Source organism: Salmo salar, chromosome ssa17 (genome assembly GCF_905237065.1).
Source record: "Salmo salar chromosome ssa17, Ssal_v3.1, whole genome shotgun sequence".
Lineage (NCBI taxonomy): Eukaryota > Metazoa > Chordata > Actinopteri > Salmoniformes > Salmonidae > Salmo > Salmo salar.
This window is the reverse complement of record NC_059458.1, coordinates 60,398,071-60,470,159: the sequence shown is the minus strand read 5'-3', so window position 1 is coordinate 60,470,159 and position 72,089 is coordinate 60,398,071. Positions and strand designations below refer to the sequence as shown.

General features: G+C 43.0%; 2 protein-coding genes across 7 annotated transcripts; one reads left to right on the top strand and one right to left on the bottom strand.

The window, feature by feature from the left end:
- The first annotated feature begins 17,078 nt into the window (after positions 1-17,078).
- On the top strand, positions 17,079-52,117 carry LOC106576225 (muskelin). Of its 4 annotated transcripts, XR_006760140.1 has the most exons (19): positions 17,079-17,188; positions 24,024-24,093; positions 28,028-28,170; positions 28,269-28,357; positions 28,528-28,637; positions 29,010-29,202; positions 29,595-29,729; positions 29,927-29,992; positions 35,611-35,723; positions 36,127-36,339; positions 36,717-36,938; positions 37,317-37,446; positions 45,590-45,737; positions 46,534-46,648; positions 46,988-47,127; positions 47,430-47,532; positions 48,949-49,003; positions 49,108-49,212; positions 49,397-49,598. XR_006760140.1 is itself a non-coding variant. In XM_014153266.2 (18 exons), the coding sequence occupies exons 1-18, from the start codon at positions 17,109-17,111 to the stop codon at positions 49,516-49,518; spliced, it is 2,190 nt and encodes a 729-aa protein (XP_014008741.1). In that variant the 5' UTR covers positions 17,079-17,108; the 3' UTR covers positions 49,519-52,117. The 4 variants fall into 4 exon arrangements, 3 of the variants coding, with proteins under 3 accessions (XP_014008741.1, XP_045555828.1, XP_045555827.1); XM_014153266.2 differs by lacking the exon at positions 49,108-49,212 and having other exon boundaries at positions 29,595-29,672; positions 49,397-52,117; XM_045699872.1 differs by lacking the exon at positions 49,108-49,212 and having other exon boundaries at positions 29,595-29,711; positions 49,397-52,117.
- Positions 52,118-52,234: 117 nt separating this feature from the next.
- On the bottom strand, positions 52,235-69,741 carry podxl (podocalyxin-like). 3 transcript variants are annotated; one of them, XM_045699873.1, is made up of 9 exons: positions 69,286-69,738; positions 56,961-57,088; positions 56,426-56,882; positions 56,026-56,219; positions 55,883-55,909; positions 54,717-54,849; positions 54,462-54,505; positions 54,203-54,325; positions 52,235-54,054 (listed from the first exon to the last, which is right to left on the bottom strand). In XM_045699873.1, the coding sequence occupies exons 1-9, from the start codon at positions 69,326-69,328 to the stop codon at positions 53,860-53,862; spliced, it is 1,344 nt and encodes a 447-aa protein (XP_045555829.1). In that variant the 5' UTR covers positions 69,329-69,738; the 3' UTR covers positions 52,235-53,859. The 3 variants fall into 3 exon arrangements, with proteins under 3 accessions (XP_045555829.1, XP_014008743.2, XP_014008742.2); XM_014153268.2 differs by having other exon boundaries at positions 56,026-56,216; positions 56,426-57,088; positions 69,286-69,741; XM_014153267.2 differs by having other exon boundaries at positions 56,426-57,088; positions 69,286-69,737.
- Positions 69,742-72,089: the final 2,348 nt, after the last annotated feature.

The window sequence follows — 72,089 nt, the reverse complement described above, 5'->3', positions numbered from 1 at the left end:
CCTCCTCCAGTCAGACAAAGACAGATGACAGGCTGGGGGTCAATCTCCCAGCAGCAGCAGTAGCACTCAGAGACGGGTGTTCACAGAGACAGAACAGGGAATAAATCCAAATGCAAATACAAGCCCTGTCTGTTGACAGCAGGGGCCCCAAAATGGGCTTCCATCGATCTGTTGCTTTATTTGTTTGTGCTGTCTCTTTCCTGTGCCCTCTCTCTCCCTCTGTGTGTGTGTGTGTGTGTCTCTCTCTCTCTCTCTTTCTCTGGATGTTAGATCCTCACACAAGAGAGGGATAGTGTTATCTTCCTTACAGTAGTGGTGTGACTTGTTGATGGGTGAGAGAGTGTCAGGGTGGTGAGGGATAGCTGAAAATTAGAAAAGGGAGCAGCAGACACTGTTTCACCACCAGACTAGAGTGAAGTGATGACCTCATTTCCTGTGACTTCAGATAAGAACTGGACCAGAGATAATCTATATAAGGACAAAATGGTCTTGTCTCTGCCCTAACAATGGGAGTCGTTGTCAGAAAGGCAGGTGGGAGGAGGTGAGATCAGGTGGGAACATTCTAGCACTAGACTTGCACATTGTTTGGCCAGATACTCGTGTGAACAAAAGACAACTCCGATATCAAATATTTCAGTGTACAAAACATCAGTAACAACTGCTCTTTCAATGACATAGACTGACCAGGTGAATCCAGGTGAAAGCTATGATCCCTTACTGATGTCACTTCAAATCAATGTAGATAAAGTGGAGGACACAGGTTAAAGAAAGATTGTTAGCCTTGAGACAATTGAGACATGGAATGTATATATGTGCCATTCAGAGGGTGAATGGGCAAGACAAAATATTTAAGTGCCTTTGAACAGGGTATGGTTGTAGGTGCCAGGTGTACCAGTTCGAGTGTGTCAAGAACTGCAACGCTGCTGGGTTTTTCACACTCAACAGTTTCCTGTGTGTATCAAGAATGGTCCACCACCCAAAGGACATCCAGCCAACTTGACACAACTTTGGGAAGCATGGGAGTCAACATGGGCCAGAATCCTTGTGGAACGCTTTCGATACCTTGTAGAGTCCATGCCCCGACAAATTGTGGGGGGGCATGGAGGTGCAATTGAGGGCAATTGGGGGTGCAACTCAATATTAGTGTTTTGTACACTCAATGTATATCAATACATTTGGAACAACCTTAACATTACAAAACGTTTATTGGATTAAATAAGTCTCACTTAGCAAATTAACAATACAACATTTTATTGACCAAATCCAACCCTCTCTCATAGACCTCCATACAAAAAAATCCCCACTTGGTCTGCTTATCGCTGTATTCTCACGTAGACAGATTGATGGGAACGGAGCCTCTTCCTCTCTGACTGGACACAATCCCTTAACATTTGATTTCTTCTCAGGGATTTTTCTGTATTTTAAGGTGAGTTAGAGAGATCATCAACCTGTGTTTAAAGCTGGAATCCTTTTACCATGATGCACAACGCTTCCCAGCTCTACTTTGACAACAAAACAAAAACAATAACAACGGCCGTGGGGCGGACCATGGCACCGTTTCCCCTACTGTGGATTTCCTCTTTAAGGAAACAATAGTACTTCCACTTCTTTGTAGTGGTTATTGAGCTCCAAGGGTCATGTGATCATGGGGGGGGTCGTCAAGGAGACATCTGAATTTTCCTTTTCTTTTTTTTTTATCAAATAACCACTGTCGATATTTGTCTTTCACAGGATATTGGAAGCTCTGACGTAGCTAGTCACTGCCCTGCTTTACCAAAGCACTCTGTCTTTCTCCATATATAGCCAACCCCATTAGGTATAATGTACAGTAAATGATGAATTCTCTCTTCCACTCTGTGGTAACACATACACTAGAGAATGGCTAACGCTGCAGCAGCGTTCATGTGACAGACGCTGTGCCTGTGGCCTACTTAGTTAGCCGTAGCATTCTGCACTTCCCCTCTAACTCTCACTCTGGGTTGAATGAGGCTCCATGCTTTCTCTCGCTCTCTCTTTTGACGACTGCTCCACTTCCTCATGACAGGCCAGGGTCCGGGATGGGTTCCGGAATGAGAACGTCTTGTTCTCCCTGGCTGGACAGAATCAAAGCAAATAGTGGCTGCCAAGTACAGCTCATGTGACTGCTGTGTGAAAATGCATCCCACTCCCTACCCAACCCACCCCTCTGCCAGTCAGCTTGACAACCAACCCTCTCACTCATTTGCTCGCTCTTTCTTTCACCTCTCTTTATTCATCTCTCGGTCTCTTTCTCCCTCTCATCCAAATTCCAGTATGCTTAATTGGTGAGCCCACACATTCAGACAGCCTAGCCAGAGTTGTTTTATAATTTTGACATAACATTTACCCGCTGACAAAGACCCTAATGCAACTGCAGTTATTGTCAGAATGATAAATAACTGATATGGAATGTAAGGGAAGGGAGATCTATACAGGCAATTTGTAGACATCTCATCAGGAGTTTTCTCCTCATTTGCTAGTACCCTAATGGGGTTTCATTTCACACCCTCCCCAGGCCACCCTTTTGCCAACTCTGACAGCCCTGACACACTGACACTGCATACCCATCCACCAGACTGCTCAGTTCTGGAATCAACCTGCTCTAAACTAGAGCCAGCTGCTCACCTCAGGGCTAAAACCCTTCCATTCTAGAACAGTCTAGATTAGTGTTCAAGAGAGACTTAGAACTGTGTTAGAGCTGTTGTAGCTCTGGCAACAGTAGAGTTTGCTGAGAGCAGGAACATGGAGGGCTCTGGATACACAAATGCCATGCCACGTTACGGTTAACATCTTGTTATCAAACGCATAAACACATGACCAGTCACACACTCAAACAGACACACACTAAACTTATCTACGTCTGTTTCTTGTGAGCAAATTATGGAGCATTTTAGCAGTGCTGCATGTACAGCTAGTTTCTCTCTCCATCTGCCTCCCTCTCTTTCTCCCTCCGTTTCTCTGCAGCAGTGTAGCCTAATGTCTGCAGCTCTTGTTCTTCTGCTGCTTCCTGCGTCACTTCCCCTACTAGTCCACCCATGCTCATTTGCATGAGCACACACACACACGCACACACACACACACACACACACACACAAGTCACAAGGGAGTTGTTAATCACAACCACAAGCACCAAGCGGAAATAAAACTTTAACAGCTGGGTTAAAACCCAGCTGTCTCCCACTCACAGGCACACAGACACATACAGAGACATATGTATAACTACAAACACACACCAACACTCTGACTACAACACACCTGCCTGAGGAAATGCAATAATTCAACACATCCCACACACAGCGAAACCACCAACCTCAGTGATCTCTGTACTCAAATCAGTCTGCAATCCAAGTGTTTCAAGTAACATTTGCTAAGCTACTATTGACTCACCAGTAGTGACGGCTTATGGAGAGAGGGAGGAAGAGAGGGAGGAAGAGAGGGAGGAAGAGGTAAGAGGACAGGAATTAAATTGCAGTCTGCTGCAAATGACCAAGACACAGGAGCTGTCTGCGTGCTTCAACTTTAAATACAGCCGTGGCTTTAAAAGACAAACACAACAACATATCATTCAATGAAACCGTCTGTTTGTTGTAATGGATCAGAACAGACCCATTTGGCCTGTAACAGGGAGACTGTCAACACTGGACTTCATACATGGCCTGTGACGCAGACTGTGATGTCGGTTTCAGCATGGACGTACACAAGACACACAAACACTTCAGTACTTGAGTGACTCTAGATATTTTAAACATTTCACTAATCTAACTGCTTCCTCTGGAGTGAAGTGCAACGCATAGTTTAGCTAAGTCATGCACCCTCCAGAGGAAACAACTGCTTATATCCCTGAACCTCTCCTTTGAAATGGGTGTTAGAATATCCCCACTAATAACAACTATAATAACATGAGTTATGTTGACACACTCAATCTCACTCAACGCTTTGGAATGTCAATCCTGCTCAAACTCAAACATACTTCATTCACATTTCTTCTGATTGTTGTTGACCACTGTTTATTTGGGGTATTATATTAGGATCCCCATTAGCTGTTGCGATAGTAGCAAGTACTCTTCCTGGGGTCCATATAAAACCTGACATAATACAGAACATTAATAGACAAGAACAGAACTACATACATTTTAAACACCACACATAGCCTACATATCAGTACATCAGTGGAGGCTGCTGAGGGGAGGATGGCTCATAATAATGGCTGGAACGGTACAGTACAGACACATAAAATATCTAGGTCAAATAGGGGAGAGGCGTGTGGTGAGGTGTTGCTTTATTCGTTTTTTTTAAACCAGGTTTGCTGTTCACTGGAGCAATCTGAGATGGGAGCTCCATGGAATCATGGCTCTATATAATACTGTACATTTTCTTGAATTTGGGGACTGTGAAAAGACCCCTGCTTGCATGTCTGGTACGGTAAGTGTGTGTGTCAGTTCTGTGTGTATGTTGACTATGCAAACAATTTGGAATTTTGAACACGTTTCTTATAAAAACAGGAAGTGACGCAGTCAGTATACTTTTAGCCAAGAGAGACTGGCATGCATAGTATTGATATTAGCCCTCTAATTACAGTGAAGAGCAAGACGTGCTGCTCTGTTCTGGGTCAGCTGCAGTTTCTAGGTCCTTCTTTGCCGCAACTGACCATATGACTGTGAAATAATCAAGATAAGACAAAACTATAGCCTGCAGGACTTGCTTTGTGGAATGTGGTGTCAAAAAGCAAAGCATCTCTTTATCAATTACAGACCTCTCCCCATCTTCACAACAATTGAGCCAATACGTTTTGACCATGACAGTTTACTATCCAAGGTGACACCAATTAATTTAGTCTCTTTAACTTGCTCAATAGCTAGATTATTCATTATCAGATTGAGCTGTGCTCCAGAATTTAGGCCAATTTGGCACTTTGTTGACAAGGACATGAGGAACAAAAATAAAATCCCTCAGAATGAATTAAATGCAGGGCCAACACAAGATTAAAGGAAACACATTAAAAGGGAAAAATACTCAAAAATGTTCTAGAAACACAAACCTGTATTACCCCAAAAATGGAAACCTACACCAACACACACACTGTAACGTGTGCGCTGGGAGTCGGGAAGCAAGTCCAGGGAGTGCATAATTTAATAAACAAATGACCTAAAGGCCCGGAGAGGGAGCACATGTGACAGTACCCTCTCCCCGACGCGCGGCTCCAGCCGCAGGACGCCAACCAAGATGACGATCCCGGGGATCAGAAGTGGACACTTCCGCTAAGGCGCGGGAACCTGTCGATCCAGCTGAGGCGCAGGAGCATGGCAACCTAGAGCGCCGGAGAGACAGCATACGTGCCAGTACCCCCTCCCTGGCGTGTTCGGCTCCCGCCGCAGGACACCGACCACAGGAACAATCCCGGGGATCAGGAGCGGACCGATCACCTCCGCTGAGGCGCAGAAACCTGACGAACCGGCTAAGGTGTGAGAGCCTGATGAGCCGGCTGAGACCTCCACGGTTGCCTCAGTCGAGGCACGGGAACCTGTTCACCGAGCTGAGGCATGGGAACCTATCGAACCTGCTGAGGTATGGAAACCTGTCAAGCCAGCTGACACAGGGGAACCAGTCGAACCTGCCGAGGCATGGGAATCCGACAAACCGGCTCCCAGGTAGCTCCGATTTTAACACCCGGACCCGACATCACTTCAGAATGGCCTTTGGTGAGGCATTATTCTGTAACGATGTGCGTTGAAAGTCAGGAAGCAAGTTCAGGGAGTGTTTTTTTTTATAAACAAAACAAGTAACACGAACAACGCCCAGACAAGAAACAGAAACAATGACACCTGGGGAAGGATCCAAAGGGAGTGACATATATAGAGCAGGTAATCAAGGAGGTGATGAGTCAAGGTGAGTGTCATAATGGTGACAGGTGTGCACCATAACGAGCAGCCTGGTGACCTAGAGGCCGGAGCAGTAGGTACAGCCTTAAGCCTGCATAGAGTTGTGAGCAAAAAAAAAGGTAACCTATAGTGGAGAAAGGTATGTAGCTATGTGTACATTTCTATCTTACTAGTTTTACTGACAGGACAGGTATGAGAGCATGTTTGTAGATGTGTTCATAGCCGCGGGAAGTAGTTTGAGGCTGGGGGTGTTGCGCTAGTTTATTTTAATTTTATCTTATTTTTTTATTACGATTTTTCAGGAGGGTGCTTCAGCACAGCTATGGCTGTGTTTACTGAGAGTGCTGGGTTAGAGAGTGCCATCTCTAGAAAACATATTTTTTTGTACTGTACAGTCTGTGTTGTGACAGGAGGAGAGTTCATGCAAACCTGTGTTTTGGCTCTTAGGCTAGTTTTTGTGGCTAAATGGAATTCAATGCGGAGGTGAACACCTGGTTGTTGGTTACCTTGTCAGATGGATAGAGATTTAGACTGGACTGATGTGCTCTTTTCCTATACACACTCAAAAAACAATGATAAGATATAGTAGGCCTGGGCAATGTTACAATCTATCAATTGGCCGTCGGTCTGTTTAGGTCTTGTCACATACAGTTGAAGTGGGAAGTTTACATACACCTTAGCCAAATACATTTCAACTCAGTTTTTCACAATTCCTGACAATTAATCAGAGTTAAAATCCCCTGTCTTAGGTCAGTTAGGTTCACCACTTTATTTTAAGAATGTGAAATGTTAGAATAATAGTAGAGTGATTTATTTCAGCTTTTATTTATTTCACCACATTCCCAGTGGGTCAGAAGTTTACATACAATGAATTAGTATTTGGTAGCATTGCCTTTAAATTGTTAACTTGGGTCAAAAGTTTCAGGTAGCCTTCCACAAGCTTCCCACAATAAATTGGGGTAAATTTGTCCCATTTGTCCTGATAGAGCTGGTGTAACTGTGTCAGGTTTGTAGGCCTCCTTGCTCGCACACACTTTTTCAGTTCTGCCCACAAATGTTCTATGGGATTGAGGTCAGGGCTTTGTGATGGCCACTCCAATACCCTGACGTTGTTGTCCACAAACCATTTTGCCACAACTTTGGAAGTATGCTTGGGGTCATTGACCATTTAGAAGACCCATTTGCGACCAAGCTTTAACATCTTGACTGGTGTCTTGAGATGTTGCTTCAATATATCCACATAATTGTCCTTCCTCATGATGCTATCTATTTTGTGAAGTGCACCAGTCCCTCTGGCAGCAAAGCACCTCCACAACATGATGCTGCCACCCCTGTGCTCACGGTAGGGAGTCTTCTTTGGCTTGCAAGCCTCCCCCTTTTTCCTCCAAACATAACAATGGTCATTATGGCCAAACAGTTCTATTTTTGTTTCATCAGACCAGAGTACATTTCTCCAAAAAGTACAATCGTTGTCCGCAAGTGCAGTTGCAAACCGTAGTCTGGCTTTTATATGGCGGTTTTGGAGCAGTGGCTTCTTCCTTGCTGAGCGGCCTTTCAGGTTATGGCAATATAGGACTCATTTTACTGTGGATACAGATAGTTCTGGACCTGTTTCCTCCAGCATCTTCACAAGGTCTTTTGCTGTTGTTCTGGGATTGATTTTCACTTTTTGCACCAAAGTACGTTCATCTAGGAGACAGAACGCGTCTCCTTCCTGAGTGGAATGATGGCTGCATGGTCCCATGATGTTTATACTTGCGTACTATTGTTTGTACAGATGAACGCGGTACCTTCAGGTGTTTGGAAATTGCTCTCAAGGATGAACCAGACATGTGGAGGTCTACAATATTTTTTCTGAGGTCTTGGCTGATTTCTTTTGAATTTCCCATGATGTCAAGCAAAGAGGCACTGAGTTTGAAGGTACATCCACAGGTAAACCTCCAATTGACTCAAATGATGTCAATTAGCCTATCAGAAGCTTTTAAAGCCATGACATCATTCTATGGAATTTTCCAAGCTGTTTAAAGGCACAGTCAACTTAGTGTATGTAAACTTCTGACCCACAGAAATTGTGATATAGTGAATGATATGTGAAATAATCTGTCTGTAAACAATTGTTTGAAAAATTACTTGTGCCATGCAGAAAGTAGATGTCCTAACCGACTTGAAAAAGCTATAGTTTGTTAACAAGAAATTTGTGGACTGGTTGAAAAACGAGTTTTAATGACTCCAACCTAAGGGTATGTAAACTTCCAACTTCAACTGTACGTGCAAAGGGGATGGAGATGCGGGTTCCCGCGCTCTGTGCTCGTTCCAAAGGCAGTCCGTTGCAAGTATATATTTTTTTGTGTATTCAAGAGAACTGGGACCTCGGAAAACAACAATGTCAAATCATGGTGTCAGTGATATTCAATTTAACGGTTAAAGACCTGGAGAATAAACCCTCCTCCTCACAGCTGCCCATGTCCCTTAAAGTTGATGATGTGGTTGTTACTTACAACAAACACAGCTCTTTAAATCACCACTTCATTAAGTCAGGATTCCCATTTGACTCTGCCATGCCTCATTGCCCATCCAACATTTCCTCATCTCCCACCCCTTCTAATGCGACTATCCCTGATACTTCTCCCTGCCCCGCTACAAAGTTTCTCCCTGCAGGCAGTCACTGAGTCTGAGGTGCTAAAGGAGCTCCTGAAACTTTACCCCAAAAAACAATCTGGGTCAGATGGTTTAGACCCTTTCTTCATTTAGGTTGCAGCCCTAATCATTGCCAAGCCTATCTCCGAAGTTTTTAACCTGTCTATCCTTTCTGGGGAGGTTCCCCATTGCTTTTCCAAGCCACTGTTTATCCTTTATTTAAAGTGGGAGATCAAACTGATCCTAACAGTTATAGGCCTATTTCTATGTTGTCCTCCTTATCAAAAGTGTTGGAAAAATGTGTCAATAATCAACTGAATGGCTTTCTTGATGTCTATAGTATTCTCTCTGGTATGCAATCTGGTTTCCACTCAGGTTATGGATGTGTCACTGCAACCTTAAAGGTCCTCAATGATGTCACAATTGCCCTTGATTCTAAGCAATGTTCTGCTGCTATTTTTATTGACTTGGTCAAAGCTTTTGATATGGCAGACCATTCCATTCTTGTGGGCCGGCTAAGGAGTATTGGTGTCTCTGAGGGGTCTTTGGCCTGGTGTGCTAACTACCTCTCTCAAAGAGTGCAGTGTATAAAATCAGAAGATCTGCTGTCTCAGCCACTGCCTGTCACCAAGGGAGTACCCCAAGGCTCAATCCTAGGCCCCACGCTCTTCTGAATTTACATCAACAACATAGCTCAGGCAGTAGGAAGCTCTCTCATCCATTTATATGGAGATGATACAGTTTTATTCTCAGCAGGCCCCTCCCCGGGCTTTGTGTTAAATGCTCTACAACAAAGCTTTCTTAGTGTCCAACAAGCTTTCTGTACACTTAACCTTGTTCTGAACACCTACAAAACAAAGGTAATGTGGTTTGGTAAGAAGAATGCCCCTCTCCCCGCAGGTGTGATTACTACCTTCGAGAGTTTAGAGCTTGAGGTAGTCACCTCATCAAACCAAACTTTGTCACATGCACCGTATACAACAAGTGTAGACCTTACTGTGAAATGCTTACTTACAAGCCCTTAACCAACAGTGCAGTTCAAGAAGAGTTAAGGAAATATTTACCAAATAGACTGAAGTAAAAAATAATAATAAAAAGTAACACAATAAGAATAACGAGGCTATATACAGGGGTCACCGATACCGAGTCAGTGTGCGGGGGTACAGGTTAGTTGAGGTAATTTGTACATGTAGATAGGGTGAACTAACTCTGCATAGATAATGAACAACGAGTAGCAGCAGTGTACAAAAGGGAGGGGAGGTCAATGTAAATAGTCCGATGCCGATTTTAATAATTGTTCAGCAGTCTTATGGCTTGGGGGTAGAAGCTGTTGAGGAGCCTTTTGGTCCTAGTCTTGGCACTACGGTACTGCTTGCCGTGAAGTAGCAGAGAAAACAGTCTATGACTTGGGTGACTGGAGTTTCCTCTGACACCTTCTATTATATAGGTCCTGGATGGCAGGAAGTTTAGCTCCAGTGATGCACTGGGCCGTACGCACTACCCTCTGTAGCGCCTTACCGTCAGATGCCAAGCAGTTGCCATACCAGGCAGTGATGCAACCGGTGAGGATGCTCTCGATGGTGCAGCTGTAGAACCTTTTGAGGATCTAGGGACCCATGCCAAATCTTTTCAGTCTCCTGAGGGGGAAAAGGTTTTGTCGTGCCCTCTTCACAACTGTCTTGGTATGTTTGGACCATGATAGTTTGTTGGTGATGTGGACACCAAGGAACTTGAAACTCTCGACCCTCTCCACTACAGCCCCGTCAATGTTAATGGGGGCCTGTTTGGACTGCCTTTTCCTGTAGTCCACGATCAGCTCCTTTGTCTTGATCACATTGAGGGAGAGGTTGTTGTCCTGGCACCACACTGCCAGTTCTCTGACCTCCTCCCTATAGGACATCTCATCGTTGTCGGTGATCAGGCCTACCACTTGTGTCATCAGCAAACTTAATGATGATGTTGGAGTTGTGTTTGGCCACGCAGTCGTGGGAGAACAGGGAGTACAGGAGTACACACCCCTGAGGGACCCCAGTGTTGAGGATCAGCGTGGCAGACGTGTTGTTGCCTACTCTTACCACCTGGGGACGGCCCGTCAGGAAGTCCAGGATCCAGTTGCAGAGGTAGGTTTGTAGTCCCAGAGTCCTTAGCTTAGTGATGAGCTTTGTGGGCACTATGGTGTTGAACGCTGAGCTGTAGTCAATGAACAGCATTCTCACATAGGTGTTCCTTCTGTCCAGGTGGGAAAAGGCAGTGTTGAGTGCAATAGAGATTGCGTCATCTGTGGATCTGTTGGGGCGGTATGCGAATTGGAGTGGGTCTAGGGTGTCCGGGAGGATGCTGTTGATGTGAGCCATGACCAGCCTTTCAAAGCACTTCATGGCTACCGACGTGAGTGATACGGGGCGGTAATCATTTAGGCAGGTTACCTTCACTTCCTTTGGCACAGGGACTATGGTGGTCTGCTTGAAACATGTAGGTATTACAGACTCGGTCAGGGTGAGGTTGAAAATGTCAGTGAAGACACTTGACCCGCGCATATTTTGAGTACACATCCTGGTAATTCGTCTGGCCCAGGGGCTTTGTGAATGTTGACCTGTTTAAAGGTTTTGTTCACATCGGCTACCGAGAGCATTATCAGTCATCCAGAACAGCTGGTGCTTTCGTGCATTTTTTTCTTACCTTTATTTAACTAGGCAAGTCAGTTAAGAACAAGTCCTTATTTTCAATGACAGCCTAGGAACAGTGGGTTAAATGCCTTGTTCGGGGCAGAACGACAGATTTTTACCTTGTCAGCTCAGGGATTCGATCTTGCAACCTTTCTGTTACCAGTCCAACGCTCTAACCACTAGGCTACCTATCACCCCATGCATGCTTCAGTGTTGCTTGCCTCGAAAACAGCATAAAAGGCTTTTAGCTTGTCTGGTAGGCTCGCGTCACTGGACAGCTCGTGTCTGGGTTTCCTTTTGTAGTCTAATAGTTTTCAAGTCCTGCCACATCTGACGAGCGTCAGAGCCGGTGTAGTAGGATTCAATCTTAATCCTGTATTGACGCTTTACTTGTTTGATGGTTTGTCTGAGGGCATGGCGGGATTTCTTATAAGCGTCCGGATTCGTTTCCCGCTCCTTGAAAGCGGCAGCTCTAGCCTTTAGCTCGATGCAGATGTTGCCTGTAACCCATGGCTTCTGGTTGGGATATGTACAGTCACTGTGGAGACGATGTCATCGATGCACTTATTGATGAAGCCGATGACTGAGGTGGTGTACTCCTCAATGTCATTGGATGAATCCCGGAACATATTCCAGTCTGTGCTAGCAAAACAGTCCTGTAGTGTAGCATCCGCGTCATCTGACCACTTCCGTATTGAGCAAGTCACTGGTACTTCCTGCTTTAGTTTTTGCTTACAATCAGGAATCAGGAGGATAGAATTATGGTCAGATTTGCCAAATTGAGGGCGAGGGAGAGCTTTGTATGCATCTCTGTGTGTGGAGTAAAGGTGGTCTAGGATTTTTTTCCCCTCTGGTTGCACATGTAACATGCTGGTAAAAAATTGGTAAAACTGATTTAAGTTTGCCTGCATTAAAGTCCCCAGCCACTAGGAGCGCCGCTTCTGGGTGAGCATTTTCTTCTTTGCTTATGGCCTTATAGAGTTGGGTGAGAGCGGTCTTAGTGCCACTTTCGTTCTGTGGTGGTAAATAGACAGCTACGAATAATATAGATGAGAACTCTCTTGTTAGATAGTGTGGTCTACAGCTTATCATAAAGATACTCTACCTCAGGCGAGCAATACCTTGAGACTTCTTTAAAATTAGACATCGCACACCAGCTGTTATTGACAAATAGACCCACATCCCCACCCCTCCTCTTACCAGACGTAGCTTCTCTGTTCTGCCGGTGCATGGAAAATCCTGCCAGCTCATATTATCTGTATCATCGTTCAGCCACATCTCGGTGAAACATAAGATATTACAGTTTTTAATGTCCAATTGGTAGGATAATTTTAATCGTAGGTCATCAATTTTATTTTCCAATGATTGAACATTAGCAAGAAGAACGGATGGCAGTGGGAGATTACTCGCTCGCCTACAGATTCTCAGAAGGTAGCCCGATCTGCAGACCCTTTTCCTGTGTCTGTTCTTCAAGCAAATTACGGGGATCTGGGCCTGTTCCAGTGAAAGCAGTATATCCTTCTCTTTGGACTCGTTAAAGGAAAAAGTTTCTTCCAGTCTGCGGTGAGTAATCGCTGTTCTGATGTCCAGAAGTTATTTTCATTCATAAGAGACGGTAGCAGCAACATTATGTACAAAATACGTTTTTTTTAAAGTTACAAAAAAACTAACAAAATAGCACAATTGGTTTGGAGAATGTAAAACGTCAGCCATGTTTGGCGCCATCTTTTAGCCGTACTTGGGAGTATGGCTAGACAGTACACTGTCCTTCTCTCAGCACATATCAAAGCTGCAGCCTAAAGTTAAATCTAGACTTGGTTTCCTCCAGCGTAATCACTCCTCTTTCACTCCAGCTTCCAAACTAACCCTGATTCAGATGACCATCCTACCCATGCTAGATTACGGAGACATAATTTATAGATTGTTAGGTAAGGGTGCTCTCGAGCGGCTAGATGTTCTTTACCATTCAACCATCAGATTTGCCACCAATGCTCCTTATAGGACAAATCACTGTACTCTATACTCCTCTGTAAACTGGTCATCTCTGTATACCTGTCACAAGACCCACTGGTTGATGCTTATTTATAAAACCCTCTTAGGCCTCACTCCTCCCTATCTGAGATATCTAGTGCAGCCCTCATCCTCCACATACAACACCCATTCTTCCAGTCACATTCTGTTAAAGGTCCCCAAAGCATACACATCCCTGGGTTGCTCGTCTTTTCAGTTCGCTACAGCTAGCGACTGGAACAAGCCGCAACAAACACTCAAACTGGACAGTTTTATCTCAATCTCTTTATTCAAAGACTCAATCATGGACACTGACAGTTGTGGCTGCTTTGTGTGATGTATTGTTGTCTCTACCTTCTTGCCCTTTGTGCTGTTGTCTGTGCCCAATAATGTTTGTACTGTGTTTTGTGCTGCTACCATGTTGTGTACCATGTTGTTGTCATGCTGTGTTGTCATGTGTTGCTGCCTTGCTATGTTGTTGTCTTAGGTCTCTCTTTCTGCAGTGCTGTGTTGTCTCTCTTGTCATGATGTGTGTTATAATATATATATATAATCCCAGCCCCCATCCCCATAGGAGGCCTTTTGCCTTTTGGTAGGCTTTCATTGTAAATAAGATTTTTTTCTTAACTGACTTGCCTAGTTAAATAAAAGTGAAATAAAATAAAGAATATTCAGATCAGAAGTCGGAGGTCTAGGAATATGCCCGAGATTCCGACTTGGAATTCCGAGTTGGATGAACTTTCAAAACGATTTCTCTCGGTCAGACCTCGTTTTTTTCCGAATCCCAGTTATCATGAACGCACTGAAGTTAGAGATTTCCGAGTTCCTACCTGTTTTGAACGCTCATTTGTCCCTGACACTACTCCGACATACTGTACAAGGTAGTGACGTCGCATGTTATTGCCACATTTCCCTAACATCCCGTTCCCGTCCGACAGAGTCCGTAGAACGTGTTGATAAAGGATTTGGCCCCACCTGTAGGCTAACAGGGGGGTATAGGATGTATCAAAGACGGACGGTCCTACAGCTACGCAGTTTCCGATTTGACAGTAAAAATGTATCCATGCATCGGACATACCCCAATCACAATGCTGTAGCCTAGTATTTGGTTAATTCTATAACTTTACAATTATTTCACAGAAATACATTTTAACCAGGTTATGAATGATTTTGCTACCCAATATGTTACATCACAATAGGCTATAATTCATAAAGATGAGTAGTTATGTTCCGTTAATGTTGCGTAATGATGACGATTGGAGAGATCTGAACATCACAAGTTATGAAAATTCCGCCCTCTCGGCTGTCAGTGCAAGCTCCAAATAACCTGTCTTGACAACGCAAAATCAAACTATAGTAGCGACTTCAATTTTAGTTTAAACAAAACATTTTCTTGCTTGTATTTTCTAGCCTTGGACCGGACAGCGGTCTGTGTGTTGTTGCGGTGCCATCCTTCAAGATATGGGTGAGGTGGACGACCTATAGGCATTATTTTTTAAACAGCATACATTCAATAGGCTATGAAATATGTGTAGAAAGCAAATACCCAGTTGTCGAACTTACTTCAACTTCAATCTGCGCAACACACACTGGAATGCGGACATTGGCAAAGCTATAGAGAGCAAAACCCATCTGGAAGAACATTTAAAAAAAATCTGCTCAGCCACAAGAGCAGGGGCGAATTTTCGTTTCACGCACTTACAGAAAACACAGAACACAATGCGATTCCTCCGCTGTATCAACACCAGAAAGCCAAAATAACGCGCGGAAAACACCTGCGGTAAAGCGCAGAAATGACAGCTGAGCAGAGCATAGAGAAACAGTGCCTCTACACAGCTGCGTATCAATCATCTGAGACATTATATAAATAACTTCACTCACGTGAGATGCGCACCGATTCCCCTCCCAGGTAGATGGATGGAATAAACACGTACTTAAAAGGGATCTTCGCCTTCAAAAAGTGCGTAATATCTGCAGGTACAATCGCGAATCAACAGACATGTCCCGTCAGATGGGGACGTATTCTGGACCGCCCCTGTCCCCTACTTGGTCCCCAGTTGCACCGAGGCTATTGCGCGGGTGCTATTGCAGATGAGTGCGTAGATTTTTTTTTATCAGCTTAGGGTACACTACGTCTCTGTTTTCCTGCTATTTCATTATATCATGTCCATCATGTGACATGGCCAAGCCTCTCAATGGAAACTTAAAGGGACCTCCCACGTGATCCAGTCCATGCGCAGTCACTATGGGCAGGGGGAAGTCCACTGCGCTCCGTAAACAGCAATGAGCCATTAGTCGTATAATAAAGACTACAGCGTCTCAAGTTCTGGCCCATATAATATAAACTAGCCTACATAATAGTATACGTCTCCAAAATATTCACATAGTGAGTTATTTCCCGCATAAATGAGCTCATGTATGGGCTATAACATCAACATGACCATGACTCAGGAATGAGATGAGCAGGTGCATGTATTGCTATTATAGGACCAATGCAGTGTCTAGTGACCTCGTGGTCCATAGGCCTATAGGTTAATATATGTTTTATCATGATAAACATGTAGCCTATAATTTTACCAAAGTTCGAATACTTAACTGAGTAACTGAAAAATGAAACACAATAGTTTACAAAAAGAGTCATAATTTAATATAGCCTATACTTCTCAATGTCACTCAATAATCCCTTGTCCGCTGTGCTTTGGACAAAAAAAGTCACGAATAAAAAGTGCCTCTCCACTCCATTTATGGTAAATTAAGAGGTTCCCGTGACAAGTGCTGCTCGTGCACTTAGAAGAAATGACATTTTCGTGCATTTCTTACATCAAGAAGCTTCCTGGCAATCCACTTGGAGATAATTCACCGGTGTCAAATTGCATTTGACACGGAGATGGTCCTTTCGAAAAATGGGATGATCAAATCCTGGTTGACGCTCAGAAAGTCAGGGCTATTATTGTTATCAGTAATTTAATATAATAGCCTAATAGTAAACCAAATAAAAATATAATCCAAGTTTATTGGTCGCATACACAGATGTTATAGCGGGTGCAGCAAAATGCTTGTGTTACTAGCTCCTAACAGTGCAGAAAAATGTCAAACAACCAACACAAATAATCAAAAACTAAAAACAAGATCGAATCGGTACAGTCATTGCCCCATAGGTTGGAGAGAGAGAGAGAGAGAGAGAGAGAGAGAGAGAGAGTGGGGGGGGGGCTTTTATTGTCTCATGCTGACTGGAAAGGGTGATGAGGATTCATGTGCCCTGTGTCATACATGCTGGAACTGAGATCATCAGGGAAGATGACATAAGAATGAAGCAGTGACTCTATTATCCTGTGATATCCTCATCATTGGGAGTTTGGTGGGAAACAGGTTGGAAAGTAAAAATGTTGGGCCTATGTTAAAAATAAATAAGCAAAACCAAACACAGAAGGAAACATCAGTCCTGCCTGTGTGAGGTAATACCGGTTCCACATCTTTGAGAGATACAGTATTACAAACATATTCTAAATTATATTGATGCTGTTCATTGTCTCAACGTGGAACAAATATGAGACAAGCCTATACTCAAGCCTATGCTGAATAGCTTCAAAAAGTTGATAAACTATGTTATTTCTGCAGATTAAACAGGTGTCAGGAGAAACCTATTGCGATAACACACACAAACGCACGCACACACACACTAAGCCAAATGCATAACTAATGGCAGCAGTATGGTTGACTTGGTGCAAGTGTTCCATGCACATTTTCAGGGTCACTAATCAATATCATGTCCTCATAAATATTTTGAACAGTTTTCTCTGTTATTGAATTTGACCGACGTAACCCAACGAATTAAAGTGTGTTGTCTCTTTAAGAGCTGTCACTCGAGCCTCTGCTGCTTGTCATTTTCTGCAACAAGATGGCGGTCGTTCCAGAGAACAGAGTCCTCTCCTTCAGTGTTTTTAAATGGAGCTCTTATTCCTCCACATATTTACCAGAGTGAGTAATGCACACATACGTTGACCACATTTGTGTATTTGTTTTCGTTGCTGCAGGTCTCATTAACTGCCACAGTGCATCGAAATCGTGTCTCCACGGCCTAGCTTGACTGCGAGCTAACTACTCGAACGTTAGGCAAAGGGGATAATGTTAACTAGTTAGATTTACTCGAGTAAACAAAATGCACGCATAGCTAGATAAATGTATTATTTTTGTGTACTGTGTGACGTCTTGCCATGCACTGTAAAGCCGATACTGGTAACTATCTAACAGCTGTACTAACGACTTGGCAAAAAAAAGCTAGCTAGTTAAGTTAGCGAGCTCGCAAACTAGACGAGCATGCCACCACCACTAAGTTAACGTTAGTTGGTAGCAAAAACCGCTCATGACTTTTTATATTAGCTAGTAAGCTAAATAGGTAACTAATCATACTAGATAGCAATTTTTTTCTCCTACACTTTTTTTGTATGCGGGTTTAGTCTGATTGTTCTGTACCCGTTCGTGCAAAGCCAAAGGGTATAACTAGTTAATGTTAGCTACCTTGCTAGTATGTCTCTATGGTATTGCTTGGGTAACTTGACACCATAGGAAATGGCTGTACAGTCAGCTTATATGGACCCTATTATCCCGCTCTTTTAAAAACGCGTGGAATTGCTAGTTTCAGCACTAATTAGTTTGGAACTGACTGAAAATGTTTACTGCTTTTATACAGGCAGCCCAATTCAGATTTTTTTTCTTCTGCTAATGGGTCTTTTGTCCTTACCCACAGATTTTTCATAGCTGATCAGATTGGTCAAAAGACCCATTAGTGAGAATTGCAGCCTTGAAGACAATAGTGTCACTGCCTCTGTCACAATACCAGCCCATGATTGATGAGGAATGAGATGTTTATTTATTTGACCTTTATTTAACTAGGCAAGTCAGTTAAGAACAAATTCTTATTTTCAATGATGGCCTAGGAACAGTGTGTTAACTGCCTTGTTCAAGGGCAGAATGACAGATTTTTAAAAACGTGTCAGCTCGGGGATTTGATCTTGCAACCTTTTGGTTACTAGTCCAACGCTCTAACCACTAGGCTACCCAATCACTAGATCAGTCATCAGTAGGCCTAACTTGCTCTGGCCAATGCCAGATCAAATTAGGAACGCTGTTCAGGTCAGTCCATTTCGTTATTTAACAAGTAAAATAAGCTTATTGACCAATCAGGACTTGAATTCGACTGCACATCACTTAATAATTGAACATGTACATTTTATACGTAGTGATAACACTTACTTGTATTTCATATGTTACAGTGATTCACTGGTACGTATGCTATGATGCTGTTAACATGGCTGTATACAGGAAGTTTTCCCCCCACAAAAGGGCTTTATTATAGACAGGAATACTCGTCACTTTCATCAGGTATCCAGGTGGCTGGTCTCAGACAATCCCGCAGGTGAAGAAGCCGGATGGGGAGATCCTGGGCTGGCGTGGTTACACGTGGTCTGCAGTTGAGGCTGGTTGGACGTATTGCCAAATTCTCTAAAATGGCATTGGAGGCGACTTATGGTAGAGAAATGAACATTATCTGTCAGCAGCTCTGGTGGACATTCCTGCAATCAGCATGCAACCAGCAGAGAAAATCCCCTGCTGCCTAATATTTGTGGTTGTGCGCGCTGCAAACTCCGTTTTGATATACTTGCATAACTTTATGAGCTGGGTTGTCTGTCCAAGTAGTAAATATTCACATGCGCTCATTAGCATTTACCTAGCATCCGCTATGAGAATTCCTTAGTACTTGTTAGCATTTTGATAGCATTCTGGTAAGTACATACTTTGGGGCTTTTTTTTCTGTTTGAAAAAAATAAAAATAAACACATTTACTTGTGTGCACTACCAGTAATACCGTATATCCCAGGATGGCAGAGGCAAGGTATGGAAATCTGGACACCGCTGAACCCTGATCAATGGTCTCTGATCTGTACTACATAGAAATGCATAATTCTACACGAAGGTAGAAATAAGCAATATCATCCTTTACATATATATTTTATTCTCCACACTGGCTATTATTCTAATGAGCTCTGCTCCCAAACATGTAGAAATTTGGTTGGTTTGAACCGGACCAAATCTGATCTAATCATGGACTTCTATGTTTCACAAGTACAAGTATAGTACAGCACATTATACTGTACTCTAGTGTTTGCTACGTTACTGAATTTTACTGAACTACACTCAACTTTCTGTTGTCCAGACTGTTTTCACGCTTTTGCTTTGACAACCAGACGACAGAATAAGAAAACAAATGAGCTGAACATAAGGGAGGACAGTAGGTGACCAAACTGTGGTTTGTCTACTCTGATTAAGTAACAGTATTAAATCAAATTTGATTGGTCAAATACACATGGTTAGCAGATATTAATGTGAGTGAAGCGAAATGCTTCTAGTTCTGACTGTGCAGTAATATCTAACAAGTAATCTAACAATTTCACAACAACAACCTTATACACACAAGTGTAAAGGAATGAATAAGAATATGTATGAGTATATTACGAGTTTTAATCAGTTAATAATTCATTATCAAATGTATATCAGTAAAAACACCAACTAGCCTAATTGGTAGGTCTACCTTTACTTGTTACTAATATGAACTTTCATCCTCCCTCATGAGGGAGAGCAGGGCTCGACATTAACGCTTGTCCACTTGTCCAGGGAAAGTAAAAAAAAAAAAAAAATAGTCAGACAAGAATAATATAGTTTTAAGTTGCCCGAATGGAAAAGTAAAAGAAGAAATCACAATATCAAACAATTGGGTTACTCCGATCAGAATTGTATCAGTGTGCTCCCGATGCAATGTGTTACCCACTGTCCTACAAATCGCTGCAGAACGCATCAGAGTATAATTATTGTAGGCCTGCATTGATGGGCACGAGCTGTCCTTCAATCATGCAGTCACAAGATGCGTGTTTGAGATCAAAGCGACCCTAGACACGTGTGCACATTGTTTGATATTTATTCTTAGTGAGTTATTTACCCAGTTATAGCAGATTTTTGGTCAGCAATGAAAATCCTGGAAAAGTCATGGTGTGCATCACCTGCCTGTGCCAGTGGGCGGTTGCCAGAGGAGAGGGAGGGATTTGCGCAGCAGGTAAAATAAAGATAGAAAACCAATTGAAAACATGGTGTAGTTTGGTTGGTTATCTCACTAGTCAACTATTTAGCTATTAGCATGTATTAATGTCATGTTCGATGTCCTAAAATAACTTTCCTCCGGCCCTCGTGTATAACCGCAAATGTCCGACACGCAGTTGATAGTTGATGAAACCAATACTGCATACTCCGGTTGTACAACCGTATGTGTCTCAGCACTCAAAATTGGTTAAGATTCTCCTCTATTCATTTCCTGGACATGTAATTCTGACAGTTTAAAAAATATATATTATTGGAATATCCTAATTGACAAGTAGGTCATATGCTGTCAAGATCTCCCCTGAAGACTGAATATTTTAACCTTACAAATAGATAACCATTTAGGTTCGCTACTTCACCCGCCTTAGCCATTTGATCCCTGGTTCATTGAATGAGGGATTTCTTTTATAAAAACTTAAAGTATTTGGTTGTAATTTTAATGTTGCAGGATGGTAAACCATCCTCCATGAAATTCCAGGAAAGCTACTGGGTGTGCAGGCATTTGCTCCAGCCCTGCTCGAGCACACCACATTGTAAAATATCAGCTGCTCAACAGGACCTTGATATGCTGACTCTGGTTTGTTTGATCAGGGTTGTTTCACAAGTCTGGACACCCCAGTAGCTCTCCAGATGGAGGGTTGACGGACCACGTGTTTTATACATTAGCCTGTCAGTGCACTATTTCACTTTTTTTGGGGGGGGGGGGTTTAAGTTAATCTTTACGTCAGCAGATGTCACAAGGTGCTTATACAGAAACCCAGCCTAAAACCCCAAAGCCAGCAATGCAGATGGCTAGGAAAAACTCCCTGGAAGGCAGGAACCTAGGAAGAAACCTAGGGAGGATCCAGGCTCTGAGGGGCGGCCAGTCCTCTTCTGGCTGTGCCGGTTGGAGATTACAAGAGTGCATGGCCATTAAAGCCAGCTCAAGATGCAAGTGCCTTGGTTAAGGCCACAACGGCAAGAGATGCTGCATCAGTGACGATTTTAGCATCTAAATTTAGGTGGGGAAAAAAAAAAAGTGGGATGCATGCCAGCAAAGCCACTAAACAATATATTAATTATAACGGTGATGGTGACAAACGGTGCCCACAAACTGTTAGGACCTACATAAAGCAGTCCCAACAGCAGTCCCAACACCTTACCACCGTTACATCTGGCTACATCTGGCTATCAGCAGAGCCTTGTCTGGCAGCAAAACAGTTCATTCAGCCTCATTTACTGCCTTTAAAAAAAATAAAAACATGGCTGACTTGCTTAAACAAATGTGGTTTCTACTGACAATTAAGATGTACAAACTGTGGCATAAGGGGACGACGAGCGGATAAGAGGCAATCCGTAATTTAGATTAAGACATTCATGAGCGAGCTCGGACGGCTGTAGTCAATAACTAGTTGCTCAGCACTTTTATGTACAGAGACAGAATTCAGAACATGGGCCATTCTTAGTGTTCTCCCTGTACACCAAGTCAACCGTAGGATAAATAAAGGGGGCATATAAGCAGACAATGAAAGCTCTTACAATATTCAGTGAAATTAAGAGGTGAAAATAGACCAAATTATTGGGGTGAGGCACATGAGCTACTAACAGCTTACTACACAACATACACTTAGTGTTACTTTCTTAACTACAGTATACATATCTCCCTGGCATATTACATCATTTATGCAGCAGCATACAATACATTTTTGGACTCACCTTGTTGTGCCTTGCTCACTTGAACAGGAAGGTGGTTCGGCGGTCCTTCATGGGCAAATTTTGTCATCAAAGTCTGGCATTCTGTTTTTTTGGTGCTTTCAAGACACCTGGGAACTCGGGGAAAGAAAGTTGTGAATCATGATGATGTCAGTGATCTTCAGGTCGTAGCTCTAGAAAGAGGCCCGAGTTCCGAATTTCCCAATTCCGAGTTGAATGAAAGTTCAAAACGTATTTTCCTAGTCGTAGATCATTTTTCCAGCACATCATGCTTAATTAACAGCATGGCCAATGTTGAATGTTTATCATTTTAAACTAGGAAAAGAGACCCTTAATCTTAGACTTGGGACCCACTGCCACTCCATTGAATAGCAAGATAATGATTGCTTTGCAATGCTTGCAGTTAGCCACTGATTCCTTCCAAACCACTCATTGTTGAATTAGTGATTTCCAACTTGTCGTGTAATGTTTATCCAATCGCCGATGACCACCGATACTTTTTATGTAATTTCTCTTCATATGACAAGGATTAAAAAGGATTTTCCAGTAGGTTGTCAACTTGATTCATGATGATGATGATGATTGCCAGCTAAGATTTTGAAAGTGTGATGTTGACATGATCAGTCCAATCAAAGCTACTGTAGATAAAATGTGATTTGAAGTAATTTTATCTGTGGCCAATGACATTGAGCCTTCATGGATGGGCACTTCTAATGTAACTCTATGGCAGCACCCAAGGGGCTTGAATTTTCTAGCTCAGTGTCCCAATGAGTGACAGAATACTGAGCCAATCATGGCGCAACGCTCCGTATTTTCTGCTGGCTTTCCCCACCACCACAGAAAACACTGAGCTGGGCTGAAACACCTGCATTTTGGAGCTGTCTTACTCAAGAAAACTAAAAAGAGACCATATTTGTATGTGGTTTTATTAACTCAATATATTTATTTACATTGTTTGCAAACTGATGTGACACACATATTAATGCCAAAATAACATGCACAAAATGTGGGACTCAAAACAGGCTCTGCCCTGAATGACGGGTCGACACTGTACTGTATAATACATGGGATCAGAGAGCAGCAGCCTTCCATTGTCAATACCAGTGATAATAATGAATGTTATTTTGCATAGTGGTTCCTTGCATCATACAACACCATTTTAGGGTGGGGGCGGGGCAAGTGACTTGAGCTTTTGGACAAGTTCAAAAAAGCTTCTAATTTCTCTTCTGGGCTTGACATGAATTTTTTTTGACATATCTTAAAGATATGTGGGTTTTTGGTAACAGAATTACAAGTTATTTATATATATAATATATAAAGTTCTTAACTTCACTATTATTGTGTTTTGATGTATTTCTAATACCTTTTTAAAGACATGCTCCGGTACTTTGGCCACTATTTAAAGCTGCACCATTTTCCCCCACGTGGGCCAGCCCCCTAGCAATTAGTTAAACCAATGAGCTTCAGCCCCTCGCCATAAGAGAGACAGCTAGCAAGATACACAAGATGCCCACACAGCAGAGCGAGTGAGAGCGCAGTGACGTGGTGCACATACAGTATCATCACATGTGATGTAGTTTGCAATTTTCGGGGACCAATTTTCAGAACTACTGGCTAAAAACTATACAAAAGTACCAGTGAATCCATTAGACTTTTTCTGGTAGATATTTTGTAAGACCCCTTTTCCTTCTGTTTGACCAGAAATCAAGGTTCAATTTTCTGATGGAAAATGGATAAAAAATGTATCTATGCCTTTATTTCCCCAAAATATACACTCTTAGCTTTTATTTGACTCCCAATTTGATATGCTGTTATGACTCCCAATTTGATATGCTGTTATGAACTCCCTGCACATGTGGTGCTCATGGGTCCTTTTACATGGATATTACCCTATCCCTTTGCTCACAACAAATGATGGTTGGATGTTGGCTGAAACATGTCCTTTCTCCCATATTTCCCTTTCTGTGTGTAGAAACATCTTGGTGGACAAACCCAATGACCAGTCCTCCAGGTGGTCGTCTGAGAGCAACTACCCTCCACAGGTAACGTCTGCTGTGCCCAGCCCACATAAACACCTGTCTCATACTCAGGCCTACCTGTCACTCACACACCTTCCATGCCTTGTGCCTTACCTGTCTTGGAATGGGGCTCTTCCGTAGAGGGTCTGTGCCCAGTTGCATACAACATCCGTTTTCTCAATTCACTGGTGGCTGCTAAATAGTAGCGCCTAATAGAGGGGTTGGTTGTTTAGCAACAAAACCGACGCGCGTTGGCTTAGATTGTTGACAATATGTAAACTATATTTTGTCTCCAGCATTTATTGAAAACATAAATACATTTGCACAATGAGCACTTCTTGTCTCAAATACATCTTTACACTTGTCTGTTAGCTAGCTAGTGAATTTTAGCCTCTTTAGCATTGACATGAAATCAGCCAAAACAAGGCATGGTATAGTTAAAGAAATATTAAACTAGTTGAAACGAGTCACTTACGATGCCCCACATGGCAGTTTCTTGTCATTGTTGGTAGCTATCTGGCCATCCAGAATCATAAAATCCACGGACTTCTGCCCCATAGAAGCGTGCGTAGTCAGCTAACATATCTTTAGTATGCACGTCTTGACCCCAATGACTTGCACTTGCACTTTTGTGAGTAGGAAGTGGCCCAGCATAGCGTGTTTGACTGTCTTGTGGTTGCGGGCAGAGGAAATTGAAACTTTGTTTTTGCAGTAAGAGGAAACTAAGTTAACCACCCAAGCTAGACATTCAATTGTGGCAGAGGCAAAACTCCACTGCATCTGTTTACGTCAAATACGTTTCACTCTCTAAAAATGTTGAACTCTCATCAATCGCTTTTATCTTTTCAAAGAGACTGAGGTTGTTGAGAGGTAGAGCCTTGAAAATAATTATACTGAACAAATGATAAAGCCATAAATGAAGCCTGAGTCCTTTCATATAAATGTTTTATAATGGTTTCTATGGCAACAAGAATCGACAAAGCATTGAGATACGGGTCTTTCATTAGCAAGTGTGCCATGTTTTTAGGTGACAGGACTGTTTTGAAAAAGCAAGATCGATATACCCAAGCCTAGGAATAATCCCTCTGTGTTAAATGTACCCTAGGCGATTACCTAATGAGATGCAATATATCTGCCTTATTACTGATGAAAACTGTTGAAGATGGAATTGTATCAGAAGACCCATTAGTAAGCCTAGCAGATCCACTCTGGTAGTGGATGGTTATTGCTCACTCACACAGCCATTTAAACCTACAGGATTTGTAGAAACATGGGTCTCAAGGGATTGTGGGTTGCCTGGTTTCCGGAAAGCAGATTTAATCAATGTTCTATCTGTACTGCTCTATCCCCTCTCTCCCAGAGGGTTCAACCCGGTGCCCTGTCCTGTCGGCAGCAGATATGCCCAGGCTAGTTACCACTACAGTGACCTGTGAACATGGCAAATCAAATCAAATTGTATTAGTCATATGCGCCGAATACAACAGGTATTCACCTTACAGTGAAATGCTTACTTACGAGCCCCTAACCGACAGTGCAGTTTAAAAAAAATATGGCTAAGAATAAGAGATACAAGTAATTTAGGAGGAGCAGTAAAAAAATAACTAATATACATGCATACATGCACACACACACGGGGGTGCCGATACAGAGTCAATGTGCGGGAGCACCGGTTAGTTGAGGTAGTATGTACATGTAGGTAGAGCTAGTTAAAGTGACTAGGGGGGGGCAGGCAAGCAATGTGAATAGTCTGGGTACCCATTTGACTAGATGTTCAGGAGTCTTATGGCTTGGGGGTAGAAGTTGTTTAGAAGCCTCTTGGACCTAGACTTGGCGCTCCGGTATCGCTTGCCGTGTGGTAGCAGCGAGAACAGTCTATGACTAGAGTGGCTGGAGTCTAACATTTTTCAGGGCCTTCTTCTGACACAGCCTGGTATAGAGCTCCTGGATGGCAGGAAGCTTGGCCGCAGGGATGTACTGGGCCGTTCGCACTACCCTCTGTAGTGCCTTGCGGTTGGAGGCCGAGCAGTTGCCATACCAGGCAGTGATGCAACCAGGCAGGATGCTCTCGACAGTGCAGCTGTAGAACCTTTTGAGGATCTGAGGACCCATGCCAAGTCTTTTCAGTCTCCTGAGGGGGAATAGGTTTTGTTGTGCCTGCTTCATGACTGTCATGGTGTGCTTAGACCATGTTAGTTTGTTGGTGATGTGGACACCAACGAACTTGAAGCTCTCAACCTGCTCCACTGCAGCCCTGTCAATGAGAATGGGGGCGTGCTTGGTCCTCTTTTTCCTGTAGTCCACAATCATCTCCTTTGTCTTGATCACATTGAGGGAGAGGTTGTTGTCCTGGCACCACACGGCCAGGTCTCTGACGACCTCCCTATAGGCTGTCTCGTTGTTGTCGGTGATCAGGCCTACCACTGTTGTCATCGGCAGATTTAATGATGGTGTTGGAGTCGTGCTTGGCCATGCAGTCATGAGTGAACAGGAACTACAGGAGGGGGCTGAGCATGCACCCCTGAGGGGCCCCTGTGTTGAGGATCAGCGTGTCGGATGTGTTGTTACCTACCCTTACCACCTGGGGGTGGCCTGTCAGGAAGTCCAGGATCCAGTTGCAGAGGGAGGTGTTTAGTCCCAGGGTCCTTAGCTTATTGATGAGTTTTGAGGGCACTCTGGTGTTGAACGCTGAGCTGTAGTCAATCAATAGCATTCTCATATAGGTGTTCCTTCTGTCCAGGTGGGAAAGGGCAGTGTTGAGTGCAATACAGACTGCATCATCTGTGGATCTGTTGGGGCGGTATGCAAATTGGAGTGGGTCTAGGGTTTCTGGGATGATGGTGTTGATGTGAGCCATGACCGGCCTTTCAAAGCACTTCATGGCTACAGATTTGAGTGCTATGCGTTGGTAGTCATTTAGGCAGGTTACCTTAGTGTTCTTGGGCACAGGCACTATGGTGGTCTGCTTAAAACATGTTGGCATTACAGACTCGGACAGGGAGAGGTTGAAAATGTCAGTGAAGACACTTGCTAGTTGGTCAGCGCATGCTCGCAGTACGCGTCCTGGTAATCCGTCTGGCCCTGCGGCCTTGTGAATGTTGACCTGTCTAAAGGTCTTACTCACATCGGCTGCGGAGCGCATGATCACACAGTCATCCGGTACAGCTGGTCCTCTCATGCATGTTTCAGTGTTATTTGCCTCGAAGTGAGCATATAAGTAGTTTAGCTTGTCCGATAGGCTCGTGTCACTGGCAGCTCTCATAGTCTGTAATGGTTTGCAGGCCCTGCCACATCTGGCGAGCGTCAGAGCCGGTGTAGTAAGACTCTATCTTAGTCCTCTATTGACGCTTTGCCTGTTTGATGGTTCGTCGGAGTGCATAGCGTTTCTTATAAGCTTCCGGGTTAGAGTCCCGCTCCTTGAAAGCGGTAGCTCTAGCCTTTAGCTCAGTGCGGATGCTGCCTGTAATCCATGGTTTCTGGTTGGGGTATGTACGTACGGTCACTGTGGGATGACGTCATCGATGCACTTATTGATGAAGCCAATGACAGATGTGGTGTACTCCTCAATGCCATTGGAGGAATCCCGGAACATATTCCAGTCTGTGCTAGCAAAACAGTCCTGTAGCTTAGCATCTGCTTCATCTGACCGCTTTTTTTATTGATCAAGTCACTGGTGCTTCCTGCTTTAATTTTTGCTTGTAAGCAGGAATCAGGAGGATAGAGTTATGGTCAGATTTGCCAAATGGAGGGAGAGCTTTGTCCCATAGTTTGACTGTGCAGCAGCTCGTATACACAGCATTTCTCCTCTGCTCTCTGTGCCATCTGCAGTGTTGTGAAACATGTTCAGAGAGCAGTAGAATGAAAACTGCAGTGTCATGTGTTGATAATATAGATCGGACACTGCATTATGAATTATTGTGAGAGACCGCTGATCAGATTTTCCCCTCTATTTTCCCTCCAGTACTTAATGTTGAAATTGGAAAGGCCTGCGATCGTTCAGAGCATCACCTTTGGGAAGTATGAGAAGACTCACGTGTGTAACCTGAAGAAGTTCAAAGTGTTTGGTGGGATGAGTGAAGAGAACATGACAGAACTCCTTTCCAGGTGAGAACAGAGGGACAGTGAAGTGTACTTTACTGTATAATTAACCTGCCTTACTGTCTGTACCATATTTATTTAATGTATCTTCTATTCCTCTGCAGTGGCCTAAAGAATGACTACAACAAGGAGACCTTCACCTTGAAGCACAAGATTGACGAACAGATGTTTCCCTGCAGATTTGTTAAAATAGGTGAGTTTGGAAATGGAATGGGCCCAAGGCTTGGGCTTACGTGTTGTACAGACTCTGTCCAGCTTGAAAATTATTGGAGTGAAGGGATGCTACACGGCTGGAGATGGAAAAAAATCAAAATGGCGAAATAGTTGATTTAAATTATAGACCGTTCTCTCTGTCTCTCTCAGTGCCTCTGATGTCTTGGGGGCCCAGTTTTAACTTCAGTATCTGGTACATTGAGCTACATGGCATAGAGGAACCTGACTTAGTGCAGCCCTGCCTTAACTGGTACAGCAAGGTGAGCCTGCCTCTGAGACGCACACACTCACATACACAGTTGGGGTTAAGGGAGAGAATCCGTCTGAGTGGGTTACTTAAGCAATAAGGCCAGAGAGGGTGTGGTATTTGCAGAGTGCCTGGATACAGCCCTTAGCTGTGGTATATTGGCCATGTACTACAAACTCCAGAGGTGCATTATTGATATTATAAACTGGTTACCAATGTAATTAGACCGGTAACAATAATATTTTGTCATACCTATGGTATACGGTCTGATATACCACAGCTTTCAGCCAATCAGCATTCAGGGCTCGAACCACCTAGTTTATAATATGAAGTGTAACATTTGTGATGAAAAACATTGATCAAATATGGAGCTGTATTCCTCTAGTACCGGGAACAGGAAGCGATCCGCCTGTGCCTGAAGCACTTCCGGCAGCATAACTACACAGAGGCCTTTGAGTCGCTGCAGAAGAAGACTCGCATCGCGTTGGAACACCAAATGCTGACACACCTCCACGACCGCCTGGTACTCCGGGGAGACTTTGATGCCTGTGAGGAGCTCATCGACAAAGCTGTCAAAGGTCCTGACACCCACACCTCCTCAGAAAGACCGATGGGGGCTGGACCTACTGCCCTGTACACATCAACTGCAATACAACTACATGACCTCAATCATCCTACTAACTACAGACCTCTACCATCCCATGACTGAGAACTTAATTCCTAGTTCGGCTTATATTTAGCTCATGAATTCAGTGGATACCATAGCGATTCATTATTTACACTATAGATCCATTTATCTGTACATTACTTTTTCATTTTATCAGATTGATTTGCAACCACAGGGCATGGCAATGCCATCCTGACATCATGCTTTCTTTTTGAGATCGAAAAGGTAACAAAACTATTCACTTCTATCTCCTGGCTAAAATAATCTGGACAATCTTCCTGTGTTTGACATTTTCCTCTGTAGACGGTTTATTTAACCAGTACATCAGCCAGCAAGAGTACAAGCCAAGATGGAGTCAGATCATCCCCAAGAGTAACAAAGGTACAGCCTCGCAAGAGCCAAGCCCAGATGACATGAACAGTGAGACAAACTACTCAAGTAGGAAAATGTTTTCTCATTAACAAAATGCTCTGGTACGCTGTACACTACCGGTCTATAGCGATTAATTCATGTTTTTCCCCGTCCCCCTTTCTCTTCTGCTCCTTTCCCATTTTCCTTCAACACTCCATCCCTCTCCTACATTTTTTTTCCCTTAACCCAATTCTCGCGCTCTCCCGCTCCATCGCTCTCTCCAGGTAATGAGGATGACAACAGACCAGGGATGAGGGGAGGTCATCAGATGGTCATTGACGTTCAGACAGGTGAGGCATGCTAGCTAACACCACACCTAGACCACACCCCCTATGTCACTTATTACTTCAACTGGAATTCTCCTCTTCCAAGTGTTTTATTTAACTACAGCGGAAATTGACGTTTAGGTTCCACCTCCGAAGCGTGACGCAGGCTGCTAATACATATTCACGAATTGGGGATGGGAACGCCGTGGGTGCTTTCCACGTGGAGTGGACAAATAACAACAAGTAGGGCACCGACAGCTGTCAGTGTAGCTAGCTTGCATGCTAACCTTATCTTGCTAACTAATATTACCCGTTGCTACGCTGTATTCAAAATATTAGCCAGCTAGGCTATGGCTGATTTTGGAGTTGGATTTGTCATAAGCATGTAGGGAAAACTTCGCCACAGATGGATAGGGGAAACCAGTCCACAGTTTTGGCATCGTCCATAAATTGTGACTGGGAATCTGTCATAGAAATGGGAAGAATGATATGAGGCTCCGGTAATATGGATAGCCTAACTATCAGGGTCGCAACTTTCACTGGGGACGCCCCCCCCCCCTCCCCATTCTGAAATTGCATTTTTGTTCCCCCCAGTTTTATCATTGGAATGTGATACAAAATTAGACAAAGGTGTGCTTTAGGACCATGCGGGCGCCTCCGAGTGGTCGAGTAGGCTGCTTTGGAGTGTTTCTCCAACTGGATAAGACCAAAGTTGCGCCCCTGCTAACTATTGAACGGTTTGGACTAGACGTGCATTTTTCTACATTGTAATGGACACGGTGAAACCTTTGTTAGGCTTATGCCATAGTTCTCACAGCTAGTGGAGGTGAAATGATAGGCTGCAATGACTGCGTTCCGCAAATGATATGTAACACACCCTGAGCGCATCGGACACAAAACACTAATATTTGATGTAACAACAGCACAAACTAGATAAACAAGTTTGTGGACACTTTTGATTTTTAGCTGCACCAATCAAAGTAGTGGAGCGTGTTCAAAACCATTCATCTTGGTGGGGGGGCGTGGTTCCAAAATGCAATCTTATCACACACAATTTTAAATAAGTGCAACTTGACAAATTATCCAATGAATTATGATAATTTGCTGGTAACAAAAATGGAGGTGCAAAAACAAATTTTCGCCCCCTATTTTAATTTGCACCATGGCTCAGGCAGCAAAGTGTAGGCTACGGTTAAAAGCTGTAGCCAGAGAAGGAAGAGGATGCGAGACACCCCACTCACTGTTTTTTTTTTCTGGTTCAGTGAACGTCATTGAAGTAAGTAGACCAGACCCAGCTGCTATTGCATTGGTGTCTGTGGGAGACCCAACCCATCAACTAGACCGGAACTGACAATGTTTTTCAATGGTAAACGGCCTGAGTGAACTCTATTTATCCGCCATCTTTGCTGTAGCCAAATATTCTCTATTATATTGCTCAGCTTAGTTGCGACTTTGCAGGTGTTTCTGATTTAATAAACAATGCCATGCTGGTGGGTGGTACCATTTGATGTAAAACCCAGCCCTGAAATGAAATGTAGGCTAAAAAGAATTTGCACATCATTTCATAGGAAAAGACATGGCATTGGCATGAAGTTGCACGCAGTGGGCAGTTCGGGGTTGTCACTTCAAGCCCAAATATATTCTACTTTGACTTAAACAATTACTTATTGACTTAAATCGTTGTGTAACATCGTGGGTAAACTCTGGCCATCGTCTTTCAGTGGATTTCTACTGCTGTAGGCGTGTAAGGCATATAGTATCGCCTTTTAAAGCTGTTTTGCAGAAGACAGTGGTTATTTTAGTGCTCTGTAATGTTTTGGTGGCTTACTCGCCTGCAGGCATTTGTAAAGACAAAGGCTTGTATTGTGCGCGTGTGTATACAGGCTGTGAGAAGCCTTGCATCTTGTTGGTCTGTCTCTCAGGCCCCCAGACACTGAGAACTGTGTTGTTGGCCAATCCAGATGACCTAGAGTAACCCCCCCCCCCCCCCCCCCCACAAAGAACCTACAAAAACCTCCACAGTCTGCACGCCATGCAGACATTACCCCTGTGTGCTGCTCTGCTGATTTGCCATGGTTACGGCCCATTGAACCTGTCCACCGCTGTGTTAATAAAGCACTCATGCTACCCAATTCACAGGTTCTTCAAGACTTATGGAATGGAACTCTGTTCTTACTGCAATTGAAGTGATGATTTCCCCCAAAATTCTCATGATTGCACTCAGTATGTAGTCTAAGTGTTTATCTTGAATAGCCTTTTTCTACTCGTTAACCCTTTACACTTGTGGGACTTAGCCTCTATGGATACGGCTACATTGAAATGTTTGAAGAAACATACAGTTGAAGTCGGAAGTTTACATACACTTAGGTTGGCGTCATTAAAACTCGTTTTTCAACCACTCCACACATTTCTTGTTAACAATATATAGTTTTGGAAAGTCGGTTAGGACATCTACGTTCTGCATGGCACAAGTAATTTTTCCAACAATTGTTTACAGACAGATTATTTAACTTATCATTCACTGTATGACAATTCCAGAAGTTTTACACACACTAAGTTGACTGTGCCTTTAAACAGCTTGGAAAATTGCAGAAAATGTCCTGGCTTTAGAAGCTCCTGATGGGCTAATTTACATCATTTGAGTCAATTGGAGGTGTACCTGTGGATATATTTCAAGGCCTACCTTCAAACTCAGTGCCTCTTTGCTTGACATCATGGGAAAATCAAGAAATCAGCCAAGACCTCATTAAAAATAAATGTAGACCTCCACAAGTCTGGTTCATCTTGGGAACAATTTCCAAACACCTGAAGGTACCACGTTCATCTGTACAAACAATATTACGCAAGTATAAACATCATGGGACCACGCAGCCGTTATACCGCTCAGGAAGGAGACGCGTTCTGTCTCCTAGAGATGAACGTACTTTGGTGCGAAAAGTGCAAATCAATCCTAGAACAACAGCAAAGGACCTTGTGAAGATGCTAGAGGAAACGGGTACAAAAGTATCTATATCCACAGTAAAACGAGTCCTATATCGCCATAACCTGAAAGGCCGCTCAGCAAGGAAGAAGCCACTGCTCCAAAACCGCCATAAAAAAGCCAAACTACGGTTTTCAACTGCACATGGGGACAACGATCATACTTTTTGGAGAAATGTCCTCTGGTCTGATGAAACAAAAATAGAACTGTTTGGCCATAATGACCATCGTTATGTTTGGAGGAAAAAGGGGGAGGCTTGCAAGCCGAGGAACACCATCCCAACCGTGAAGCACGGGGGTGGCAGCATCATGTTGTGGGGGTGCTTTGCTGCAGGAGGGACTGGTGCACTTCACAAAATAGATGGCATCATGAGGAAAGGAAGTTTTATTTATATATATATATATTGAAGCAACATCTCCAGACATCAGTCAGGAAGTTAAACCTTGGTCGCAAATGGGTCTTCCAAATGGACAATGACCCCAAGCATACTTCCAAAGTTGTGGCAAAATGGCTTAAGGACAACAAAGTCAAGGTATTGGAGTGGCCATCACAAAGCCCTGACCTCAATCCTATAGAACGTTTGTGGGCAGAACTGAAAAAGTGTGTGCGAGCAAGGAGGCCTACAAACCTGACTCAGTTACACCAGTTCTGTCAGGAGGAATGGGCCACATTTCTCCCAACTTATTGTGGGAAGCTTGTGGAAGGCTACCTTAAACGTTTGACCTAAGTTAAACAATTTAAAGGCAATGCTACCAAATGCTAATTGAGTGTATGTAAACTTCTGACCCACTGGGAATGTGATGAAAGAAATAAAAGCTGAAATAATTCTCTCTACTATTATTCTAACATTTCACATTCTTAAAATAAAGTGGTGATCCTAACTGACCTAAGACATGGTATTTTTACTAGGATTAAATGTCAGGAATTGTGAAAAACTGAGTTGAAATGTATTTGGCTAAGGTGTATGTAAACTTCCGACTTCAACTGTATGCATAACCATGGTAGCAATTGAAAGGGACCACTTCATAATATGGGGATATTATCGGACCAAAGGGGAGGACACAACAGCCAAGCGTTAGATTAAGAGGTCTAACTGGTGTATCAAAGTGGCCACACACCTCTCCGATGTGTGCACAGTTACTAAATCATTTCGATTCGCTTTTATGGCTCAAGGAAAGAGCTTTCAACTATTAGGTGCATTTTTTTTTTTTTTTTTTAGCTGTACCGTTGAATTGAAGCAAGCACACTTCTTTTTTTGGAACACAGCCCTGAATCCCCATCACACAATTGTTTTCGCAATCCAGAATTGGTCCATTTATAAATTGCATTCTGGGTTAGGTGGGCACAATTTGAAAGCTTATTCTCTTGCCAAAATGACTAGCTAAGTTATAAAATACAATGAGTGTTAGGCTTTCAGAAGGCCCTTCAAAGAAAATGATACTCATTTTGGTGTGCATAGAATAGATTCATGAGTGCATTCAGGTGCGTGTTCTGCTGGTAATTTTCTTCACAATGCGACACAGGCTCCTTCTGTTTAATTTTTTTTTTTTTTTTATGCCATGTCATCCTTGTAACTGTTCATCAAATATAGTGATCATAAACATTGATAATGTAAAGGACATGAGTTTCATCATATGGAAAAGCAAAGCGCACATTTGGACTCGTGGTTTGCTTGTATGACATCAAAGCAGTATTTATTATAATCGTCTCATCTTTCAAAACAAATCGAGTCCTCTTGATCTACAATATTCCTCTCTCTGACAAAACGTGCAAAAGTAGCCCAATTAGCCGGAGGGACGGGGTCGATCTTCTTGTTGCTCTTAGTACTGCTGTTTTACGCCTGTCCAGTTGAATCCCATACAGCTCTGTAGTGGAGATCCTGAGTTCTGATGTCTTGTATGGCATGTTACTGTATGGTTGCAGGATCGAATCCCCGAGCTGACAAGGTAAAAACCTGTCGTTCTGCCCCTGAACAAGGCAGTTAACCCACTGTTCCCCGGTAGGCCGTCATTGTAAATAAGAATTTGTTCTTAACTGACTTGCCTAGTTAAAAAATAATTGCCACTGCGTTTCAATGGCGCTTATCAGTGACCAAATCTGCCATTTTCAACCAGTATACAGGTTTGAGTGTGAAGGCATAGTTTCAGGACCATTGTGCTTTACTGTAGTCTTCTTGGTGTTTCAGTATAGGCACCAGAGTAGTTCATTGATGTTGAATGCATCCAGCTGTCAGAGCAGCTCACAGATCATTGCACCTGTAAATAGCCCATCCTACTACCTCATCCCCATACTGTATTTATTTATCTTGCTCCTTTGCATCCCAGTATCTCTACTTGCACATTCATCTCCTGCACATCTATCACTCCAGTGTTTAATTGCTATATTGTAATTACCTCGCCACCATGGCCTATTTATTGCCTTATTTTACCTCATTTTCACACACATTTTCACAGACTTTTTCTACTGTATTATTGACTGTATGTTTGTTTATTCCATGTGTAACTCTTTTGTATGTGTCGAACCGCTTTGCTTTATCTTGGCCAGGTCGCAGTTGTAAATGAGAACTTGTTCTCAACTAGCCTACCTGGTTAAATAAAGGTGAAATAAAAATGTAATAAAAAATCCCAGGTGTTCACCAGCTTTGGCTTCTTGTTTCCTATAGAGACTGTGTATCTTTTTGGGGGCTGGGACGGCACACAGGACCTGGCTGACTTCTGGGCCTACAGTGTTCAGGAGAACCAGTGGGTCTGCATCTCCAGAGACACAGAGAAGGAGGTGAGAGAGCAAGATGTATGAAAGAGAGAAGGATGGTGGGAAAGTGGAAAAGAGGAGTTATTGTGACACAGAACAACACTGTTAAATGGTCCATACTGATTGTTACAGCTGCTTAATGAGCAGAACACTAAATTATTTATAGGAATGATCAGGATAATGACTGCAGTTTTCTTTGGTCAAGGTGAAGGTAATGTCTAACGGATGATTATAATGAAGATAATAGTTGAAAGCTTCACTATAGGAAAATATAACAAAGGTGTAATGTTATTGAGCAGGACCTGGATATCAACAAAGTTCAGTAAATGGTAGAAACGCTGTCGCCACATGGGAGCAGGGGGTCGAGTCGTCTCATTCTCCTATTTTATAAATAGTTTGTGTGATGGCTTTCCTTGTCCTCTCCCAGAGTGGTCCCAGTGCGCGGTCCTGTCACAAGATGTGCATCGACAGCCAGCGGCGGCAGATCTACACACTCGGCCGATACTTAGACTCCAGCGTCAGGAACAGCAAGTCTCTGAAGAGTGACTTCTACCGTTACGACGTCGACGCCAACACCTGGACACTGCTCAGCGAGGACACGTCAGCCGACGGCGGGCCCAAGCTCGTCTTTGACCACCAGGTAACCTCTTTATCACGCCCCTCACACAGCTGTATCACACACGTCTAAACTGGCTAGGAGTGAATTGAAACACTGTGGGCCTCATTAAAAATGGGTTAGAGTTTTTGTTGGTTAAATAATTGGTCCACTCAGCCATCTGGAGGTGAGACCAGAGCACTGATGATGAAGGCTTAGCCGGCTATAGTCTTGACATATTTTCCTCGTGTCCCACTTTTTAAGCTAAAAATGGATCTGTAAACGCCAAGGATTTGTGCATCATTTTTCCACTGCTCTAAGCCCAACACTGAAATCCAAATGTTGCATCTCATGACTCTCTTCCGACCCAACCTTTCTCTTCTCTCCTCCCTTTCTCTCATCCTTCCTCCCTCTCCTTATAGATGTGTATGGACTCGGAGAAGCACATGATCTATACATTTGGCGGACGGATTCTGATGTGTAACGGCAGTGTGGAGGACAGCAGGACGTCCGAGCCCCAGTTCAGTGGGCTGTATGCCTTCCACTGCCAGGCCGGAACCTGGAGCCTGCTCAGAGAAGACTCCTGCAACGCTGGGCCTGAGGACGTCCAGTCACGCATCGGACACTGCATGCTCTTCCACACTGTGAGTTATGGGAGTAGTACCATGACTGGTGTTGATGTTAGGGTAATGTTGCATGGCTGTTACTGAACTGTGCTCATACACTCACACATATCAACACACAATGTGGCAACATTGCGGTGACATTCTTTATAGAATTCAGCACAAACACCAGAATGATTTATTGACAGAAAGCCAAAATGGCTTTGTGTTTTTAGAGAAAGCCAATGACATAACAGAACAAATATGCACCAATTTTACTCTCAGGACTTTTATGAAGCCAAGGAAAATTGTTCAGACTTATCTTTTTCCACAGAAGAATGTAAACCATTCAGAGCGTTGGCATGAATATGAAATAGATTTTGCTCTTCTCTCGCTCATCTCCCCCCTCCCTTTCTCCAGAGGAATCGTTGTCTGTATGTGTTCGGAGGTCAGAGGTCAAAGACGTACCTGAATGACTTCTTCAGCTACGACGTGGACGGGGACCATGTGGAGATCATCTCAGATGGAACCAAGAAGGACTCCGGCATGGGTAAGACTGTCCACGTAGTCACTTAAGCCACCAGGGACCGTAACTCCATGGGTGGAGTAAAGTACAACCGACACACCTTTTAATTGTTTAGTGCCAGCATTTTGTTCCAAATGGATCTGGTCAGGTCTAATGCCAAGGGTGTTGCAAGGCTAACCTAAATGAGTTTAGCCTTAATGTAAAAGTCCCCTCACTGCCTTCAGCACGATGCACTTGCACCCTGGGTTCCACCCATTCTGCAGGGCAACAGAGAATCCAGTAGTGTGGCCGTAGTGCGTTTCTTTACAACGTTGGAATTCATAATTGCTTGCTGTGATTAGAAAGTGAGTAGTTGATTTCATCAGCTTCTGAGAATAGCATTTTTGTCATGTGCAAATGGGGTTCTTAGAAATTCCCACTCCCATATTATTGTGGTATTTGGTGAAGCCTCACAGGAACATTTAATTGGAGTGCACTCTCACACCACACACACGCACACATTGTCTCAATCGCTCACAATCCACTTTCTTTCATTTTTATTCTCTCTCACAGAACCATACTCTTTTATCCGCTGCTTTTTCTATTACACACACACACACACGGTTGCAAAGCTACAGGTAATTTACCAAAGTTACTGGAATCTTCAGTAATTTTGGTAATTAACAGAAAACAAATGGTAACTTTGGTAATTTATACTTGAAAAACTTTTTTTTTTTTAAATATGTTTAATTTATTGTTATATGCGCACACACAGTACCAGTCAAACGTTTGGACAAACCTACCCATTCAAAGGTTTTTATTTTATTTTTACATTGTGGAAAATAGTAAAGATATCAAAACTATGAAATATCACACATAGAATCATGTATTAACCAAAAAAGTGTTAAACAAATCAAAATATATTTGAGATTCTTCAAAATAGCCACCCTTTGCCTTGATGACAGCTTTGCGTTCTCTCAACCAGTTTCATGAGGAATGCTTTTCCAACAGTCTTGAAGGAGTTCCCACATATGCTGAGCACTTGTTGGCTGCTTTTCCTTCACTCTGCGGTCCAACTCATCTCGAACCATCTCCATTGGGTTGAGGTCGGGTGATTGTGGAGGCCAGGTCATATTTTGCAGCACTCCATCACTCTCCTTGGTTAAATAGCCCTTACACAGCCTGGAGGTGTGTTGGGTCATTGTCCTGTTGAAAAACAAATGATAGTCCCACGAAGCACAAACCAGATGGGATGGCGTATCACTGCAGAATGCTGTGGTAGCCATGCTGGTTAAGTGTACGATGAATTCTAAATAAATCGCAGACAGTGTCACAAGCAAAGCACCATCACACCTCCATGCTTTACGGTGTGAACTACACATGCGGAGATCATCCGTTCACCCACACCTCATGTTGCAAAGACACGGCGGTTGGAACCAAAAATCTACAATTTGGACTCCAGACCAAAGGACAAATTTCCACCTTTCTAATGTCCATTGCTCGTGTTTCTTGGCCCAAGCAAGTCTCTTCTTATTGGTGTCCTTTAGTAGTGTTTTTTGTTTTTGCAGCAGCAGCAATTTGACCATGAAGGCCTGATTCACGCAGTCTCCTCTGAACAGTTGATGTTGAGATGTGTCTGTTACTTGAACTCTGTGAAGCATTTATTTGGGCAGCAATTTCTGAGGCTGGTAATTCTAATGAACTTCTTCTCTGCAGTGGAGGTAACGCTGGTTCTTCCATTCCTGTGGCGGTCCTCATGAGAGGCAGTTCCAAGTTCTTGACATTTTCTATGTTGACTGACCGTCATGTCTTAAGGTAATGATGGACTGGCGTTTCTCTTTGCTTATTTGCGCTCTTCTTGCCATATGTACTTGGTCTTTTACCAAATAGGGCTATCTTCTGTATTCCCCCCTACCATGTCACAGCACAACTGATTGGCTCAAATGCATTAAGAAGGAAAGAAATTCCACATATGAACTTTTAACAAGGCACACCTGTTAATTGAAATGCATTCCAGGTGACTACCTCATAAAGATGGTTGAGAGAATGCCAAGAGTATGCAAAGGGTGGCTATTTAAAGAATCTCAAATATACTTTTTGGTTACTACATGATTCCATATGTGTTATTTCATCGTTTTGATGTCTTCACTATAATTGTACAATGTAAAAAAATAAAAACCCTGGAATGAGTAGGTGTTCTAAAACTTTTGACCGGTAGTATGTACAGTTGAAGTCGGAAGTTTACATACACCTTAGCCAAATACATTTAAACTCAGTTATTCACAATTCCTGACAATTAAATCCTAGTAAAAATTCCCTGTCTTAGGTCAGTTAGGATCAACACTTTATTTTAAGACTGTGAAATGTCAGAATAATAGTAGAGTGATTTCTTTCATCACATTCCCAGTGGGTCAGAAGTTTACATGCACTCAATTAGTATTTGGTAGCATTGCCTTTTTAAATTGTTTAACTTGGATCAAACGTTTCGGGTAGCCTTCCACAAGCTTCCAACAATAAGTTGGGTGAATTTTGGCCCATTTCTCCTGACAGCTGGTGTAACTGAGTCATGTTTGAAGGCCTCCTTGCTCGCACATGCTTTTTCAGTTCTGCCCACAAATGTTCTATAGGATTGAGGTCAGGGCTTTGTGATGGCCACTTCAATAGCTTGACTTTGTTGTCCTTAAGCCATTTTGCCACAACTTTGGAAGTATGCTTGGGGTCATTGTCCATTTGGAAGACCCATTTGTGACCAAGCTTTAACTTCCTGACTGATGTTTTGAGATGTTGCTTCAATATATCCACATAATTTCCTCATGATGCCATCTATTTTGTGAAGTGCACCAGTCCCTCCTGCAGCAAAGCACCCCCACAACATGATGCTGCCACCCCCGTGCTTCACGGTTGGGATGGTGTTCCTCGGCTTGCAAGCCTCCCCCTTTTTCCTCCAAACATAACGATGGTCATTACGGCCAAACAGTTCTATTTTTGTTTCATCAGACCAGAGGACATTTCTCCAAAAAGTACGATCTTTGTCCCCATGTGCAGTTGCAAACCGTAGTCTGGCTTTTTTATGGCAGTTTTGGAGCAGTGGCTTCTTCCTTGCTAAGTGGCCTTTCAGGTTATGTCGATATAGGACTCGTTTTACTGTGGATATAGATACTTTTGTACCGGTTTCCTCCGGCATCTTCACAAGGTCCTTTGCTGTTGTTCTAGGATTGATTTGCACTTTTCGCACCAAAGTACGTTCATCTCTAGGAGACAGAACGCATCTCCTCCCTGAGCGGTTTGATGGCTGCGTGGTCCCATGGTGTTTATACTTGTGTACTATTGTTTGTACAGATGAACATGGTACCTTCAGGCTTTTAGAAATTCCTCCCAATGATGAGCCAGACTTGTGGAGGTCTTTTTTTTTTTTTTTTGAGGTCTTGGCTGATTTCTTTTGATTTTCCCATGATGTCAAGCAAAGAGGCACTGCGTTTGAAGGTAGGCCTTGAAATACATCCACAGGTACACCTCCAATTGACTCAAATGATTTCAATTAGCCTATCAGAAGCTTCTAAGGCCTTGACATCATTTTCTGGAGTTTTCCAAGCTGTTTACAAGGCACTATCAACTTAGTGCATGTAAACTTCTGACCCACTGGAATTGTGATACAGTGAATGATAAGTGAAATAATCTGTCTGTAAACAGTTGTTGGAAAAATGACTTGTCATGCACGAAGTAGATATCCTAACCGACTTGCCAAAACTATAGTTTGTTAAAAAGAAATTTGTGGAGTGGTTGAAAAACGAGTTTTAATGACGTGAATGTAAACTTCCGACTTCAACTGTATGTGTACACTACCGTTCAAAAGTTTGTGGTCACTTAGAAATGTCCTTGTTGTCCATGAAAACATACATGAAATGAGTTGAAAAATGAATAGGAAATATAGTCAAGGTGTTGACAAGGATGTAATTTTTTTAATTGAAATAATAAATGTCCTTCAAACTTTGCTTTCGTCAAAGAATCCTCCATTTGCAGCAATTGCAGCCTTACAGACCTTTTGGCATTCTAGTTGTCAATTTGTTGAGGTAATTGGAAGAGATTTTCACTTCCTGAAGCACCTCCCACAAGTTGGATTGGATTGTTGGGCACTTCTTACGTACCATACGGTCATGCTGCTCCCACAACAGCTCAATAGGGTTGAGATTGGTGACTGTGCTGGCCACTCCTTTATAGACAGAACACCAGCTGACTGCTTCTTCCCTAAATAGTTCTTGCGTAGTTTGGAGCTGTGCTTTTGATCATTGTCCTGTTGTAGGAGGAAATTGGCTCCAATTAAGCGCCGTCCCCAGGGTATGTCATGGCGTTGCAAAATGGAGTGATAGCCTTCCTTCAAGATCCCTTTTACCATGTACAAACCACTAAAGCACCCCCAGACCATCACATTGCCTCCACCATGCTTGACAGATGGCTCAAGCACTCCTCCAGCTTCTTTTAATTTTTTCTGCGCCTCACGAATGTTCTTCTTTTGTGATCCGAACACCTCAAACTTAGATTCATTTGTCCATAACACTTTTTTCCAATCTTCCTCTGTCCAGTGTCTGTTTATTTGCCCATCTTAATACTTTTTATTGGCCAATCTGAGAGATGGCTTTTTATTTGCAACTATGCCTAGAAAGCCAGAATCCCGGAGTCGCCCCTTCACTGTTGAAGTTGACTGGTGTTTTGCGGGTACTATTTAATGAAGCTGCCATATGAGGCGTCTGTTTCTCAAACTAGACACTCTAATGTACTTGTCCTCTAGCTCAGTTGTGGACCGGGGCCTCCCACTCTTTCTATTCTGGTTAGAAAATAAGTTCATATTCATTTTTAAACACAGTACTAATCTTTTAACTTAGGAAGAGTTCATAAATCAATATTTGGTGTAATAACCCTGATTTTTCAATCGCAGCTTTCATGCGTCTTGGCGTGCTCTCGTGCAAAAATTCAAGCAGCTCTGTTTTGCTTGTGACCATCCATCTTCCTCTTGATCACATTCCAGAGGTTTTCAATGGGGTTCAGGTCTGGAGATTGGGCTGGCCATGACAGTGTCTTTATCTGGTGGTCTTCCATCCACTCCTTGATTGACCTTGCTGTGTGGCATGGAGCATTGTCCTGCTGGAAAAACCAATCCTCAGAGTTGGGGAACATTGTCAGAGCAGAAGGAAGCAAGTTTTTCTTCCAGGACAACCTTGTACGTGGCTTGATTCATGCGTCCTTCACAAAGACACATCTGCCCAATTCCAGCCTTGCTGAAGCACCCCCAGATCATCACTGATCCTCCACCAAATTTCACAGTGGTTGCGAGACCTGGAGAGACCTACAAGCCACAGTGTCTCGTACCCACTGTGAAATTTGGTGGAGGGTCCACCAAATATTGATTTCTGAGTTAAAGTTAAAACATTAGTATTGTGTTGTTTAAAAATGAAAATGAACTTATTTGTTTTGCGTTATTCGAGGTCTGACAACACTGCATATTTTTTTTGTTATTTTGACCAGTTATTTTCTGCACATAAACGTCTGCCCTCTGTGATTGCCAACAAGGGTTTTGCCACCAAGTACTAAGTCATGTTTTGCAGAGGGGTCAAATACTTATTTCCCTCATTAAAATGCAAATCATTTTATAACATTTTTGACATGCGTTTTTCTGGATTTATTTGTTGTTATTCTGTCTCACTGTTCAAATAAATCCACCATTAAAATTATAGACTGACCATTTCTTTGTCAGTGGGCAAACGTACAAAATCAGCAGGGGATCAAATACTTTTTTTCCCTCACTGTACAAATTAAACACCAATGGTATTCACTAAGTTGATGGTTTATATTTAGGATTGTTTTACAGCTTTGTCATTCAATAGTTTTTGTTTAAATCATCTTATTCATTATTTCATATGTTTTTCACACAGAGGGCCAGATGATTACAGACACCTGTGATAATCTGAAGTACTAAAAATGGCCAGTAGATGTCTTGTGATCAATTACATCCTTGAAAGATACCAAAAAGTTTGCTGTTAAACTTAGAACGTTTCCAGTAATTTGCCCTCCCTTTGCAACCCTACACACACACACACACACACACACACACACACACACACACACACAGTCTGAATGCTAACCTGAGCAAATCGCAACATTGCACTCCGTTTAGTCGCTATCAACTGATGCTTTTGGTCTGTCTTTTTCCCGTCAAGCTTGTGACTCAGTGATACTACATTTACAGAACTCTCCCCATCACACGTATCTTCATCTACCCTTTACACTAAAGAATCGAATAGAATCTGTGGTTTCAGATGCTATAGATGGCTGTAGGAGATACCATCTCATGGCTCCTCTATTAAAGTGACATGTGACAGACTTTTCAGTGCAGCTCATTAAAAGGCACAGGGCAGCAGAGAAAGAGGTGCTTGTCCTGATAAACAGATTGTCTAAGATCTCTGGCTGGACAGAGCAGAGCTGGACTGGCGTGATGATGGCAGAGTATTAATAGGACCTCTCTGTGCCTCTCGCATCTGTGTCATCCTGCAAGAACGAGAGATGGGGAGGGAGGCAAGAGTAGGGAGATGGAGGGAGAGCGAGTAAGAAAGAGACGAGGGAGAAACCGAAAGATGCAGAATGAGCAAGCGAGAGCGAAAGAACAGAATGTATTTTGGCAGAAAGGAAGTAGCAAGCCCAAACAGTGCTCTTGTAATCATTCTCTAATGTTTATCGCCGCCGCAGCTGCTCTGTGTTCTGCTCCGGTACCACAGAAACATCTCCCTGTTCATTTCCATTTCAGAACTGTGCTTTAATGAGCTCTATATCTATCCCAAATGGCACCCTATTCCCTATATTGTGTACTACTTTTGACCAGGGCCCGTAGCGTCTGGTTAAAAGTAGTGCACTACACATGTGTTAAGGTGCTATTTGGGACGTAGGCTGAGTCTCTGGTGGCTCTGTCCTTCTGGTGTTTTCTTCTTGTTCTTCAAATAAACTTATTTGTTTTGTTGATTCTCTAAAACCATCTGTACTCTCTACTCAAGTTACACAGGCTGGTTGACCTAGGGGCCTGTTTTCTTTATGCAGAAGTTAATGTCTTGGAACTGGACATTGACGCATAATTCATGTTGTGTGTTTGGCAAACTGTCTATGAAGCTTGTTTGAGAAATGGCCCTAATTTTCCTTGAAAGCATATGGTGGGTTCCATAAAAATGTATTAGTTGGTAGTAGTAAGTGATTTAAAAACTTCCTCCCAGCACCACACAGCATCTTTGTTTTGACACTGTTCCACAACTTACCATCATAGATTTGATACACTATGAAGTCATTGCGAAAGCTTATACCTGCTTCTTACGTACAGCTACTGAAATACATGTTGTGACTAATAAGCAGCCGACGACCAGAAAGCGGAGGTACTTGGCCTATATGTGTTCCATATTCCGCTATAGGTATGAATAGTAGCTTACTGTATACACTGACGTGTCATGACTACAAACACATCTTGTGCAATCAGGGGATTGCTTTAGACGAGCATTGTACGCAAATCTGGGTAAAACAACATGCATTTGGATAGTTACTGTTTACACTGGCCGCAAACACATCCTGTTCTGTCTAATGCAAATCTGTAGAAAAACAAACATACATTTGCATTGTGTCCTGTTTGTTTCCAGCGAGTCTAGTTGCTATGTACGTTGCTATGTGAGCAGCCTTTTGCTTTCGTAGTCTATCCCATTTCTCAAGTCTTTTAATCTTGGCCTCGATGGAAACAATGTGCGATAGCATTAAATAACCATAGAGCCCAGAATTCTGTGACCAGGAAAAATGCTGAATCCCTGCTATTCTCTCTTATCTCAATGTAGCCTGCTATTCTCTCTTATCTCAATGTAGCCTGCTATTCTCTCTTATCTCAATGTAGCCTGCTATTCTCTCTTATCTCAATGTAGCCTGCTATTCTCTCTTATCTCAATGTAGCCTGCTATTCTCTCTTATCTCAATGTAGCCTGCTATTCTCTCTTATCTCAATGTAGCCTGCTATTCTCTCTTATCTCAATGTAGCCTGCTATTCTCTCTTATCTCAATGTAGCCTGCTATTCTCTCTTATCTCAATGTAGCCTGCTATTCTCTCTGTGTTATCTCAGTAGCACCAGTCTAGGTTTTAAACCTCTCTCTCTGATGTGTGTTTGTCCCTCAGTGCCGATGACGGGCTTCACCCAGAGGGCCACCATAGACCCAGAGCTGAATGAGATCCACGTCCTGTCTGGTCTCAGCAAGGACAAGGACAAACGAGAGGAGAACGTCCGTAACTCCTTCTGGATCTACGACATTGCACGCAACAACTGGTACGAAATACACACACGAAGTCTTGTATAACTGACCATGTGGGACACACACAATTCAGTCCCATTCAACATATTTTCCCTAGCTCCTAAAACAAATTCTAACCTTAACCCTAACCCCCCCTAGAAATAGCATTTGAACTTGTGGGGACTAACAAAATGTTTGTTTACTATTCTTGTGGAGACTTCTGGTCCCCACAAGTATAGTTGCACACGCCCACGCACTGGCGAACGCACACAATAAGCCTTTGAAATATGTTACTGGTTGATGATTGTATCAAAGGCTTTCCTGACCTGAAAGGGAGTTTCATAATCTCTCTGCTCTTCAAAAGACAAGTAAATGTTTTTTCATCGAGTGTGTTTCAGAGCGTGTGTGTGTTGTACCTCTGCACCTTCATGGAGAAAGTCTTTGTTCTGGCCTAGCTAATTTGGTCAGTTGAAACGGTGCTTGTGAGAGAACAGGCTGTCAGTGCTGCCTGCCGCTGGTTCCGGTACACTGCTTTCTCCAGATGTTCTTTTTACTGAGTGTCCAGTAAATGAAGTCAATGTTACACCTCAAGGTGTGTGTGTGTGTGTGTGTGTGTGTGTGTGTGTGTGTGTGTGTGTGTGTGTGTGTGTGTGTGTGTGTGTGTGTGTGTGTGTGTGTAGGAGGCTGTCTAGAAGTGTTCCATTATTTGCTTCGGGGTGTGTGGGCGTGTTTCCTTTTTAAGGTATAGAAACACAATGGGTGTTCCTCTTCAGGGTTAAGGCTATGTATGTACTAACTGTTATACTGTGTATGTGTTTGCGCGTGCTGCAGGTCGTGTGTGTATAAGAATGACCAGGCGGTGAAGGACAACCCCAGTAAGGCTCTACAGGAGGAGGAGCCTTGTCCACGCTTCGCACACCAGCTGGTCTACGACGAAATGCACAAGGTCACACACACTTAAACATTTTTATTTGACCAGGTTAGTCTGGTTGAGAACATTTATTTTTCAAGAGAGACCTAAACCAAGACAGCAGTTTCAACACATCCGTTTCAGACAGACACATGACATCAACCAGACTAAGATACATCAATATAACAAGCAGCATGTCAGTGAAGAACATGGACACACACACACACTTCTACAAAATGCTATAAGCATAAGGGCACAAAAGTCTATTAAATACTGTTTCAGGATATCATTATGGTCTGAGACCAGCTGCAGTTTTGAGGGTATTGATGGATAATATCTAATATATGCAGTGTTATTTTTCCTCTTTGTGTCCAGGTGCACTATCTGTTTGGAGGGAACCCAGGGAAGTCGTGCTCTCCTAAGATGCGTCTGGATGACTTCTGGTCCCTCAAGCTGTGTCGCCCCTCCAAAGAGTACCTGCTCCGACACTGCAGATACCTAATCAGGAAGTACAGGTACAGAACCAGAGAATGGACAATACACCTGGAACTGAACCGTAACCTCTCTGTACCATATAGCAAAATGGTGGATACAAATGTATAGGAGCTATGACTTCACAATTTGAGTTTCGGGTTCTGCTTTGACACTGATTCCACCTAGTGGCCATGTCTTGCCATTGTAGGGAAGGGTTCTCTCCTCGCTCATTTTGCAGTCTTTGCAGTGATCTTTTCACCTTGTGTGGTACAGAGATTCTGTAGGTTAGGCTAAAGGATTTCCTCAAGCTCTATCTGAAGATCTGTCGTGTGCGTGTTTTTAGGTTTGAGGAGAAGGCCCAGTCAGAGCCTCTGAATGCTCTGAAGTACCTGCAGAACGACCTCTCTCTGACCGTGGACCACACCAACCCTGACGAGACCAAAGAGGTGAGGGACGGGAGGGAGGGAGGGAGGGTTGACTGATGGGGAGTAGGGTACTTGCACATTGTGCAGTGTTATTTATTCAACTGTGCTTTTAGATCAAGTAAACTAGAGGTCGACCAATTATGATTTTTCAACGCTGATACTGATTATTGGAGGACCAATAAAAGCCGATTCCGATTATATATTTGTATGTATGTATGATGACAATTACAACAATAATGAATGAACACTTTTATTTTAACTTAATATAATACATAAATAAATTTAGTCTCAAATAAATAATGAAATATGTTCAATTTGGTTTAAATAATTCAAAAACGGTGTTGGAGAAGAAAGTGAAAGTGCAATATGTGCCATGAAAAAAAGCTAACTTTAAGTTCCTTGCTGAGAACATGAGTCTTCAATATTCCCAGTTAAGAAGTTTTAGGTTGTAGTTGTTATAGGACTATTTCTCTCTATACCATTTGTATTTCATAGACCTTTGACTAGTGGAAATTCTTATAGGCTGGCAATACTATAGTGCCTAATCTCGGGAGTTTATAGGCTTGAATTCATAAGCATTGCGAAAAGCTGCTGGCAAACGGAGGAAAGTGCGGTTTGAATGAATGCTTACGAGCCTGCTGCTGCCTACCACTGCTCAGTCAGACTGCTATATCAAATCATAGACTTAATTATTATATAATAAACACACACATACGAGCCTTGGGTCATTAATATGGTCAAATCCGGAAACTATCATTTCGAAAACAAAACGTTTATTCTTTCAGTGAAATACAGAACCGTTCCGTATTTTATCGAATGGGTGGCAACCCTAAGTCTAAATATTGCTGTTACATTGCACAACTTTCAATGTTATGGCAACTTAATTACGGTATTTGTTAGGAAGAAATGGTCTTCACACAGTTCGCAACGAGCCAGGCGACCCAAATTGCTGCATATGCCCTGACTTACACTGAACCCAAGAGAAGTGACACAATTTCAGGCACCGCATTGATTATATGCAATGCTGGGCAAGCTAGTTAAACTAGTAATATCATCAAGCATGTGTAGTTAACTAGTGATTATGCTGAGATTGATTGTTTTTTCTAAGATCCGTTTAGTGCTAGCTAGCAACTTACCTTGGCTCCTTGCTGCCTGCACTCGCGTAACAGGTGGTCAGCCTGCCACGCAGTCTCCTCGTGGATTGCAATATAAATGGTTGTAATCGGCTGATTTGTTATGAACTTGAAATCGGCCCTAATTAATCGGTCGACCTCTAAAATAAACATATGAAGTGGTTTGATAATGTAACATTCCAAGCCTGTGTTTTGATGTTCATTGTTTTTTATATTATTACCAGGAATAATGGAAGTGTATTTGTTGGCAGTGCTGCGTTAGTGTTCAGTGACTGAGATGTTGTGTTCCGATGTGACTATTCAGTTCCAGCTCCTGCCCTCGGCTCTCTTCAAGTCCAGCTCTGACTTCATCCCTCTGGGTAAGAGCCTGCTGCGTTATCTGCATACTTCACTGGACACACAGTAGATGAAAACCAATGAATGGAAAGATTATTCTCGCCTGCTTTTTTTTTCCCCCCTTCAGCCCTTCTTTCTGATGTACTTTCATTTTGATCCACCCACATGACCTTCTGAGCGTGTATGTGACCTTTATGAGCTCATGACTTCCTGTGGAGATTGAGCAATTGAAGTGAGTCTTTTCTTCCCACCACTCTCTCGCCCTTCACCTTCTCTCTTGTCCCTCTTTCCCTCTCTTTATTCCTTTCCATCTCTCTTCCCCTCTCCCTCTCCGTTCTTCCTTCTCTTCCTCCCTCACTCATCTCTCCCCCTCTTCTGACCCCTCTCCTCTCTCGCCCTCTCCCTCCTTCTCTCAGGTTTCTCAGACGTGGACCAGACGTATGCCCAGCGCACGCAGCTCTTCGACATGCTCGTCAACTTCTTCCCGGACAGCATGACCCCACCCAAGGGTAACCTCGTTGACCTCATCACACTCTAGCCCCGCCCCACAACCCTATGCACCACCACCATACGCCAATAAGACTCTGATTGGCCGGCCCAAAGCCAAACGTAATATTTTTCTACACTTGACCCTTCCAAATTCAGTGGTGCTCTGCTCGCGGACTGCACTTGTTGACCCCCTCTTTAGGACGTTGGTTCTTCAACAACTAAAACGGAAAATGAGGGTCAGGCCACTTGTGATTTAAAGGGGTTGATACTGAATATCACTGTGTGAGAAATAAAAACAACACCCCTCCCCCAGACCTGAGTGTCTTTGTTGAATAAACTAATTTAACAGGGCAAAAATAACCCAGAACTCTGCCAAACATATCATCTGTGTTAACTGATTTGATTTGTGAGGTTTACATTAGACTTTTACATGCTGCGCTTGACTTTGCTTGGCATTAGTAGCCTGTTAGATCAAGGAGTCTCTCTTATTTTCCACTCGGTCTTGCATCCGTCTCTCTCTCTGACACACTCACTCACACAAACCTGCTTGTGAAAGTAGTTGTTACTTAATGACACCCTGTCAGTGTGTTGTATGTTGAATATACCTTCAACCAAGTTCATGCTTTTGTTTGCTTGCTCTGCCTGTATTATTGGTGGCCATATTATGTACCCCATATTTATAATTATGTCTGCCATGCTGTTTCATACTGTCAAAATGTTAATTGTGTTATATAGAAACAATAGAATAATGATCCTAAGAGACAATTTATATGTCAAATTAAGTTAAGTCAATTAAAACCTCTATCAATGTAAAATTCAGTCATTATGGGTTTGGGGGGAAAACGTCAAGTTGTCAAAAGCCTGGGATTCTGGTAATGGCTACTGTAGCTTTAGTGTGACGCAACCATGGATCTGTCACTGAGGCATGGTGGGAAATGTAGTCCAAGTATGAATGTTATTTTTTTCAACTCACCCCATCTTGTAAGAGAACTGCAACATGATGGTTCTCCTGTATCAGGGAGTTTTTTTAATGTACAAACACACATCTGTACACATATGATCTCATTGGCTGGGATGTATCTTCCTTTGACGATGGGAGTTATTTTATGGGTAAAGGAAGAAGGAATGATTGCTTTCATTGAGGGAGAGCCCAGTCTCCCCCTTCAGCGATGGCCTGATTACTGGGTTCTCTCTGTTTCTCATGCAAACAGTGATGACAGGACATTCTTCATTTCTGACCTAAAGAAATACAGAACACTACATTTCATTCTTACTCAGAATAAGGCAATGGGAGCATTGACAAGTGATCTCTAACACCAAGTTATCAAATGGTATCTGTCTTGTGGCTCCAGCCAAAGTTTTGATGTACAGGAAATGTTTTTGATTGGTTCATTATCATTATGCTGGAACTGAGGATGCCCTTTGATATAGCTTGTGTGTGTTTGTCTCGGATCGCCAGAGTATTTTGCCTAGTCCACCTGTGTAACATAATACAAACATATGCCTCATTGTTCTTCCATTAATCTCAGTAGGAGAGATGATTGACGTGATCCCCTTTCCCTTCCTTCTCAAGAATAGTAGCAGCCTAGTCTTCCATTACATTGTGTATGTAATGTCTATATATTTAGCATTTTTCTGAGACAGCTGTACAGTATGCAGAGTACACTGTAGGCAAAGGCCTATGGAGTCTGTGAAATATCCATCCCCTTTGTTTTGATATCAATCAACTCCACTATCAGATAACCAGAGATGGAGGGAGGGACTATTCACATTCAAGGAGACGAACACTTAGTGTTTGAGTCCTGTCAAGGGTGGTAGAGCCAAACTATAGACATGCTTTTTCTTGTTAGATCCTTATAAATCCTTGATCAAAATCCTAATCAAATTGGCAGATTGTACACTATGTCCCAATAGATTCATTACATCTGGTTCCTTCATACAGGCATACACATGAAGACATCTGATCTTATTGTTAGAAGATGAGTGATCAGATCAGATTTCTCTGTTTGCACTCATGTCCTCAGTAATCAGTATTAGCTTAATTTGAATCACCTTCATTGCTGTGTGTGTTTGCTGCTTGTGTGCAGGGTGCACACCCCTGTATGCTTACAGTATGTGAGCTTGAAACGTTTCTGTTTGCTAATGGATGTCTTCTGCTGCCACCATATTAAGCTTAGTAAATATTAGCTCTCTGAACTGAGATCCAGAGAGAAAGTAGTGTCATACTTACCATCATAGCGTTTTAATAAAACCCGTTATTTAGGAAGGACTCATTATTTATGGTCATTATCACAGAATAGAAGACTTTTGCAATGATTGCATTATTTTCTTTTTTTGTGTCGGAAATAAAAGATAAGCTTAAGAAAACATTAAAGAAGCACCTTTGCAAAAAAATATATATCACAATGCCAAATACTTTTTATTTTTGGGAGGGGAAGGAAATTATAATTTTCAGAAAAATGGAATGTTATTTTCTTCATCTGCCTCTTCTCCCCAACTGGGACTCAGGAGTATGTGGGGTACTCTAGAGTGCGTGAATGAGCACTACTCTGTGGATAACGTGAATGTGTAGAGAGCCTATTGTAGAATTGCATTGTATGTAATGTACATAACGAATAAAGATTGTATTTTGTTCAGGTTTTCATAAATAAATGACTCTGGTTTTTGATTTGTTTGTAACCAGTTGGGATGCAACTATAGATTTTGTATTTTGATTGTTTCATCAATTTACCATTGGTAAAAAGTTACAAAAAATACGACACCTGTTTTGAAAGAAGTGTTTTATTGGCAAATCTTTATTGGTATAAGAAAACATGGCTGCCCTGGCCATGATAGATGAGGTGCAGCTTCCAGTGTGTCAGACCCCCTGTTGTTTGGCTTCATCAGCAAACAAACCATAAATACATGCAATAACTGCTAAATACTTCTGGTGTAAAAGAAATCAAATACGAGTGAACGACTGTACACAACTAGTGACAAACTACACAGGAATGTGTGGAATAAGTGGTGGATTGTGTTGGTTGATTTTACAGCTTAAATATAATTGGGAATTATTGTGTCCATGTGAATTATACATGAATTGGAATACGTTTTGCCAGATAATCACATGGATATTTATATACATTTCTATTCAGTTGATTTGACGAAAAAGGGTAACGAACAAAAAGGAAAATCTGCAGAGGCCGATGTAACAAGTCATCCCTGGTGTTTAAATAACAACTTAACACATAACCTTCAACATCAGCAAACAAGAAAATGTATCTTTAGGGGCCAGCTTCCCTGATACAGAGCAACCCCAGTCCTAGACTAAAAAGCATAGTTGAAAGGGCTCTTTAAGTCCAAGGCTAGGCTTTATCTATGTCCAGGAAACTGGTCCTAGGTCAAATTCTTTAGAATTTTCAAACGACTATTTACAGTTTCCCCCCCTTCATATCTGTAGACGCTCCCGTCCCAGCAGTGTCTCCATAGAGCCCGTTTGTTTCATTAGTGTGGTTCACGTTGCTCAGTTGAACCAGTATATGGCTTCTATACAGCAGCCAATGCCAGGTCGTCAGAGCTGAGATTCACTAGTAGTTTAATTCATTCACCAGGATGATTATTTCACTTTATCCTGACGTCATTTTCTCTAAATCAATACTATTGAGATTTAACCATGAAGGCAATATTACAGTTTACAAAGTTTCAGCTTCCATTTTCTCTGAAAATATAAGAAAATACTATGTACAGGTGCTCAAGTGTACAATTCAATGCACTTCTGGGGATTACATTGATTACAGCATAAAGAACATGCAGATTTTAGTTAGACCACTTCATAAACTCCACCCTGAAATATTGGTGGTTTGAGTGTTTGGTTTTCCCAATTAAATCAATAACTATCTAGCGGTACATCAAGTACCTTAAACACTCAATGGCTCTTAAAATGGGATTGTGTATGTTTTGAGATTTACATTTGCCAAATATTTCATATCTCCTAAAACTAGACACAATGTTGCTTGGTGTAGTATCCACTAAATGGCCTGTTACTTTTCCATGGCCACAGCGATGGGACTCTGACACTCGTTTAGGCGGGGTGGGTTTCCAGAACCTGTCATTTGGGTGTTATTTTTTCCAGATTTGTCAGGTGGCGTCTGTGTCGTTGCCTTGGGTTTGGTTCAGTGGGGAGGAACATTTTAAAAGTGTTGCAGATAGAAATGCATTGCATAGAACTGTCACAATTGTGCAATTCTCAAATCCCATTAAAGTTGTATACATTCTATATAGAATACATTTCTACCTGCAACGTTTGGATCTAGAACCCTCTACTAAAGAGGGCCCTTTGTAATGGTGCAGGGAAGGGAGAGTCAATTGGTCGAGGGTATATTGTAGCACCCCTGTCTGTTCCAGTCCCCCTCTACAGGTGAGTGTCCTCCTCGTCTGGCATGTCCTCTTTCAGCAGGCTGTCGATGGGGACAATCCAGCTGTTGTTGAACTCTCCGTTCAGGGCCACCTTCTTCTCCTGCATCTCCGGCTGCACCTCCATCACCTCCAATGTGGGGTTGTCATGGTAACCGTCCTCCACCGTCTGCAGCTCCTCCGTCAGGTGTTGCTGTTGAGAGAAGATAAGGGGAGATTTCGGGTGAGGACCCTCTGAAAGCATAGCTCAACTATTATTAGTAAGTATTTTAGGAAGAATGTGGACATATCACAGACAGACATTATTGATTGTAGAGTAGTTTGATTTTCTAATTGTGTACTTGGAGGTTCTTCCGATAGGACTTGCGGTGGTATGAGGCGTAGATGGCGAAGCCTACAATCATGGCCAGTAGAGCGCCGCAGGACACCAAGATGGCAATGAGGGTCATGTTGTCACTTGGTTTCTGACAGAAAAGATGAAGTAAATAAAGACCCACTCTGACACTCCTCCCTCCAAATACAACCTTTACATGTTCTCCAGTAGCCCGTTTATGATGACATTCAGGGAGATATGTAGTTCACAATGTTAATTAGACTTACTCTGGTGATTTCCTCATAGTATTGCTGGACGACAGAGTTGTCCACTAAAGAAAATCAAAGGAAACTTTCATTTACAACAGTTCACTTCTGGTACTTGACCTTGACAGCAATTGGCTCAAACCCTCTCAAATAGTATGTATTTAAAAACACAATTCATACAACCAAGACTAGCATTAGGAAACGGGGTGCGTTAGGTGTGCTCTATTTAATTGCTTTGGAAGCATCTGAATCGTGGGGACTGGGTAGTTTACATACCTTTGCCGGTAATTACCACACTGTCGAAGGTAGTGTGTCCGTTGATCTCCCTCACAGTCAGAGTACAGTTAGCGTCATGCATATGAGACATCAGCTGTCGACACAGCTCCTCCAGGTCCTTCCTCTCGTAATTCTGACGAGAGAAAAAAACAAGTTTCTAAGTTGCACCAAATGTTTTCATAGTTTTGAAAGGGACAAAAAAGACTCAACATGCCTTGTTTAGTGAATCTCTATCTAAAGAGTGGCAATTGCTGAGCTGATGTCATTTCACCATGATGTCATTACAACCATCACTACAATGCTGGTTTTGGTGAGTCGAGGGAAAGGTCAAAGGTGGGACGTCAGCGTTTCCCGTGCAGTGAGGTGTCAGTTATTCTTGGCCTTTCTGAAGCAGAGCAGCTGTTCATAGAAAGCGAGGGAGAATGAGAGCGAGGGAGGTGTGGGAAAAACGGAAACCAGCAAAAGGCAGGAAGGTTTCCCACTAAGACACTTTTTCCACCCAATGCCTGCAGGATCCTTTTTTAATAATATGATGCTCTACTTCCACTACTTCCTGTCCTGGCTTTGGAAACAAGAGTGTCGCTCTCTGTTGAGAATAGACGGGTTGTTTGTTGAGCAACAAAACAGAAGGTTTACTTAGATTGTTGACAACATGTTAACTCTGTCTCCAAATGATTATTGAAAACATGAATACATTTGCACAATGAGCACTTGTTGTCTTTCAAATACATTGTTACAGTTGTTGGTTAGCTAGCTAGTGGATCTTTGCCATATTAGCATAGAAATGATCAGTCAAAATACCTCAAGACATGGTATCAATAACAAGACACAACGAGCTGAAACGCGCCACCTACGATTCCCCACATGGCGGCAGTTTGTCATTGTTGCTCGCCAACTGGCCATCCAGAATCACAACAACACACAAAATTCTGCCTCAGCGTGCACATTGTTTTCATGATGTTGTCAGCTAACCCATCTATAGGACCAGGGAAAGGGTAGAGGTCAGAGCAGGCTTTCACCATCCTGGTCTTTGAGGACCACTCTGTAAGATGGTTCAAACTGCAACTGAGGATTTGTCATTACATTTGTCATTTGAAACCGAATGTCAACGCAGACCTAAACTCGTAAGCAAATCTAGGATGACAGTAGAAAGGAGAAACCCTTACCTCTTCATTTCTTTTGGACTTGACAAACTGTAAAAAGCCGAAAAAAAGACAAATTTAAGGTCATATTTGTGTGTGTTATGATTCATAAGATTTTTCTTGAATCAGACTGACAAGTGTTTTATGTTAAACTCTTTCTGTCATACCGTAAAGCTCTTGGGAGGAGTTGTCGTCTCAGCCGTGGTTGTAGACACCATCCTTCCCTGTGTGCTGGTCGTGGTGGTAGCAAGACTGCTGCCTGAACTTACAGGGCTGGATGTGGAGGGGGGATGGGAGGGAGAGGACGATGCTGACCATGGGGTTGGGCCCACAGATGTTGTAGTTGAAACCTGTGTGACTTCTTCAAGAAGCATAAATAAGAGAATGGACAATTTTGTCTGAATGTTCTCTCACTTCCATCATGTAATCACACATGACCGCATGTGATAAGAACTGTTCAGCTTTTAGGGTTTTGAGTCAAAATCCTTTGAGACTACAGCCAAACTCTATGCTGGGTGAGTGATAGGTGTTTTGAGGTGAAATGGTGTTGGGGAGATAGACCCTCACCTGTAGTGTCCGGGGTGGTCTGAGTGAGGGTTACTGAGGACCCAGAGGCCTCCGTTCCAGCAGTACCCGCGGCAGTAACAATGCTGGCCCTGGGTGTGACGCCGGTTGTCGTGATTGTGGCGGTGTTAGAGGTTACACTAGTCATCTTCTGAGTTGGGGAGTTGGTGGCTGCTGTGGTGCCGGTTGTTGGGATTATGGCGGTGTTAGAGGTTACACTAGTCATCTTCTGAGTTGGGGAGTTAGTGGCTGCTGTGGTGCCGGTTGTTGGGATTATGGCGGTGTTAGAGGTTACACTAGTCATCTTCTGAGTTGGGGAGTTGGTGGCTGCTGTGTTGCCGGTTGTTGGGATTATGGCGGTGTTAGAGGTTACACTAGTCATCTTCTGAGTTGGGGAGTTGGTGGCTGCTGTGGTGCCGGTTGTTGGGATTATGGCGGTGTTAGAGGTTACACTAGTCATCTTCTGAGTTGGGGAGTTGGTTGCTGCTGTGGTGCCGGTTGTTGAGATTATGGCGGTGTTAGAGGTTACACTAGTCATCTTCTGAGTTGATGTCGGTGACGGGGTGGCTGTAACGCCAGCTGTAATTGTGGTGGTGATAGAGGCTATATGTGAAGAAGATGAGGGTGGTTGCGTTGAATTAGCATCAGTACAGTGAAGTAGAAGACCTGGAGTGAACAAACACAAAACAGCGTTAACTGTTTAATCTGAAGCAAATATTACATAGGCCTAACTTAATGTAATCTACTTGGCTCAACTTAAATGGAAATAATGCCATCTCTAGAACTTGGTCCATCATCCCTGTGAGTTGCATACAGTTTTATAAATATCTTGTATTTCTAAGAGGATATCAGTGATGAGATATTGAGGAGGCTCTGTGGTGAACTCTGTGTAAACCTGCTGTATTTTATTTCCTTCTCTCCAGACAGCTGTACAGTAGTCAATTCTCTCTGTTTCTCTATTCATAGTAAACAGGACAGGATGCTCCACACCCAACCTATGGGCTTGCCCCAGCGCACCGTGAACAATCCTGGACCACGTTCTTAGGCCGGGACCCTAGGGATTTAGAACAATGGCTTCCCTAGGATCCCTTCCCTCGACCCACACGCACGTACCGCCATAGCATTAGGACAACTACTTGCTTCCTCATACTCAGTCCCGCACATACGTGGGTGCACAGTCACACACTAAAAACACTCATACCTCTCTTATCTCACATGTTCATATATCAGGCCGTATACCTACATTACTAACACACTGCACTATAAATAGCATACACTTCAAAGGCTACATATGCTGTCAATTCATATAGGGCTGCATAATTCATCTAATTCACATTAAAATCGCAATATTGTCGCGCAATATTCATGACGCAAGAAGATTCATATCGCATGCGATATTTTGAAATGCCACTCAGTCATTGTTGCGTCCGTTTTTATAGTTTACTTGTGGCTGCTTCACACACGCTCAAGCCCCGCCCCATCAAGCAGCGCAGCTCCTCCTCTTTAGATTCACTAGAAGTTTGCATGCTGTTCTGTTAGGTCAAATGCAGTCAACAGATTGTTCCAGACAACGATGACACTTTTTTGCTTTTTAATATAAATCATTCTGTTTCTAGGATTCCAACAGTTCACCCAAGTGTTTTGATCTACATGTAACTGCCACAATAAAGGAAACACTTGAGTAAATGACCGATACAAAGTGTATGTAAAGCAGGTGCTTCCACACAGGTGTGGTTCCTGAGTTAATTAAGCAATTAACATCCCATCATGCTTAGGGTCATCAGAGAGGAAGAGGCGAAGCGAGAGATTTTACTCCACCCAAAATCTGTCCACGAAAATAAGCCCACGAAGTGAGTAATTTTTGTATGGAGGTCAATGAGACTGTGTTGAATTTGATCAACAAAAAATGTAATTGTAATGTGATACGTGAGGGTTATTTGATCGAATAGAAGTTTCGTAATGGTTAGATAGTTACGAATTTACTGATAAATGTGGCATTTCGGCAACTTACCCAAAAAAATGTTTTTATCTGAGTTGTGCCTGTTGTCATAGAAATACAGTGCATTCGGAAAGCATTCAGGCTTTTGTTATGTTAGAGCCTTGTTCTAAAATGGATAAAATATTTTTTTTCCCCTCATCAATCTACACACAATACCCCATAATGACAAAGAGAGAACTGTTTTTTAGACATTTTTTGCAAATAAAAAACATAAGTTTTCAGATCCTTTGCTATAAGAATCGAAATTGAACTCAGGTGCATCCTTTTTCCATTGATCATCCTTAAGATGTTTCGACAACTTGATTGGAGTCCACCTGTGGTAAATTCAATTGATTGGACATGATTTGGAAAGGCACACACCTGTCTATATAAGGTCCCACATTTGATAGTGCATGTCAGAGCAAATACCAAGCCACGAGGTCGAAGGAATTGTCTGTAGAGTTCTGAGACAGGATTGTGTCGAGGTCTAGGGAAGGGTTCCAAAACATTTCTGCAACATTGAAGGTCTCCAAGAACACAGTGGCCTCCGTCATTCTTAAATGGAAGAAGTTTGGAACCATCAAGACTCCTACTAGAGCTGGCCGCCCGGCCAAACTGAGCAATCGGGGGAGAAAGGCCTTGCTAAGGGAGGTGACCAAGCACCCGATGGTCACTGATAGAACTCCAGAATTCCTCTGTGGAGATGGGAGAACCTTCCAGAAGGACAACCATCTCCGCAGCACTCCACCAAGCAGGCCTTTATGGTAGAGTGGCCAGACGGAAGCCACTTTTCAGTAAAATGCACATGACAGCCCTCTTGGAGTTTGCCAAAAGGCACATAAAGACTCTCAGACCATGAGAAACGAGATTCTCTGGTCTGATGAAACCATGATTGAACTCTTTGGCCTGAATGCCAAACGTCACTTCTGGAGGAAACCTGGCACCATCCCAATGGTGAAGCACAGTGGTGGCAGCGTCATGCTGTGGGGATGTTTATTGGCGGCAGGGACTGGGAGACTAGTCAGGATCGAAGGAAAGATGAACAGAGCAAAGTACAGAGAGATCTTTGATGAAAACCTGCTCCAGAGCACTCAGGACTTCAGACTGGGGCGAAGGTTCACCTTCCAACAGGACAACAACCCTAAGCACGCAGCCAAGACAACGCAGGAGTGGCTTCGGGACAAGTCCCTGAATGTCCTTGAGTGGCCCAGCCAGAACCCGGACTTGAACCCAATCGAACATCTCAGGAAAGACCTGAAAATAGCTGTGCAGTGACGCTCCCCATCCAACCTGACAGAGCTTGAGAGGATCTGCAGAGAGTAATGGGAGAAACTCCCTAAATACAGGTGTGCCAAGCTTGTAGCGTCATACCCAAGAAGACTCGAGGCTGTAATCACTGCCAAAGATGCTTCAACAAAGTACTGAGTAAAGGGTCTGAATACTTATGTAAATGCATTATTCCCATTATTTTTTTTTTCAAAAAATTCTAAAAGCCTGTCTTTGCTTTGTCGTTATGGGATATTGTGTGTATATTGATGAGGGGAAAAAACAATTTAATCAATTTTAGAATAAGGCTGTAATGTAAATAAATGTGGAAAAAGTCATGGGATCTGAACATTTTCCAAATGCACTGTAAACGGAGGACTCATCATGGCTATAACCTGTTTTAGCATGGGCATTGCCATTGAAGTCTTCCACCCTTTTAAAGTAGTCAACTTGATGGGGATTCCTATGAGTTGGGAGGAATCAGCCAATGAAGACGTTGGCTACTTTAAAATGGAGATAGCATGGGCAGCGCCATTGAGGCTGTCACAGACGCTATAATTGCACAGATACAAAGATTAGTCCTCTATATATCTCTATGGCCTGTTGTTCACACGCGTATCTGCCCGCTCATTAGCTGGAATGGTCCCACCTGATCTCATCTCCTCCTGCCTGCCTTTTTATCTTTGGGAACATATATTTCCATTGTTAGAGGGGTCACTCGAATATCTTGTCAATATAATAGACAGTCTTTGGGCTGATGTATAAAAATGGCCAGTTGCCCATTATTTTGGCTACCATGGTTAAAAGAAAAGATCTGTGACTTTGAAAGAGGGGTCTCAAAGGAGCATAGTAGGTTTACAGTGTGTGTGTGTGTGTGTGTGTGTGTGTGTGTGTGTGTGTGTGTGTGTGTGTGTGTGTGTGTGTGTGTGTGTGTGTGTGTGTGTGTGTGTCAATCACCAGATCTCAACCCAATTAAACAGTTATGGGAGATTCTGGAGTGGTGCCTGAGAGTGTTTTCCACCACCAATAAAATATAAAATTATGAAATTTCTTGTGGAAGAATGGCATCCCTCCAATGAAGTTCCAGACACTTGTAGAATATATACCAAGGCACATTGAAGCTGTTCTGGTTGGTGGTGGCCCAACACCCTATTAAGACACTTTATTTTGTTGTTTCCTTTGTTTTGGCAGTTACCTGTATATTGCAAGTCAAATCGCAATATTTGGTTAAAAAAAATCACAATTCAATGTTTTTTTGCAGATATTGTGCAGCCCTAAATCTATACACATAGGGCGACATTGTTTTTCAAACAGTGCTCAATAATTGGATATTCATCCCAAGGTTACATCCACAAACACAGGCCTACAATATAGGTAGTGGACATACTGTACACACACACCCACACATAAACCATACACGAACACTCACCTCCCACTCCACATGTGCACTGTAGAATAAAGAGATGTGGGGACTCTAATGAACTCTATTCAGTCCAACCTCATAAGGTTTCTATACTACTTGAATCATTGTTACAATGTTCCAACATTCCAACCAGATTGTCAATCTCCATATCAATACATATTTTCACACTCTAATAATCATTGTATTGTATGTGTGTTTTTGAGTAGAGCCCCTCCTGTTGACCAGCCCGTTAAAAAGATGCTCACCCAGGATGTAAAGATATAAATCCAGACGTGGTGGGTTGTCATGGTGATTAATAGTGGTTGTCGGGGGCAATGAGGACATTGTCTAAAACAGCCTCTTATCAGTGTCTGTTTTAGAGGGGTGGTGGAAGAGGGGAGAGGTAAAACAATGTTGTCTCCATCTCTTCTCTTTGACAGGCAGCCCTACACTGTGGCTGCCATCCCAAACTGCAGACACGCCAATTGTTATCAGGCTTCATTAAGCAGCTTAGTAGTCACTATGAGGAGAGAACCCAGAGACACAGACAGCTCCTAACTAAGGAGGGGGAAACTCTGAATCTTCCCCCTGGACCCAGCCTGTTTGTTTACACTCCTGGTGATGTCCCCTGGCAGCTAGTAAAGGGGGCTGCTTCAGCATTTGTAATGTCACCTGGTAGCTAGTAAAAGGATGTTGCTACAGCATTGATCATGTCACCTGGTAGCTAGTGAAAGGATGTTGCTACAGCATTGATCATGTCACCTGGTAGCTAGTAAAAGGATGTTGCTACAGCATTGGTAATGTCACCTGGTAGCTAGTGAAAGGATGTTGCTACAGCATTGATCATGTCACCTGGTAGCTAGTGAAAGGATGTTGCTACAGCATTGATCATGTCACCTGGTAGCTAGTAAAAGGATGTTGCTACAGCGTTGATCATGTCACCTGGTAGCTAGTGAAAGGAGGTTGCTACAGCGTTGATCATGTCACCTGGTAGCTAGTGAAAGGAGGTCGCTACAGCATTGGTAATGTCACCTGGTAGCTAGTTAAAGGAGGTCGCTACAGCATTGGTAATGTCACCTGGTAGCTAGTGAAAGGAGGTTGCTACAGCATTGGTAATGTCCCCTGGTAGCTAGTGAAAGGAGGTTGCTTCAGCATTGGTAATGCCCCTGGTGGCTCAACCTGGTCTCAGAGCATTTCATGTTATTCTTTATGTAAATACAAGACACTCCATTTAGTATGATATGTTACGAATTACGATCCGTAAATGTTAAGAATTTGCGAAATGTACAATATGTTACGCATTTAGGATAAAGGGTTAAGGTTAAGGTAAAAGTTAGCCAAAAGGGTTAGGGGAAGGGTTAACAAACATGCTAAGTAGTTGCAAAGTAGCTAAAAAGTAGTAAGTAGTTGAACATTTGCTAATTAGCTAAAATGCTAAAACGACCAACCACCCTCCGCTCATTTTTGCCTTAAGTAACCTTCTGTCTTATGTAACCATACCAAACTTACCATATCATACTAATTTCAGTGTCCCGAATTTATATTTACTATGTTACGTCTGGTCTATGAGACCAGGCTGGGTAACTCGAGATAGGAGGCTACTTCAACATTATATTCTAACAGGTGGAAGTTTCCCAGCAGGACTGAATGACAAGGGAAAAAATTGTTTTACAGACAGTATTTCTTTGTTACATTTTTAGACAGCTTTTGAAAATGTGTAAGTCAGGAATGATACAGTTAATTTCTGACATACACTATGCAATGTCTTGAGAGTAGACTGTACTACTCATGCAGATATTCGGTGTATAGTATGTATTTGACCTGGGACTGGTGTACTGCTCCTGTGATTTCCACACAGTGTTCTGCCTCTGAGACTCTGTGTTGTTGTGAGACGTGTGTCTCTCTCTGTCTGCTCCACTATCCCCCCTCCTCTACCTCCTCTAGCTGTGATGTCATATTTTGGGATGACCCTCTTTGACCCCGCCTGTCACCCGGGTGTCTGTTTCTTAACAGGTGACAGCAGCACCCCTGATCCTGACATTATTAGCTGGGGCTGTTTTTACCTCAGAGACATTCCAACCCCCCCCACACACAAACACACACTCACTCACACACACACACGGATAGTGCCTGTAGTCTCTCCAAAGACACTCATTCCTTAAGATATGCCCCCCCCCTCCCAGAGAAAGGAGGGGGGGGGCAGGAGATGGAATGGAAGGTTCCATCTCCATAGCTTCTCTTTCCTCTGCCATAGGCTCCCTAGCTAGTAGCCATGATGCTTAGTAGTGAGTAGGGAATGAAGCCTCCTTGTTGTAACTCATAGAGCACATCAGAGCAGGTTCCTGTATACCACAGTAGGATTACATTACTATCCCCATGAGTATTGGATGTCTGTCTGTGACTACACAGCATAACTGGGCCAACACAGACTGACCTGCAGCCAGGACTTATTAGCCTCTTCCTCCACCAGGCTATTATTAAGATGGATCGCTAGGTCATTGGGTCCGGTTATGTCCGGTTCAGTCTGCTGCTACAGTTGCCTGTCTCTCTCCCACAGGGTGCGACCCGGTGTCTCGGACCCCCTCAGGGCCAGACGGGTGGGAGGGTGGGAGAACTGACCCCAGGGTCCTTCCTGTTGACTCTGTTATGCAATAAGATATGGGCTTCTTTGCTCTCTCACTGCGTGTGTGTGTAGCACATGGGGATGTGTGGCTCAGTTGGTAGAGCATGGCGCTTGCAACGCCAGGGTTGAGGGTTTGAATCCCATGGGGGACCAGTACAAATAAAAGTAAGCACTCGCTCTGCTTAAGAGCGTCTGCCTAATGACTAAAATATAAATGTGTGAAACACCCTCCTCAGCCTGAAGTTTCCCCACTTGCGCCACAAATAGCTAGCTTTTCACGCAACGCCGACTGGTAAGACAGGAGGGTGGTCACGTGTGCTAGCAAGGCAGAGGTCGTGGGTTCGAGCCTCGGTTTGAGCCAAATCAAGAAGAAGTGGTTCTCGCTAAGCAAGCAGCGTGGCATCCTTCACGTGTGTGCCTGAGTTAAACACAGAAAGCATGAAACACCCTACACACACCCTGCTCTGACTCAAGACTAACAGAAACCCAGTCAAATACAGTCAGTTACTTCCACATCTTCAATATGGAAATGCAACAAGATGATGATAAGGCCTCTAAATGCCATTTACCATAGGGCTGAGTTCTCCAACTTCACCCGTGTTTGTGTTCCTAACTCATGCCTGTGACAGTGTTATGGCTTGGCCTGTCCCAGTGTGACTAACGAGTCAGTAATGGGGTCAGAGGGGTGTCTCCCTCTCCCCTGCCGTCCCCACAGGGGGTCCTGTTGTTGGGTCCTGGCGGACGTCAAGCACAATCATGTTTAGTGTGAGAGCCTCCATCCGTACACAGTTAAAGCAGAATGACAACTGGCCTGGAGGGTGGAGACTTGTTGAATTGTCCTGTCATCCTGCCAGCCACATTGTAAGCATAACCTCCGGGCCCCAGGCCCCACACAGCCTACTGATAGAGGGAGGGGAGCAGGGGCTTATGGCGACCAGCCTGGGCACCAGCAGTGGACATCTTAAAAATAAAAAGAGCCTTTCTTAATGCTGAGTCCTAAGGGTGTGTGTCTGCCGGTCCACTTGTGTTCTGGCATGGGTATGTGATCCTGCCTAGCTGTGTGTGTATTCATCTCTGTCCCTGTATGTGTGCCAGCCAGGCCATCCCATAATAAGGCCAGATTTATGTGCATCTGAGCGTGAACATCCACCATGCGCTGCCAGAGGCAGGAGAGTAAGTAAATAAATGTAGCTATCCGTCTCCAGCCCCGGACACACAATGCCACCCTGTTAGGTGGGTAACGGCCCACACAAAAGCCTGGCTTCCCCCACGTGTGGCTCTGCCAGGGGGGGTTACTCCCTCACCCCCGGCCCCCTGCTGCGGCCCAAGCTTTTTAAGAGCCCAGTAGTCCCCGCCTTCCTGGGGTGTTGACCCATTGAGAGGGGTAATTCAGAATTGGAACTGGGGAATGAAGGGAAGAGTGGAGGAGGAGGGAGGCCATCTTTACACAGTACTTATCCAATAGGCTCCTCCATTAAGGAGAGGGGCTGTGAATGTAAAAACACTGTATGAAAAAAAGGAGAGCAGAGAAAGAGTAGGGAGAAAGTGGGATTGGGGGAGGTGGGTAGAGGAGAGTGAGGGTGGAAAAAGGGCTTTGGTCTCTGTCTGATGGTGTAAATTGTATTTTTTATTTTATTTAACTGTCTGTGACTACACAGCATAGCTGACGTGATGAAGATTATCAGCTGCCACACGTTGTGGGTCCACACACCCAAACACAACCACGTTCCTAGTGCTGTGATGCCAGGTTATTATGGGTGTGTTTGTGTCTATGTTGAGCTGTGGTGTGCACTTATGGTCAAGTCCAGCGCTTCTACAGCACTTTAGTCTATAGAGGTCTGGGTCGTTCCATGAAATGAGTCCCTTTAGGTTAGTGTAATTTAGTGAATGAAAAAAAGTTTGATTTCACCTAATCTAACATTCTGTCATGAACAGCAACTTAACAAAGAAACATGTTTTCCCATCTCAAGAGGTTAAATAAAAAATATCTGTAATAACAGCCAAATAAATTAACAGGGTTGACGATTCTGTCATAAATCAGCCATAACAACCTTGTGACAAGGTTGTTAAATTCTAGCCTGTCTATATACGGGTAACAGGGTAGACATGTTATGCTCGACATGCTAAGTTTTCTCACCAGAAAATGGCCAAAAAGAGTAGAACCAGCTCACTTGCTTATACACTATGATTTTACTCATGTTTATTTAGAAAATATTTACAAAGGAATAGTTTCACCATATTAAAACGAGAGTTAACTTCACGTAACAGGGCCGACCTTAAAATGAGGGACAGGTTTTTTTCCCCCTAAAATGAATCACTAATCACATGAAGAAATAATCATCTTCAGGAAGGACTTTATTAAAGCAACAAAATAACTGGGGCTTCACAATAATGGTGAAAACTTGGACCATCCAAATAGAGTGTGGTCCCATCTGTAGATTCTCTACAGATGGTCATACTATCAACAAACCATCTGTTGATAAGCAACTGCTTGTTAAGGTTACGGTTAGAGTTAGCTTTAGAATAAGGGTTAGGGTTAGGATAGTTGAAATGTTACAGGTGGACTATCCAAATAAAGTGTTACAAAGCTTGGAGAAATGTTGGGGTTAAAATCTTCCTAGAAGTTACAGAGGCTGTACTGAGGGACATGTCAAAATGCAGAATTTTGGTACTTTAGCAAGTCTTTATTCATAATAAAAATCGAATTCATTGAATGTTCCATGTGGTCTATATTAATCGGCACTACATTTGAAGAGACATTTGGAACTTTGTCGACTACCTAAGTATTTTTCTAATTGAGCTGGATGTGCCAATGTGTAATTCACACATACATAATCTATAAGCAGAATTACTGTTATACCTCTATTAGCCATGAAATCCGTAGTTTGAAAGCTTCTGGAAGCTGTGTGGCACCATTTTGAGTGCTGCCAGATTGGCCAGCACACGAGTTGCACAGTGAAATAAGGCTGGCCCAGGCCTGCCCAGCGTTATCCAATGAGGTACATATATGCACATGATGTAGTATGCAATTTTCTGGGACACATTTTGGCTCTTGTGCGCTACTTTCAGAACTACTGGGTAAAAAGTATGTATATTTTCCGGAAGTTCTATTTTAATATAACAGGCTTTTACTACTTAAAATATCAAAGGAACTAATTTTGTGGAACGACCCATCTATTGTCTTTAGTCCTGTGTGTTGGCTGGCATTGAGCTAAACTAAGCAATGCAGCAAGGAATGCAGTATGCTATTAATCTATTGCCAGTGAATACATTAGGCAAAGAATGTTGGTAGACAACAGTGTGGAGCAGTTGACATCATGGAGGAGGTTGGAGTGATAGTGGTCACCGACACTTCACTTAAGACCAACTCTTTGACACACACACACGTTTTGTTTGCTTGGCTCTTATTAGGAAACATCTGCTCTCTGTTTTCTTCGAGGTAAAGTAGAAGGGAGTTCCCAGCCATGGCAGAGAAAGGAGTGTGAGGAGAGAGTGAAGGTGGGAGGGGGAGACCTTGTACATGTGTGTGTTCCTGTATGTGTGATATGAGAGAGAGAGATGAAGCAGGGAGGCGGTAGAAGAGAGGAGGGGAGCTGAGTGAAGGTCTGTGATGCATGGTGCCAGCCACTGGCCTGATTAATGTCCACCTGGCCTGGACATGTAGGAGTGTAGGCTGCTCTGGGGTGAAGATAGAGGTGGAGGGTGTGGTGGTGCTTTATCATCCACATCAAACAGTGATGAAACACAAGGCTTTACTACACTTACTCCCTAGAGGAACTGGAAGACTCCCTCTCCTGTACTGTTCCCCAACGCTGCTGTTTAAAACCCCAATGCCCTGATTGTCGAGTGTGGATCTAATTCCCCTGGCTGCCTCTGAAATGGCACCCTATTCCCTTTATAGTGCACTATTGACCAGCACTGTAATGGGCCCTGGCCACATTACAATACACTACTTTTGCAGGGCCCATATGGCTCAGGTCAAAAAGTATGCCCTATAGAGGCAATGGAGTGACATTGCAGACGCACAGCCTGTTTAATGTCCTGTTTCCCCTCACTTTTATTAGGTGAATTTCCAGGGGAGTGAAGGAGTGAGGACTCCGTCTCCATGTCCTTGCTTTTGAGTGAACCAGGCTGTGTGTGTTCGTGAGGAGACGGAGGGAGCTCATGGCCGTCTCCTCTCAGGATGGGACTATGGTGCCACACCTTCCTTAGGAACAGGGATGTTGTTAAATGAGTTTTCCTATCTATTGTTCTCCGCTAGCGCTCTCCCATAGGCTAGGTCTAGGGAGGATAGCCGTGGCTGCCAAGCCGCATCCCGATCATAACAGAGATCCTGGCTGGGTTTACCTTTTAGGAAAAGACATGACATGACCTTCATGTGAAAGGGACTGGGAAGTGGTGTGTGTGGGGTAGGCTCTGGAAGGATATGGTCTGGTCTGGGATATTTGACCTTTTCTTTTTAAAAGCACTATGGTTCATTTATAGATTGAATAAGTTTTATTATAAATCATAAATGAATGGTTTGTGTTCTATCAAATGGTATTGGAGGGTGATTTGTATCCAAGGAGGACATTATTTTTATTAGTGCCTATATGCTTGGCAATAATGCTTGTCAAGTTAGTTTTAGGCCTAACTCATTATGTGGTCTAAAACAGTTTTGGGAAAAGGGCTGACCGTGAACATTCAGTCTGTTTTTGCTCAGCGAGAAAAAAACAAAAGCCTCCTCTACTTTTCATGAATTTATAGTGGCAAGAGGCTGGTGCGACCTGCGCGTAATTAAGAATAACACTCCGCCTCACCATTAGGCATGAGGGACGTCTCGAGCGGGTCACGGGGGCACTTCATTATGCGGTCCCGTTGTCTCCCTCCCGGCCTCCCAGCTCTTGAGCACAGTGTGAGAGGAGAGGACCCGGGCGTGAAGAGGGGTCAGATGTTTCAGCTGCACGGCTCTGGCCCTGAATCCCCGGTGCCACTCCCTCAGGTGCCAGTCTCTGCCTCGCATTTACAGTGCAACTCCCCCTCACTCACTCCTCGATACCGAAATTAGAGCAGCATGTTGTGAAATCGCGCAGCTGGTATAGACTTTCACTAGTATTGGTGGGATAGAGGGCTAATAAGATAACGGTTTAATAGGAATTATATTTCTGTATCTTTGGATTACTGCCAAGCAACATGTTCTTTTAGCACCGATGACTGAAAAAAATGACAATATGTCAATCATATAGACGGAATATAACGAAAACGATTTAATTTTTGATGGGAATTCCATTCCATTTTGTTTTACAGATTTACAGATTAGGCTACAAACTTCAGTGCATCATCAACTGTAAACTATTGATGTGCGCACCTGTTGTGAGGAGAAACACAGAACCTCTCATCATCAACATTGTTTTATTTAGTTGTTTTTCTTTTATTATGAATTGATAAATTATGATACCAAATGTGATCTCCTCCTATGTTAACTTCTCTTATCGAATGTCTTCAATTGCTCAAATAAAGGAAAGATGGTGAAGGGGTCTTGTTGGTCCCCAAAAATAAAACCAACTTTGATCAAATGAAATAAGATAAATAAAATACAAAGAATAGACACTTACCAAGTGGAAGAAGTGCCCATGTGATTCGCATTTTCGTTTCCATTCTGTTTTTTTACGCAACTTTGTTTCATTCAGTGTTGCTGCAGCACTCAATCCGTGGCTTTAGGTATTCCGAATCAGAATGTTGAATACAAGTAGCGGATTCTTGCTGGAGACGCCGTTCCGTTACGCCTATCTCCTTGAATTTGTATTTGAAGTAAATGATTTTCCCAAAGTTATTGTTTTGCTGAAAGCTAAGAATGCCTTTGTTTGGCGCTTCTCCCCTTCTTTTCTCCCCCTCTCTGAGTCGGGAATTTGGGGGAAAGTGTTTCTCCGGTCTCCTTGGCTGCGCTGATTGTGTGGCGTTGTTGCTGGCTCCCTCTCCCTGAGCGGCTTGAAAACGTATTGTGCTTTCAAAGTGCAAGCCCCGTGGCCAGTCCAGACCCCAGTCTTCTTTACAAGTGTTCAGCTGTTACTCACAGGCCCATGGCACTGCCCATTTCAGCTTGTCATGCGAGGCAAGGGGAGATCCAATAGAATGCGTTTTTGGGTGGACTCTCAAGCTGACCAACACTAAAGTACAAAGGAAATTACTCCCAAAGACTATGTTCCTTCAGTTTGCCTTATTCCAATAATGGTCAATGATACAATAAATACAGTGCCTTGTGAAAGTATTCACCCCCCTTGACATTTTTCTTAATTTGTTGCCTTACAACTTGGAATTAAAATAGATTTTTGGGGGGTTTGTATAATTTGATTTACACAACATGCCTATGACTTTGAAGATGCAAAATATTTTTTTTTACTGTGAAACAAACAAGAAATAAGACCAAAAAAACTGAAAACTTCAGCATGCATAACTATTAACCCCCCAAAATCAATACTTTGTAGAGCCACCTTTCACAGGAATTACAGCTGCAAGCCTCTTGGGGTATGTCTCTATGAACCGGGCACATCTAGCTACTGGGATTTTTGCCCATTCTTCAAGGCAAAACTGCTCCAGCTCCTTCAAGTTGTATGGGTACATCAATCTTTAAGTCATACCACAGATTCTCAATTGGATTGAGGTCTGGGCTTTGACAAGGCCATTCCAAGGCATTTAATTGTTTCCCATTAAACCACTCGAGTGTTGCTTTAGCAGTATGCTTAGGGTCATTGTCCTGCTGGAAGGTGAACCTCCGTCCCAGTCTCAAATCTCTGGAAGACTGAAACGGGTTTCCTCAAAAATTACCCTGTATTTAGCGCTATCCATCATTCTTTCAATTCTGACCAGTTTCCCAGTCCCTGCTGATGAAAAACATCCCCACAGCATGATGCTACCACCACCATGCTTCCCTGTGATGGTGTTCTCGGGGTGATGAGAAGTGTTGGGTTTTCGCCAGACATAGCGCTTTCCTTGGTGGCCAAAAAGCTAAATTTTTGTCTCATCTGACCAGTGTACCCATTCTTCTATATGTTTGGGGAGACTCCCACATGCTTTTGGCAAACACCAAACGTGTTTGCTTATTTCTTTCATTAAGCAATGGCTTTTTTTCTGGCAACTCTTCTGTAAAGCCCAGCTCTGTGGAGTGTACAGCTTAAAACCTGTTTGGAATAGGCGGCAGTATTTTCACGTTCGGATGAAAAGCATGCCCAGAGTAAACTGCCTGCTACCCGGGCCCAGAGTCAAATATTTGCATATTATTAGTAGATTTGGATAGAAAACACTCTGAAGTTTCTAAAACTGTTTGAATGATGTCTGTGAGTATAACAGAACTCATATGGCAGGCAGAAACCTGAGAAAAATCCAACCAGGAAGTGGAAAATCTGAGGTTTATAGTTTTTCAAGTGATTGCCTATCCAAACTACAGTGTCTGTGGGGTCATTTTGCACTTCCTAAGGCTTCCACTTCCATAGTCTTTAGAACCTTGTTTCATGCTTCTATTGTTATGGGGAGAGAATAAGAGCTGACTCAACAAGTGGACTGCCTGAGACCAATGAGTTGTTTACTGCGGGGTCACGCAGGCGCACCGTTCCTTCTTTTTCCTCTGTAATGAATACGCTATTATCTGGTTGGAATATTATCAAATATTTATGATAAAAAGACCCTAAGGATTGATTGAAAACATCATTTGACATGTTTCTACGAACGGTAATGGAACTTTTTGACTTTTCGTCTCGGGTTTTGTGCTCGCGCATTTTGCCTTTGGATAGTGAGCTGAACGCGCGAACAAAAGGAGGTATTTGGACATAAATATGGAGTGGAAGTGGGAGTCCCGGGAGTGCATTCCGACGAAGATCAGCAAAGGTAAGTGAAGATTTATAATACTATTTCTGAGTTTTGTTGACTCCAGAACTTGGCAGGTAACTGTATAGCTTGCTTTGATGGCTGAGCTCTGTACTCAGAATATTGAACAATGTGCTTTCGCCGTAAAGCTGTTTTGAAATCTGACACAGCAGTTGCATTAAGGAGAAGTGTATCTATAATTCTTTCAATAACTGTTGTACATTTTATCAACGTTTATGATGAGTATTTTTGTAAATTGATGTGCTCATTCACCGGATGTTTTGGAGGCAATACATTTTCTGAACATCACGCGCCAATGTAAAATGGTTTTTTTGGATATAAATATGAACTTTATCGAACAAAACATACATGTATTGTGTAACATTGAGTCCTGGGAGTGTCATCTGATGAAGATCGTCAAAGGTTAGTGATTAATTTTAGCTGTATTTCTGGTTTCTGTGATGCCTCTCCTTGCTTGGAAAATGGCTGTGTGGTTTTTCTTGTCAAGGTGATGTCCTAACATAATCTAATTTTATGTTTTCGCCGTAAAGCCGTTTTG

Coding starts and splice junctions, on each gene's coding strand:
- LOC106576225 (XM_045699871.1), top strand. CDS start 17,109: ATGGCGGTCGTTCCAGAGAACAGAGTCCTCTCCTTCAGTGTTTTTAAA. Junction 29,203..29,594: donor CATCGACAAAGCTGTCAAAG/GTCCTGACACCC, acceptor TTTCCTCTGTAG/ACGGTTTATTTAACCAGTAC. Junction 36,340..36,716: donor AGCTCGTCTTTGACCACCAG/GTAACCTCTTTA, acceptor CTCTCCTTATAG/ATGTGTATGGACTCGGAGAA.
- podxl (XM_014153267.2), bottom strand. CDS start 69,328: ATGGAAACGAAAATGCGAATCACATGGGCACTTCTTCCACTTG. Junction 56,220..56,425: donor GACCACCCCGGACACTACAG/GTGAGGGTCTAT, acceptor TGCTTCTTGAAG/AAGTCACACAGGTTTCAACT. Junction 54,850..55,882: donor AGTCCAAAAGAAATGAAGAG/GTAAGGGTTTCT, acceptor TTCTCTCGTCAG/AATTACGAGAGGAAGGACCT.